This window comes from Rhipicephalus sanguineus, chromosome 1 (genome assembly GCF_013339695.2).
Source record: "Rhipicephalus sanguineus isolate Rsan-2018 chromosome 1, BIME_Rsan_1.4, whole genome shotgun sequence".
Taxonomy (NCBI): Eukaryota; Metazoa; Arthropoda; class Arachnida; order Ixodida; family Ixodidae; genus Rhipicephalus; species Rhipicephalus sanguineus.
Genome location: NC_051176.1, coordinates 304,093,085 through 304,165,173, shown reverse-complemented (window position 1 = coordinate 304,165,173; position 72,089 = coordinate 304,093,085). Strand labels below are relative to the sequence as shown.

General features: G+C 48.0%; 2 protein-coding genes across 2 annotated transcripts; both read right to left on the bottom strand.

The window, feature by feature from the left end:
- Window positions 1-36,004: 36,004 nt before the first annotated feature.
- LOC119383364 (uncharacterized protein K02A2.6-like) lies at window positions 36,005-38,218 on the bottom strand. Its single transcript, XM_037651460.1, has one exon. The coding sequence runs from the start codon at window positions 38,216-38,218 to the stop codon at window positions 36,005-36,007; it is 2,214 nt and encodes a 737-aa protein (XP_037507388.1).
- Window positions 38,219-38,324: 106 nt separating this feature from the next.
- LOC119383358 (uncharacterized) lies at window positions 38,325-40,379 on the bottom strand. Its single transcript, XM_037651448.1, has 4 exons — window positions 40,294-40,379; window positions 39,225-39,807; window positions 38,771-39,054; window positions 38,325-38,595 (listed from the first exon to the last, which is right to left on the bottom strand). The coding sequence occupies exons 1-4, from the start codon at window positions 40,377-40,379 to the stop codon at window positions 38,325-38,327; spliced, it is 1,224 nt and encodes a 407-aa protein (XP_037507376.1).
- Window positions 40,380-72,089: the final 31,710 nt, after the last annotated feature.

Genomic DNA, 72,089 nt, shown 5'->3' with positions numbered 1-72,089 from the left:
TGATTGGACGTTTGCTAGTTATGCAGCTTCAAAGGCATGCACGTTTGTGATTGGACATTTGCCGATTAAGGAGTTTCCCTATCTTGGGAATGAAACGTATTTAAGGAGCAGCAGAGCGTCTGCTCGGGACGGATCGATCGGACTAGATGTCGCTCTGACGATCCTGTCCTCTGTGATGTTGTAAATAAACGTCTGTTAAGTTTGCTCAACGCCGGTCTCTCTGCCTCGGCTTCCTGCTGTTCTGGACATCCCTGGGCCTGCGGTACGACTCCTGCCACTCAGCTCCACGCTACCCCCTGAGTCCGCGTCGGCCAACGACGCCGCTCGTAATTATAAAAGTTAAGTAGACTGCAAGTGCCCTGTGTGGAAACGCGGCGTAAAAAACTACAGCGTGTAGCAGACGCCCCTCGCTTTCCGCGCGCTTCCCGAGCGCCGAAAGCCCACAGGTCCGGCGCGGCGCGGGAGTTCACGGCAAAAAGGCCCACGCGGGAGCCGGCGCTTTGGACACTCCCCCTATTCTAGGTCACTCTACTCGTGCCCATTGTATCCCCATATAGCTCTGTGCTTCATAATTGCAGCATTTCTTGCAGCATTCACTTTTTATGTAGGTGCGCCCTCATCGGGGCCAAACTTCAAATCAAAATATTCCTGAAATAAGGAAGTTTAGTTGTTTGCTTACTGTTACACGTCAATAAAACAAATTGTTGTTTATACGAAGTGGCCTTGCCTTGCCAGGTACCGCGTCATGAATCTTTTGTAATAGCTTTTGCTCCAACAGACTTGTAGTTGTCAGCAGCCTATCGGCATCATTATCTTCATTTCAAAATATACGGCGGCGCAACGACAGGTAACGGTTCGCGGTGCATTGGGATGGGTCTCGCCCTGTTTCGTTTCGCTGTAAATGTTTCGAGCCACTGCCGGCAGACACACTCGCTTTTGTTCTGTTCGTTTTGACTCGTTAAAATGCTTTCGCGAAGTGCATTCAGCTGACTTCAGGGGAACGAAGAGACCGTTGAAGCTTTCACCGGATGACACTCGTTTCAAGCCCGAGAATATACGGACCGGTGAGTAAAAACCCGTTGCTTCAGTTTTTTTTTTACCGATGGCTTTGTGTGGGTGTCACACGGAGGCGACGCACTGCAATATTCAATTTTTCAACGTCATACGCTGTCGATGAGAAAGCGTGCGTTCCTTGCGGCGTGGCTTCACGTGGGAGCGAGTTGCTGAGTTTATTATTATTTTATTTATTACAATACTGCCGGTCTGATCTTCAGACCTTAGGCAGGAGTGGGTACAAGTAAATAAAAAGAAGTAATTACAATAAAGACATATGAGGCATTGCGGTAATAATAATAAAACCTCTGTTAGCGAATACATGTAGAGAAATGTTTATCGTTCGGTTAGCATTAACTAGGCCGCTGCAATAAAGAAAGGCAACTGCATCACCAACGTCTCGCATGTATCTTCGTAACTAGCCCGTATATCAGTGCAAAAAAACATGAGTCATAGTTTGCCGGAGTCGCATTTGAGAAGCCAGGTTTAGAGGTCTCATTTCTCCTGTTGTCAGTTTAGGTTATTTTTACTACACATTTAGTGTAACAAAAGCTTCACATAATTATGAGTGTACTTTCACTTTAGTGTGATAAAACGTCACTATAATCAGAAATATTTTTTTTTTTTTTGCTGTAGCCTCCTAGCCTGACAAGGAAACAGCTGTGTGCAATGAGCAAGGCACCTGTTACATGACACGCCTTGTAAAGAAGCTAGCCCGAGTGATACAACATGCATTATAAGGTACGTTTACATATATGTATAACAAACTGCTGTTTTTGTTCACTATGTTTATATGTTTACTTTTGCAAAATTTAACATTCATTGATTATGCTTATCAATATCTGGTGATGTCATTACTTGTTTTTCCAGGATTGCCAGGCAACGACAGGCATTAGAGCACTCAGGATTTCTCTCAGGGGGGGGGTTGAACTTCTGACATGATTACAGGAGTGCGGGGGGGGGGGGCAAGCACATTGCATAATATGACATTTCCTTGCTTCAGCTGGAGTAATGCGACAACAAATAAAATACCAAATAATAATAATAATAATAATAATAATAATAATAATAATAATAATAATAATAATGATAATAATAATAATAATAATAATAATAATAATAATAATAATAATAACATGAATTATGATTATGATTATTCAGCGTTTTACAGAAAGGTCTTGAAATAACTTGACAAGGCCAAAAAACCGTTCAGTGGAGCAGTGCACGTAGAAAATAAACTACAAATTGAACCGACATGTCGGCTGGCTGGCGGTCGCGCAATGATGTTAAAAACTTTATTACTATGGTAGGTAGCGCATACAAACAGGACGCAAGAAAGGCACATGAAGACACCCAGCGCCGTGTGTGTGTGTTTTCGTGCGCATTTCTTGTGTCCCGTGTATTTGCACTACCAGTGTAATAAGAAAATGCCATACGAACAAGCCCGCATGCATGGCAACTTTAACTCTTAAAAAACGCTGCAGCTGATAATTTCCTACGCTTCCTTGGAGTCTCACCAAACAATAAATTTCAAAGCGCACCATAAATATTACTTATAAACTACATAGTATTGATTATAAATAGCATGTACAGTTCAATGAAGCACACGTACAGTACAATTCTCAGCTCACGGATAAACTGCATTAGAGCCGCACTTACTGACTTTCCAGCGTAGATTCCCAGGTCACTCCGGCGCATATAGGTTCGGCGGCTGAACCATCCTTAGTAAAAATTGACTGGTTAATGGACGCTCGAGACGACGATATCTGCTGAGTTACCGGTTCCTCTGTGGACGTAATCGGGCATTCCGGTGTTGTTGCTGCGTCGCTTGAATATGAACACGAAATCCTTTTTGGGTAGTAGGTGAGGATGTGTTCGACCATAGCCTCGTTCGACTGGCGTTTCGAGAGAGGGCTTCAGATTCACGCAGCAAACACAGCAACAAGTTCTAGCAAGCAAACTGAACGTGCACGCATGTGTGCACATCAAACTTTGTAGTTTCCGTCCGATGTACATGCAAAAAAAGAAGTGGTAAAAAGAGAGGGCGAGAGACGTTTACTGAGAAAAAGAAAAGGTGCCGCCCCAACAGACCTTCCGCACTTTCCCAAGGTTCATTTTTTCTTAGCAGACGTCGTTAAAAACATTTACTTCTTCTGCCACGGCTTCTTGCTCCTCCCATCTTTGTGACGGCCAGACTCCGCATGGCATGCCACGGCCGGCGCGCGCCTCCAGACCGGCCGTGGGCATGCTTAGAGTCACTGCGTGCGTGCGATGCTGCGACAATGGCTGGTGACGCACGCACTAGTTGCTCCAAGGCTTGCTCAGAAACAGCCTCCGTGGGTTCGCGGTCGCTTTGATGAACGAGCCGCTTGCGAGGTGCCCTTTCTTCTCGCCGCACTAACACGTCTCGTTCGTCCGCTGTCAACGAGGTTCAGAAAAAAAAAATGCGCGACAACTCCGTTGCAGCCATTAAGCGACAGACGGTACCATTCACCAGCAGCCCCGAAGAAAATAGAAAACACGTGCGTCGAAGCTTGGCGGATGGATTAGATGCCGCCGACGCCTTCTTATCTTTAAAATTTGAGTGAGCATTGTACCGAAACCATACGGTTCCCTCTTCGGAGTTTGAGGAAGGGAAACACATGAATAGGGCTTCTTTTCTTGTTCGGCGGGTATGGAAGGGTGCTTCAGGCGGCGGCGGTGCTTGTCGGCAAAAGAACAGAGCAGTGCAAGGGCTTGACCGGAAGGCATGAGTTGAACAGTGAAGGGGGTGGGGAGCTTTTTAGACGGACGCGTCGAAGTGGGTACGCAGATGCCTCTCTCTCTCTCTCTCTCTCTCTCTCTCTCTCTCTTTCTTTCCTTTTTTTGTGTGCTGTACACAAGGGGTAGGTTGCATTGACCGCGGTTCACGTTGTTTGGGTCGTTAACATATGTCAGGATTCATTTCCGGTACTTGGTTTCAACTGCGAAAACTGTTGTTTCAGGAAAATTGATTCGGCGGTCCGCGTCCTCGGAATCTTCGGCTATGAGTTGCGATCTCTTGCAAAATTGGTTCCCGCCTTTCTTTCAAGGAGTCCTGACACAAAAATTTTCGCCCCGCGTTTTTTTGCTGCAGTGTGTTGCTGGGGGCCTGTTAATCATAACACGGCACATCGTTCGCTGCAGCGCGCGACAGATAATTAATTACAAGCTCCTCATTACCGACACAGACTTAGTTTCGGTTTGACAGAGCTCCAAAAACGGCAAGCCGCCGGGTGCAACTATCACCACCTAGCGAGTGAAACGCTCGGTCACGTGAGCACACAGAACGGTGGCGCATTTCCGCGCGGTCTGTTGTCGTCGGGCTCATCGTCGTCTGATGGCGACGATTTTCTTGCGGCGGGGATCCAAGGAATTTTCGACGTGGCGAATCACTTCAGGTTTGACCCGCTGGCGAGGAGCGATTCGTCGGGAAGCCCGTCAAAACAGAAATGGCGGCTACGACGTCATCGTAACTTGTACCGGCTGCAACGCTTACGTAGGGGAAGTAGGGGGGTCACCTCGGGTCACCTCCGAGGGTGTCAATGCACTAGGTGCGGCCTATAATGCTGGATCGCGCTCGCGAATTTCAAAATTCATATAAAATACCTTCCAAGCTTTATTCGCTGTCGATATTTTGCAGATGGTACACGCACGTACACGGGAATCGATCCAGCAGGCTATCTCGGCCGCGAAATTTTGTGTCAGTACCCCTTTCAGGTTCTCGGTTCAGCTGGTGTCTTGAATTTTCTCTTTCGGCGGCCGGTCATTGGGAGCGATGGTTTCGATCACTACTCGGATAATAGAGACTGATGCATTTCTGTGGTGGTGTCGATTGAAAAAAAAGGGGGGGGGGGTGTTGCTGGATTTATCAGCTTGCGTCGTGTTTTTGGAAGTGAACTGCTTTCTGAATAAATGACTTTCCGTAGCTGTTCTTGGTGAGTTTCTTGAATATATCATCTGTTTTTCTTTTGTTTTTTCACGTTGTGCGCTGCAGTATGTTCCGGCTCTTCGTATTAATGTCTAAGACTAATATATTCCGCTTTTTAGGGGGGCCTGAAGAAAACCGAAGATATCGACTTGTGTAGGTGTTTTTGCAGTTTTATTTTCAGGCTACGGGAACATCCAAACACGGCCGAGAGTCTTATGTTTTAAGGGCGAATTGAATTCTCGTTCAATGAAATTTATATGAGAGAGAAAAATTATGACGTAGGATCTCTTGACGATCGAAAAACAGTCGTTTAGACGTATCTGAGAAATATTTTTGGTTGCGGCTGGAGTGAAATGAGAGCTCGTCCCTCGATGTGTTCCATTCTTATATTTGCCGTGGCATATGCTCTATTGTAGTAATCAAAGGGGCAAGAAAATAAAAAAAGGGGCCAGACTGACAACCCGTGAAAGCATATTTTTTCTTGGAAAGCTGCGCCCCGCTACGGTGGTCTAGTGATAAGTTATGGCGCTCGACTGCTGACCCGAAGGTCGCGGGATCGAATCCCGGCCGCGGCAGCTGCATTTTCGATGGAGGCGAAAATATGATTGAGGCCCGTGTATTTAGATTTAGGTGCACGTTAAAGAACCCCAGGGGTTCAAAATTTCATGAGCCCTTCACTACGGCGTCTCTCATAATCATATCGTGGTTTTGGGACGCTAAACCCCAGATATTATTATTGGAAAGCTGCTTCCCTGGAAATTTAGGAACGCAGAGCCATAGAGCGCGCCATAGAGCACTCCTCAATTTAGGAGTAGATGAGTGAATACAACACATTTCTAGAGCCAGTCAGGAAAAGTCGACCTCAGGACACCTCTGGATATGAACCTTGGACTACCGGTGAGAAGGACAGCGGGGCAGTTACGGGGGGGGGGGGGGGTTGGTCGGCCTCAGGGGGGGGTTGCAACCCCCGAAACCTCCCCCCCCCCCCCCCCCCCGTTGGTGCGCCACTGACGACAGGGTGTCTACCCCCGAATGTCCACTCTGCAAGTGCGGTGAAACTTGTGAATGTCTGCTACAACAGGTCATCTTGAACCTCACGCTTGCAATGCTGTATTTGTGAATGGTTTACCAGGCATCTCATGGAGGGGTGCCTACAATCGTCAGCAAGTATTAGCTGTATACTGTGTCATGCAATCTACACCGCAATAGCGTTGAAACTGAACACTAGCTCCGTGCATTAGTTACGTTACGTGGCACTGCTGAGCTCAACGACGCAGGTTTTATACCCAGCCACGGTGGTCATATTTCATTGGGGGCGAAATGCAAATACACTCGTGTGCTTAGATATGCGACTGAAGTTCAGGGAAAGACGGAGGCTTGAAGAGACGAAAAATTTCTCAACAAGAGGTGTCGCTGGAGCAAATGTTTCGACAAGCAGTCTTGTCTTCTTCAAGGCTACAACTGCGTTTGTTTAACTCCAGGCAGTTAGAATCAATCTAGAGTTGCCCACTACTGCATGACTCATAATCATATCATGGTTTTCATCAGAAATTATAAATTTAAAGGTAAATATATAGAAGTCTGTCTGGCTGGGCAAGATTATAATAATAAAAAGACTCTCCAGCCACATTTAATCATTAGTCTTCTTAATTAAAAAAAAAACTGAGACCGAACGGGTCTCGAAACGTAGGGTCAGTTTTGTTTTAATTATAAATCACATTACAAAACGAACATCACGGCAGTGAGGGGAATTAAGTTTTTCCAACATCTAATAATATCTGGGGTTTAACGTCCCAAAACCACGATATGATTATGAGGGACGCTTTAGTGGAGGGCTCCGGAGATTTCGACCACCTGGGGTTCTTTAACGTGCACCTAAATCTAAGGTACATGGGCCTCAAACATTTTCGCCTCCATCTAAAATACAGCCGCCGCTCAACATAAATGCAAAGTTGTGCCTTATGAGACAGTTTACAAACTACGCTCAAAACTATTTTGCCTTAATTAACTGTGTTCAGATCATAGAAGTTTACAAAAAGATACGACAAAGCTTTACAAGGCTGTGCTCAATTACATTAGCATTTGCACACATGTTCAATGGGCTCCTTCAATTTATTTACAGCTAATAAACAAATTATAAGTGTGACGAGCACTTCTTCCAGCACAGCTTCACCAAGCACGTTTACGTTGTCGTGATGAGTGAGATTGTGTTCAGTGAATATGGTAGTGTTTTTTTTTTTATATATATAGCAGAGAAACGTCCCAAACTTGTTTGAGCACACCTACTTCTGCTGTTTGATTAAATTAACATGTCACAGTTGTAGCACCTACCACTATGAAGTGAATGTTTGTGAACTATTGTCACGAAAAAAACCTAGGAAACCGAAGAGGTAATTTAAAACATACATGAACTTGGACTTATCCACAGCCACACTACAAGATTTTACGCATTGTTCCGGTGTCGTGACGTCGACGAAAGCAGCAGTCGGTGTGTCCAAGATGAAACTTTTTATTTGGCCGAACTTGTGGCCGGGAAACGAAAAGTCAAACTACAGCAATACACACTGCACACTGATAGCGGCGAACAGAGCGTCGGCCGTCGATAAACTGATCTGTGGCAAGGCGCGTCGGCATTTATACCTGCGGCATCGAACATTATCACTGGTGGCGGCGTTAGTTGGAGAATACACTCAGCTGTTCGCGATTGCGCGCTCCAGCCTAACAGAAGATCCTAAAATAATCTGGAATGTTCCCACACATTATGGCACAGTTTGCGCAACGCAGTAACTACACGTGCAATTGGCCAATAACATAAAACATAGAAAGAAAGGAGCGCATGTGGCAGTATTTCAAGCCGGAGCTTCTAAAAGTAGCCGGGAAAATACATACCTGAGCTTCCAAGCCCAAATATATTGAAAAAGTAAATAACACAATAACAAGTATGCAATACATATATTACCTTTATTTGTCCAGCATTGGCACAGGTTCACATCATGACCTACCAGTTGATTTCATGAGTGTTTGCTTGCAATATAGTGCTCAAGTTCTATCGACATGTCTATGTGATGCAGAGATTGTGTTCGTGGCTGAGCAGTTGTTTAGTGTTCTGTGCGAACACCAACAAAGATGTACACTGCATGCCTAAAGCTTATTTTCCTAGAATTGTGCTTCTGGAATCTGTAAGCACTCGCCTTATGTCTCTGTTTCTTTAGCATTCATCTACGCTGCATACTCAGCAGTTCGATTACTACTAGCGCCAACAAATTCTAGCTGTAGAAACTGTGTAACTGAGCTATAACGAGGAACAAAACGAGCCTGAAATATTTTCTTCCACCTATTACCTGAATACGTAATACCTATGGTATGGCATCACGGCCGAGAATTTCGCCGAGAAATTCGTGCATACCCTGTAGACACAACGCGATATTCCTTATTGGTAACGCATTCAAGGTGACATCGCAGAGCGAGAAAGATGCATAACTGTACGCCTCCGCCAGTGTTTACGTAACAAATTTATCAAAACTACATAGCTCTCACTGCGATAGCTATCCCTCGGCGTAGCGCATGTTTCGTTTCAGACTCCACCACCATGCACTCACTTAAAGATCAACACAACTTGGCAAGCGCCGCATAACTAACGGCAGGATAAGACCCTTGTCCTAAAGCTATGCTGTTAAACTCCGACGCCGCAACACAATGTGAGCAACGTTTTTTCAGCGTCAGCTTTCAGACTCATTACACACGCACGGATTGAAAGCTTTCGACGTGTATGAGTGACTTGTTTTGCTTCGACCTTTGGGGACTCACAATAAACGATGCAAACCTTACTTGATTGACGCTGTTTTTGACAGTCGAGGCCAGTTTGGTCACCTGGCGATAACTATTACACACGCGGGCCGCGATTTAGCAACGACAAGGAACAAAATGGGACTAGAGGGAGAGTATTTCCGCAGCGCGTTAAAAAAGTGCGGCCGGTGCGGCCCTCTGGCGGGGGTCTGGCCCAGTGGCGCACCGACGGGGGGGGGGGGGGGGGGGGGTTGGGGGTTGTAACCCCCCCCTGAGGCCGACCTGACCCCCCCCCCCCGTAACTGCTTCACGGTCATTGTCGCCGAGAATCCAGCGTACACGTTCACGGGCCTTTCAGACGTTGTTATTTCAATTCATGAGGTGGTCTGAGGTCGATTTTCTCTCATTTACTCCAGAAATACGTGGTATTCACCCATCTACTCCTAAACTGAAAGAGCGCAAACCGCGTGCTCTGTGGCTCTGCGTTCACTTCCAGTGAAGCGGCTTTGGACGAAAGAAAAGATGCTTTCACGGGTCGTCAGTTTGACCCCTCTTCTTTTCTTGCCCCCTCTGATTATTGCAATAGAGCAAGGAGATATTTCGGAATCTTCAAAACAAGCTATTGTTTTTTTTTTATTTGTTTGATTCTCGGGGGAAGTCTAAAAGGGGCTGTGTACAATGACAATGCGCCGCGTGACTTGACCACAGACGTCGGTGCACAGTGCATGTGACATGAAAAATATTACGTATAGCAGCTCATCCAGCTGTGTACGCAGTGCTACATACATGTTTGTCCAGAACAAGAGTTCCCAGTGTTGTTTACCGTTTGTAAAGTTATTATCCGGTTCACACGGGCAAATCTAATGCACTTACCTGCGCACATGCAAATTATACCTGGTTCACTGGGACGCTTCTAATGTAATTAGAGATTAAGATATCAAGTGCCTAAATACCATTAAATTGTCGGTGTCACATGGCTTGATTTATTGGCACTAATGGCGCGACGACGAAATTGCGCAATGAATATATGCTGGTTTTGTCTTGAATGTGCAACTTCTTTCAAATTCTACGTCATAAAACTCATTTTATAGAAATAACAAGCGCTTTCATGTACATTCAATGCCTTACTCGCCATGGAAACGAAACTCGCTTAAGCGTGATGAACATTTCCTGTTGCGATGCCGGTGGCATTCTCGTTACTTTTTCTTAAATCCTTGATATTATAGTGAACACGAATTGTGTCCGTCACGGAGCACCTTTGTTTTCCTTTAAATAGTCAATAATGTACGCTCTCCTTCCCGACAAACATTCTTTTTTCATCATATAGATGGGCTCTACGAAACCACGCCCTCTGGATGAAGCTTTTTCATCTAGCGGCCGTGACAAAACACAAAATGAAAATGAAGGCACTCATTCAACGGCAAGCTCTAAAGTATATAGCCACGTGTCACCGCTAAAATGCCCTTTATATTCACGGTGTTACCAATTAGCGCCACTTTTTACGTGCAGACGAGCTCTAACGTAATTCTAATTGGCAGGACCGAACCAAGGTAACTGTCGATCCTCCAAAACGAAAAAAAAAGGAGAAAAGCATTTGAAGCACTTGGGCCCTTCCAGAGACATATGGTGCGAATCTTCTTTTTCTGCCTTATCACAATGCATTAATTTTGCTAAATATGCAAACTTTCTCATAAACGTTTCACTATTTGGAACCCTGTGCCCATGTCTGTCGCCATAGCAAATATAACAATGAAACACATCGAGGAACAAGCTCTTAATTCATTGCAGCCGCAGTCAAAAATCTTTCACAGATACGTCTCAACGACTGTCATTCGAGCGTCAAGAGGTCATAAGTCACAATTATTCTCTCATCTAAATTTATCCAACGAGTATTCAGTTCACCCTTGAAACAGAAGACTCCCTGTCGTTTTTAGATGCCCTTGTAACTTGCAAATGAAACTGTGCAAACACACCTACACAAGTCGATATTTTCAGTTCACTTTAGAACCCCACAAAAATCCGCAATACATCAGTAGTAAAGAAGAGCCGGAACGCACTGCAGCACACAACTTTAGAAAGAAAAACAAGAAAAACGCGATATATTCAGGAAACGCGCCAGGAACGGCTACCCAAAATCTTTTATTCAGGAAGCATTTCGCTTCCAAAAACACAACGACGCAAGCTGAGAAATCCAGTAACAGGTGTCTCCCAATCAACATCACGACAGAAATACATATCTCCGCTATCCGTGGCGCCAGCAAAACCATCGCCCGTTTCCGCGGCCGGCTGAGTAACGTGACAGTAAGAACGCGAATGGCCCGTCGGCTCTTGCGCTTTGCCGCCTTTGTGCCATACACACGTGCAGTCCGAAACGGGAGGGATAAAGACCTGACCGAAGCCAGTTCGAAACCGCTGACGGTGGCGCGCGCGACTTCAAAGCGAAACCACATGTTCGAAAAGCCGCCGGCGTACTAGGCTGCCGAAAAAAGAAGAAAAAAAAACGGTCTTGTTGACACCCCACTCCTCCGAGCGCGTGGACCATAGCCGACGATGGGGACCGGCGGTTCGTGAAAATGTTTGCAGCATTACGAACACAATAGCGCGTTCTATGCCTTCTCCCAAAAACCGGCCACCGGAAGAGCGTACCCAAGCCATCTTCAACAAAACTATTGTACTGGCTGCGACGCGAGCTGCATCAGCGGAACTGAGAGAGACGGAAAAGACGTCCCCAATCCATCGCAGCTGAAGCCAATTACCGGAAATGAATGCTGGCAGGACTTCGCTTTTCCCCGAGCAAAGCGCAAGAAAAAGAAAAGGAAAAAAAGATGTACGCGTACAGCCTCACAGTCCGGCACTCCAAGTATCCCCCTTTCCCTGTCTCTCATCTAACAGTGCACCTCGACACATCCACACGGCAAAGGTGCTCCCCACCACTTTTTACTCTTCAACTCATTCCCACCGGTCAATCCCTGGCACTCCTCTGTTCTTTAAACGAAGAGCACTGCCGCCGCCTACCTCACCCTTTCATACCCACCAAACAAGAAAAGAAGCCCTGTTCATCCCTCCCTCGACCGCTCAAGAAGGAACCGTATGTATTCCGAAAAGTAGGGAAAAATGTTCACTCAAAGTTCCAAAGATAAGAGGGCGTCGGCGGCGCTTCGAAAAGAGTGTTTTTTGTTTTTTTCGGGGCTTGCGTTTTCTACAGGCAAATGGTGTCGCCAGCGGGGTGGCCGCGCACTTTTTTTTTTGAACTTTGTTGACAGAGGACGGACGAGCTGTATTGGAGCGGCGAGAAGAAAGGCGACCTCGTACGCGGCTCGTTCGTCAAAGCGACAGCAAACCCGGGAGGCCGTACAGCTCGAGCACATGGCGATATTCGTTTAAGCACATACACTGTGGTTCCTGCATTTATGAGCAAGCCTTGGCGCAACTAGTGTGTGCGTCGACAGCCATGCCGCAGTACCGCCCCGCGCGCACGCAGGGACACCAAGCAAGCACGAATGCTATGCGAAAATCCATACGTTGCGAAGAAGGGAGGAGTAAGACGACGGGGCAGAATGAGTAATTGTTTTCAAGGACGCGTGACAAGAAAAAAGGGCTTTGGAAAGTGCGAGAGTTATATTGGGGTGCCACGTTTTCTTTCTCTTTTTTTCAGACAACTCTCGCTCTCTCTCTTTTCACCACTTCTTTTTTGTATGTTCTACATCGGACGGAAGCTACGAAGTTTGATGTGCCCCCATGCACGCGTTCAGTTCGCTCGCTAGTACTTGCTTCTGTGTCTGCTGCGCGAATCTGCGTCGAATGAGCTACCACATCACAGGGATTTCGCTGAAGCGCCAGTCGAACACGATCCTCAACTACTTCCCGAAAAAGATTCCGTGTTCAGATTCAAGAGATGCAGCGACAGCACCGGAATGCCCGATTGCGGCCAAAAAGGAAGCGATGACTCAGCACTTATCGCCTTCAGATGCGTCAATCGATCAGTCACTTATCACTGAGGATACTTCAGTCGCCGAACCTGTGCACCCGAATGACATGGCAAATCGGTAAGCGTGGCTACAGTGCAGTTTATCCGTGAGCTAAGAATTGTACTGTACGTGTGCTGCATTGAGCTGTACGTATATAATGTTTATAATCAATGTCACAAAGCTTATAGTAAATATTTACGATGTACTTCCAGATTTGTAGTTTGGCGAGGCCTGAAGGAAGTATAATATAGGATGTTCTGCTCACATTGTGCACAAAATTCTCAGTTGCAGAGTTCTTTAACTGCTAAAGTTGCCAATGGGGCTTGTTTTTATGACATTTCCTGATTACTGTGGTAATCAGGCACAAGACACAATAAATGGGACACAAGAAAGGCACACGGCGCTGGGTGTCCTCGTGTGCCTTTCTTGCGTCCCATTTGTTTGCGCTAACATAGTAATAATTTTTTTAACAGCAATGCGCGACCGCCAGCAGGCCGGCACGTCAGCACCCTTATCACTACCTGGAGCTGAAGAACTAGCAAAAATAAGTATTTGCCAGGCATCTTTGTTGGAACTATATTACGCGTTGGTTTATTCAATTTGCCATTCATTTTCTCCGTGCGCTGCTTCACTGAACAGTTTCTTGGCCCTCTCAAGTTTTTCAAGATCTTGCTGTAAAATGCTGAAAGATCATCATCATCATCACATTTGATATTATTATTATTATTATTATTATTATTATTATTATATTATTATTATTATTATTATTATTATTATTATTATTATTATTATTAGCAGTAGTAGTAGTATTGTTATTACTATTTGGTATCTCATATTTTCTTTGTCGTTGCAATCCTCCAGCCTAAGCAACGAAATGGCGTATTATGCAATGTGCCCGCACCCCCCCCCCCCATCCCACACTCCTGTAGGCTTCTCAGAATTTCAACCCCCCCCCCCTGAGAGAATTCCTGGGTGCGCTACTGGTCTGGCCGTTGCCAGGCGAGCGAGACCGGCGCGAACACTCTAGGCGAGACGGAAACGCGTAGACGAGGTGGCTCCGGCCATCGTATCGATAGTATGCGCTCCCCTTCTGCGGTAGTGTTATGTTATTTCGGCAGAGTAAAAAGCTGGGCTTGGTGTTCCCTGACTACTGTGCGATGGAGTTAGGAGAGGCTAGGATAGACGCACATCTTCATTATCTTTGTTTATTGCTAGCGTGCATGCTTGTTGTTGACATCCGACCGTCAATTCGTACGTGTTGCATATCGTGCTTTAATTGTGGTGTTAATTCTAATGCGGCCGGACTGCTCGCACTGAGCTTACAAGAGTGCCCCTATATACCTCTAGGCCGCACACCTTGATTTAACAGCACTAACATTGTTTCATTTCGTTGTTGCTGCAAGTATAAATTCTGAGTGAACAAAGCAGTACAAAAGCGTGCACTCTCGGCGCAGAGCATTACGACGTTCGGCGACGAGTATGGCGAGTACGAACAAGGTTCTGTCTTCGGGAGAAGAAGCGGCGCGGCGGGAAATATGATGGGAATTCGCTAGAGCGTATGGGCCCAACGATGACGGGCCGACCCCGAGTTTCGAGTGAGAGAGGCGTGTCGCCGCAACTGCACGACAAAACTCGTCGGGAAGAGAGACGTCGGCCGCCCAGCAACGAAGGGAATCCGATCCTGGCTTGCGAGTGGCCAAAGCAGGAGCTCACGGACCGTTTAGCGGCGTCATATTATCATCGCTGTATCGACAGCTAAAATAGTACTTAGTAAAAAACGCACCCCAAAGCCAAGGAAAAGGCACCATCCGCAGTTTCATCAGTCTTCGCGACGCAAAGTCAGTGAAGCTGTGCTAAATTTTACCCTTGAATGTTGCATTTGTGCGCTGTGACGTGCAGCTCATGCAGTTACTGCTTCATCGCAATGCCCACTGAATGCGTTGTAATACCAAAGGAAACATGGCACTGCCGCAGAACCCAATGACGGTCGGAGTGCCGCCGCGGCCGCGTCTTCGTCGCCTAGGCAACTGCGACCGCCGCAGCTCTGTGTACCACGTGACTTTTTTAACACGCGGCCGAAATACTCTCCCGAACAAAATACCACAGGGAGCAAAAAGCGCAGTAGGGCGACCAGGGCGAACCAGCCGCAAAAATGCGTTTGTCTAATGATGATGATAGTACTTGCAGCGCCATCTCGCCTCGCTCTATTACAGTTCAGTACGCCGCCGCTACCCAACACCCGCAGCTGTTGCTATGGGAGAGGGCGCCGCGGACAACGCCGGACGCCTGACATAGCCCGACTAAGAAATGCATTCGCATTTAATAAAAAAGAAGGAAAAACGGCATGGCGCTGCGTGCGGCCGTGGTGGTTTCTGTTTTGCTCCGCGCACATCGTGCATAAAGTCACTGGAACGGGAAAAGTACCGCGACCGTCGTGCGCGCCGCCATATTTGGTCCAGCGCCGCCGAAGCTGCGGCGGTGCGGTGTTGATTTCACGTGGAGTAACGCATGTTTTACGCATTGCGTGCGCTTTTGCAGCCCCGAATGAAGCATACCGTTGTTCTCTGACTGATTAGGAAGGAAAAAGCGGCAATTTTCACTTGCCTACATGCGCACGCACGCGTACTAACGCGATAAAGAAATGCGAACTGCGCGGCATTTACGCGCTCGGCTGTCTGCATTTATTAAATGCGAAGCATTTCTTAGCGAATTTCTGTGACTATCTATCTATCTATCTATCTATCTATCTATCTATCTATCTATCTATCTATCTATCTATCTATCTATCTATCTATCTATCTATCTATCTATCTATCTATCTATCTATCCGCCCCCGACTTTGTGCTGTCCTGGCCGCTTCGTTAATGGGAAGTACATCAAATTTGGTATGACATAGCATGACTGTATGACAAATTTAAGTTAAGGTGATAACATGAAAATAATGACATGTATGCCATGTACGGCATGATTTACATGCCACGCTCCTGGTGCGCTCGCGACCGCTTCGATAGCTTGACACACAACAAAATTAGTATGGCGTGACAAAAGTGTATGACGAACATAAGTGACTGGTTATAACGTGCAAATCATGACAGACATGCCATGTAAAACATGATTTACATGACATGGTTTCGGGGCGCTCGCGGTCGTTTAATGAAATGCATATATACCAAAATTTTTATGACAAGCTATTTCTGTATGACTAACGTTAGTGATAGGTGGTAACATGAAAATCATGACTTCCATGTCATGTACGGCATGACTTACTTGCCACGCTCATACTGCGATGGCGGGTGGTTCGCTAGCTTGAAACGCACCCAAATTGGTATTGCGTGAGGTGACCGTATGACGAACACGAATGACAAGTGCTAACGTGAATATCATGACGTATTTATGTTGGCCATACAGTCGCGTCACGCAATAGCGATTTTGGTGCATATCAAACAAGCGAACCGGCCGCGAGAGCATCATGGGCATAGCATGTAAATCATGCCATACATGACATGCGTGCCATTATTTTCATGTTACCACCTGTTATTAACGTTCGCATTACAATCACGTCATGCAATACCGATTTTGGTGCATATCAAACAAGCGAACCGACCGCGAGTGCATCATGAGCGTGGCATGTAAATCATGCCTTACATGACATGCGTACCAATATTTTCATGTTACCGCGCGGTATTTATGTTCGTCATACAGTCACGTCACACAATACCGACTTCGGGGCATATCAAGCAAGCGAACCGGCCACAACAGCATCAGCCATTATTTTCATGCTACCATCTGTTATTTGTGTTCGTCATACAGTCACGTCAGGCAGTACTAATCTGTAGCAGTCAGTTTTCATGGCGCGCTGATCATTATATGTGAGCCCAAATGCGTCAATTTTACGCCGAACATAATAAAATGTTATTGTGCATGAACCTCCTGCGACAACCACGTGAAACAAGCTGCACTAGTGCAGGGTAGGCGCCATAATTCCCCGAAACATTCGCGAATTCTCAATGAAGCGCTTACCTCACAATGCGGGTATCAGTCGTGGTAACAAATATTTCCCGCCTAATTCTGTGCAGCCACACAGCCCGTCGTTTGGCATCCTTTTTCCCGCTGGGAATGGCAAAGAGGGCCTTACCTGGGCATTCTTCGATGCCTCGATAGGCTTTCGATGAAGTCTCAAAATGATACGGGATGTCATAATGTTCCTGTACGCTTTCCTGAGCCTATAAAAACAATCGCCCTCCAAAGCGCCGTGTGTCTGCGGCCGGGAGACACTAGCGAGGCGAGCGAGCTGGACATTTGTGTGGCGAAGCCGCCGAAAGGGCGCGGCGGCGAAGAGAAAAGGAACGCGGCACTTTTCCCGTTACAGTGACTTTAAAGGCCCGAACACACGTACGCGTTGCAGCGCGTCAACGCGTGACTGTTTGACGCGGCGCCGCGCCCTCTCCCTATGGAGACGGAGGGCGCGCAGCTTCGCGTAGCCGCGCGCCCTCTCTCCCCGCAGGGAGAGGGCGCGGCGCCGCGTCAGAAAGTCACGCGTTGACGCGCTGCGACGCGTACGTGTGTTCGGGCCTTAAGCGTGCATGCTTCGCCCACTTCGCCAGCGTCGCGCTCCAGCGTTGCAGTTTCGTTGGTTTCGTTGCCTGGCTTGTTAAGTTTAGATTCAAAAATACCAAAATGACAGACGCCAGTGTGCGTTGAGGTTGACCTGTCGGCCGGAGACCTTTCCCACTGGTATTAGCACTGCACGGAAGCATCGAGCCCGGCCGACCTGGAAGGTGCTTGGTAAACCTGGTCGAGTGAGCGAGGCGGCCTGTCGTCGTGGGGTTACGCGGAAGCCCGACGGGGCAGTCGCGAACACCTCTTTCTGCGCGGCGTTGTGAACGTGAGGCGGAGCCGCTGAAAAGGTTCTCATCGCGCCAGGGCCTGTCTTCACATGAACGCAAGCACAAGCGTTTCCAGGTGCTCGAGACAGTGGCCGTCATGTAAGATCTTCGGAGTCAACGACCCTCCGGACCACTGTCCGGACTCAACGCGTACCTCGTCGCCGGGGGTTCTCGGAACCAAGTCGCCAAAGCGTGGGACTTGTACATCGTCATTGCGTGGTGCATTGTAGACCCCATTGGGCACCTAGTCCATGCTCACCATCGGATGATACGCTAACGCGTTCTCCTCACTGGAAATATCGGCTTGAAGGCAAGCGATGTGGACGACGGCGTGAGCCGGCTGTACAAACGGCCCAAGGCGTCTGCTCAAGGGCAGCGGCAGTGTCAATCCAACTGTATCGTTTCATGTGGTGCCGCGCCATGAGCCTCGTCGTTCGCAATGGCTCAACGCTGTGGCAGAAGAAGGAGCCAAAGAAACCGATGCTATGTTTTGTGCACTTCTCGCCATCGGATCATGTGCACAATCCTGCGTTCTGGGGCTCCCGGCGTGCCCAAAAGTGGAGTCCTCTCCCGATCAGCTGTGCCGTCCAGTCATTCCCGCCACAGGTGTCCTTGCAGGAGCAAACCAGCGTCTTGGTGAGTGTCGAATCCCCCTTATGATCGCCACCGTAAACGTATACAGAGTAGGCGCGCCACTTTTTCCTCTTGCTTGGTTTTTTAGGTTGCTATTGCCGATCTGCGATCGAGAGCGACGCGGCTGTTGTAACTCTGGAAATCCAAACTGGGCTAAGTCGAGGCATCCTCATGAGCTGCAGTATATATAGTCTATTGCAGGGATTAAGTGCGTTAAGAGATTGTGTGCATTACAAAACTGTACGAAGGTCCGTTTGACGTCCAACAGTGTGAAACAATTCAAACTTTTCGTGTGTGCGACAGAGAATTGGTTCTACTTTCCAGGACAACTGCGTTGCAGAGACCGAGATGTCACAGGATGACGTAACCAGTGTGCCCTTTGGAAGCCACAGAGAGGTACCAGCAATGTTTACGGTATGAGATCGTTATACTCCATGGTACAAAGCAATCCGAACTAAGCTTGACTGCTTTGCGCATATAGAAATGTGGCAGTTCACTCGAAACTGGCTCAATTTCTATCATGGCAGCAAAGATTATTTGCTTTTCAGGTCGACGATTCCTACAAGGACACTGCTGAGGATGATGAGTCTGCTGCCCCATGGAAATACACTCAGAGGTAAGTAAAGTCACGAGCGCACCATGAGCGTGGCATGTAAATCATGCCCTACTTGACGTGCATGTCACGATAGTCGTGTTAAACCTGTCGTTTATGTGCGTCGTATAGTCACTTCACGCAATACCAATTTTGGTGTATCTGAGGCTAACAAACCGGCTGTCAGAGTACGATGAGCGCGGCATGTAAATCATGCCCCACAGGACAGGCATGCCATGATTGTCGTGTTGCCACCTGTCATTTACGTTCGTCGCACAGTCACGTCACGCAATACTAATTTTGGTGTATATCAAGCTAACGAACCGGTTGCTAGCGCACCATTTGCGTGGCATGTAAATTATGCCCTACTTGACATGCATGTCGCGATAGTCGTGTTAAATCTGTCATTTACGTCCGTCGTACAGTCACTTCAAGCAATACCAATTTTGGTGTACCTGAGACTAACGAACCGGTCGTGAGAGTACGATGACCGTGGCATGTAAATCATGCCCTACTTGACATGCATGTCACAATTCTCATGTTAGCACCTGTCATTTATGCTCGTCGTACAGTCTCTTCACGCAATGCCAATTTTTGTGTATATCAAGCTAGCGAACCCGCCCCAAGTGCACCATGAGCATGGCATGTAAGCCATTCCCTACCTGACATGCTTGTTACAATTCTCATGTTAACACCTGTCATTTATTTTCGTCGTACAGTCGCTTCACGCAATACCAATTTTTGTGTATATCAAGCTAGCGAACCAGCCGCAAGTGCATCATGGCATGGCGTGTAAGCCATTCCCTACATGACATATGATTTTCATGTTACCACCAGTCATTTGTGTTTGTTATACAGTCACGTCACGCAATACCAAATTTGGTACATGTCAAGCTAGCGAAACGGCTGCGAGCGCATCATGAGCATGGCAGGTATGTCATGCCGAACATGACGTGCGTGTCATGATTTTCATGTTACCTGTCCTGATTCATGTTACCTGTCCTGTTACCTGATTTTCATGTTACCTGTCCTTTATGTTCGTCATACTGAATTCTTTGGTGATACCAGTTTTGGTATATATTCATTTAATTAAACAGTCGCGAGCGCCCCGAGACCATGTCATGTAAACCATGCTGTACATGACATGCATGTCATGATTTGCACGTTAGGATCTGTCACTTACCTTCGTCATACACTCCTGTTACGCCCTACCAATTTTGGTATATGACATACATAACATAAAATCATGACATACATATCATGATTTTTATGTTATTACCTGTCATTTATGTTCGTAATACAGTCATGTTATGCCATAGCAATTTCGGTACACATTCCATTAACCAACGGCCAGGAGAGCACGAAATCGTAGGTGGCTAGATAGATAGATAGCTCAAAGTCGCAGAAGTTCGCTAAGAAATGCTTTGCATTTAATGATGTTCATTACAGAGGTTGCACTGAAAGGCTGTCTTTTGGCAGCTGTAAGTGCTACATAAGCTTTCCTACATGGTTTGGGCCTGTTATAGGTGCTGCCTGTCTGTCAGTACCAGTGGATTGCTGAAGCAAAAGGATTCTTCCCGGTGCCGTGCAAGTGGCACAACTGGCCGCAGCACTGGACATGATAAATGTGTGCAAGTTCATGTGCGAGGCATAAGTGTTGGCGAGTATAGGGCATTGGTCACAACTAGATGTTTAAACTCTATGATCTGAAAAAAATGCGTCTCCCAATACTTTCGTTCGCAAAACTTGAAACGTTCATTCTCTTTCAGCTAGAGCACTGCACGGGCCGCAATTCTCGGCCCGGGCCCGGGACTCGTTCATATTTACCCGCCTGAACCCGGCCCGGTGACTCAAAACGAGACCCGGGCCCGGCCCGAACCCGACAAAACATTTCGCCTACCCGGCCCGGCCCGGCCCGACCACAGATCAGGCCCGACTGAGGCCCGACCCAGTAATCTAGGTGGTGTTGCCCGAACATGGAATCGACAGCAAGGTGTTTTTAAGTAGCACATATCTACGCTTTGTTGGCGCATGTTTCGCTAACTGTTATACTTTAACATGGTTACGGTAATTTCTTGTAAAAAGGGACTCTCGGTGCAAACAGTTGAGCGGACATACTGGATACAATGAATGTTTGTTCGGCAGTGGTATACCGTACCCATTTTTTCTGCAAATGCACAGCGGATCATGAAGGGCCTTTTGTAGCAGACATTGTAGCAAGAAAAGTGATTTGCAGCACAAGTTCAGTTTCGATAGGGAGCGCAATAACAACAAAAGATGGATTTATGAATGGATAAACTTTATTATGGTCCATTGGAACGCGCTCTAGCACGTTGCGGGCCGCTCCGACATCGGAACAGAAAGACCAAGTCTCTTCTGCGTCGCGGGCCCGTTGGACTGCCCATATAGCTGTTCTTATAGCGCGAAGCTGGTAATAGCAGCCTCCCATTTGGACAGCGCGATGACTTCGCCGCCGCGAAACACGGAGCACTGCCAGAGCATGTGTTCTAGATTGGCTTGGCAGAGAACAAAACGCTCACTTCACTTTGTTTTTTATTGCACTCTATAGCCTATTGAAATTGATAACATGCTCTAACCACAAAGCCAACCGTGCACCCTTCTCGATATGTAGCACCTGTCTTCACCATTGTATAGTACCTTACCACAGCAAGAGAAACAGAGGGAAAAAAAACAACAAATTTGTGGCCTTTGTTGTAAATACACTAATCTAGGTAAAGGTATGGAACCGCGTGCACCCCGTGTATGCGTATAATCAGCCGAAAGGAAGAAAAAAACTATTTGTCATAGCATTATTTTCATATACCACACCACTGCTAGTATATACAGTCTATAAGTTTCTTGTGGCATAGTTTATAGTTTACTTCTTCACATGTTATTGTGCGAAAAATCAAAGTATCAAGAGGTTCCTGCTTTACGCACGCCATGCGCTGTTGCATCACATATCCTGCCGCGCTAAAGCTTCTTGCACTGCTCGCGCTGGCCGCACGGGCGCACACATCTGCCTTGCCTTGCGAAGGCGTCGGCAGTCGTTGTTCTTAACTTCCACCACTGAAGCAAATCTAGGATGTCTTTGTGGACCTCTGCAGAATGACCATATCTGTACAGCTCATCCATTCACTCCTCTCGTTCCCGAACGTAGTGCCACTCTTCAATGTGATCTATAAAACTCCACTTTGAGGGCTTCTCCTTGCAGTTTTCAGCAGTGTATGTTATGCACGGTTTGCACCGTGCTCGTTTTTTCCATATTATAATGGTTTATGCCTTCCCAGCGATGTTGTACCGGTAGAAGGTGGTCATTGGACAACGCTGTTAGGACTGGCAGGAGGTGGACGACGCGATTTCGATATATTTTCGGGGTTCGTTCGAGTTTCAAATTGGTAATCAAGGCGCGACTAAGCTTCTCGAAGCTTACTCATTGGATGCACATGGTTCGAGGTAAGGGGACATCACCCGGCACGGAATCTGTCATTGCCATTTTTGAAGCCAGATATTTCGTCAAGCGAATATACTTCACCCCACGCCTTGTTTAATGGACCTATTCTATTCCTGCACATTCCAACGCTGTTGCGGCAGTATCATGTAGCTCTCGCACTATATAGTGTACTATATAGGGCCTCAAACACACGGCTCGCGGACCTCTCGCTAGCGGCCCTCCGCCCGCACATGTCTGTCTTCATCCCATTTTTTTTCTGTATAAGTATGTTCTTGAGATACACAGGCATGACAGATCGAAAGCATATTTTTCGTGAGGCACCCCCTACGGTCACCGTGTGTTGATACATAACCGTGAAACAGAAGCTATATTTCAGAATCGGCGTCCAGATTTTAGTCATTATGGCTGATACGAAATGACTGGTTCCCCAGACGTGAAAGAGAGACGTCCGTTTAATGGCAATACTAAAGGCGAACTGCTGCTCCGGCCACGTGCACGTGCCCTCGATGTCCCTCGGTTTCCTCTTCTTCGACAGAGTCTGGCACGCTCCAAGTTGCTCCGTTCCGCACTATATTGCAACAATGGGTATCGATATGTTGTGGGAATCCTGCCGCCAAATCTCCTTCAGAAGTGATCCCGTATATGACATATGGGAAAGGTCTGATTTTTCTCGACACAGTTTTTTACGGCGCGACAGGAAGCTCACCCTTCGTAGCGTTTGTAGCTGCAATGGTTTATCCGAAAAGCACGTAGTTATTTTATAAGCAGTATTTTTAGATCTGAAAGGCTCCAAACACGCATGGAGGCTTGCTCCAGCAACGCTGAGAATTGATAGCGATGCCGCTAGCCCTTGTGAAAGCTGTCGTTGTTCTGCTTTCGCAGGAGTTACTGTACCTATCCTTAACCACCTTTATTTTGAGCTTTCCAACCATTTTTGAAAGTAGCAAGCTGTTACAATGAGATATGTGTGGCTTTATACACCTTCCCGGTATTTGTACAGCGTTTTGTGCGCCTGCACCCAAGGTTGCCTGCGCCTGTGTCATGGATGGCTTGTCCCGGCCTCGTTACTCTCTCGATACACGAGCCAAGCCAAGTAATCGAAAACGTAACTGTGCATATGCACAGCCGCACCGAGTAGAAGCACGCGTCATTTCTGAGACGAAGTGTAGGTAGCAAAACTATGTCGCTCCAAAATCTTAGCGACCTGGAAACTGCGTGCACGGTTGCATGAGCACGCTGAAAAGTTGCTCAAGACGCGCTGACGAGCATGGGATCATTACGTCACGCGAAGGCAGCGCCACTTTAATGCATACTACTAACGCAGGCCTATATGTTCGTTATTATGGAGTAATACCTTTTAATATAAAGAAACGAACAATATTTCAATACTAACAAAAATATCGTCAACCGCGTACAGCAATCAACGGTCACGTGGCCGTCTTCATCGGATCGTTCATGTTTTTGCCGCCAGAGGCGCCACAGGTCATTTTTTGCGACTTTCAATTAAGAAATAAAAATATAAATCCATCTCTCACGAAAAAAAAAACAGGGTTGGTTTGAGTTTGTGCGACGGACAATCTTTACATCAGTGGAGTCAACTCATTTCATATTCTGGGCAGTTGTCGGTCCCTTTAAATGATGGTAGTTTTAAAACCTGTTCCCCCTTCCCACGCTCCTACCTTCGCCATTGCCCTAGCCTTTGCGGGAGTAAATTTTCGTGAATGGGGCCCGTTAGCTGAGGTGAGTTTTAGACCCCTGATATGGTGGAACAAGACGAAAGCTCAGACATTAACAATGTAGGTACACAAAGCAGGCAGTGCATGTCCATCTCGCGCCACATAACCACTGGGAGCCGTCACAGAGTCACAGAAAAAGAATGTGCCTTTATAGGGACTCTACGCGTATGTATCAAGTCTCCGTGCAGTCCTTTCGTTTTAGAGGGGGGCTCTAACTTTCAAGAACGTTTCCCCGCTTTGGAGCTCTGTGATCGCTATTGCGATGACATCTCATAGGTATAATTTTATTATATTACATTTATTACTGCGATTACAGAGTAGCATTTGGGATATAAAATAATAACGAAAGAAAATAAAGCACGGAATAGCGAGATGTTACATATAAGCGCCTGGTCTATTTACTTTTAGCTCGCCCGTTTCAGATAAATCAAGTAGCTCATATGCAAGAAGCAAAAGAAGTTCAGTACTTATCCCTCATAAAACTTCTCCAAATAGCTTACCCCACATAAAAAAAAAGCGTTTTTCAAGATAAAATGTAGGACATATATGTATGCACAGCGTACGCGGAACAAGGCACATTAAAAAGAAAAACGATTTTTCTATTATCAGTAAATTACTCTTTTACCATTCCAAAAGCACCACGCTCGCCGCGACAAGACTCTTGGTAAGAGAGAAAACCCGCAGGAAAATGCAGGTAACGACGCCAACTTGAAATTCACGCAGCAAACGCCGTTACGTCATAGATTCTGACGGCATCTGCTGGGCGCAACGTAGTTTATAGTGGGTAAAGATGAAGTACATTGACCTCTGAGGGGGTCATAGACTTAACATACCAAGTTTCTGGAAATTTCGTCAAGCCAATGTCCCCAAAATACGACGAATATAGTTTGAAATCCGTGACGTCACGTGCGGAGATTTCAGCGCGAAATTTCAAAATGGAACTTTGACCTTGATTTTCTCCATTATTAATAAACTCATTCATGGTGAAATTAATGACGTTCGGGTTCTCAGAGTACACTTTATAAGTCTAAACCGATTCAGTGTTTCACTTTAGTGACCCCTTAAAGGGACCGACAACCGAATTTTGCGGTACCCGTTTTCTCGAGTGCAATGGGAAGCTTACCGGTCAGAGCTTTTAATCACGGAGTGGTAACGCGGAGAACGCCGTAAAACATTTGTAATCAGAGTTTTTCGATCTGCAGCGATTATGCAGTCTTAATATCACATGCTGCAAACAGTGAGAGGTGAGCGCGATAGCGATTATACGCCAGCAGTGGTGACAAGTTATGCACTAAGTATAAAAAGGCAATGTTGCGTTTGCAAAGCCTGCGGCGCCGCGACTACTGCTTTCTAGCCTATTAAATTATTTTACAATAGTTATAGCGTTTTTCTGGGGCTTCTTGTAGAAGTACTTTGGCCGTACACAGGTCGCTTTATCACATTTTAGTCAAGCCAAGCCAAGCTAAGCCTTCGAAAACGAAACAAGTGGTAGGATACACCAGCAGTGTTGTTCATGAAGTGGTAGCAATCCTCCACAGGACAGTAAGTCGATGACATTTTGCGAGCAGCAGCGCAAACTCGCGTGCTACTCTTCAAAAGTCCGATACAACGAGAGCAGATGAGAGTCGAGCTACGCGGGAAACGCCGCCGGACGCCTCGCGCATGCGCCGCAGCCTCCGTTTCACTGGAAGCCACGAAAGCAGCGCCGCATCTCATGTTTTACTTCTTTTACCTTAGAAACAAACGGGATTTGACAATAACATACATATTCAATATTTCAGCCCTCGTTCTGGTGCGTGTAAAAGCATTGGACTACGTACAACAAAGTGCTTAAGACTGCATACGTCTAGTTCATGGCGCTCGCGCTAGGCTGTGCGACATGCCGGTTTTTGTTACTTTTAAACGCGATTTAAAAATATAAACCCTACTCAGACCGCGAAAAGTATTCTGGAATCTGTCACTATAATTCACGGCCTTTTCATTTCCACCAGGATCTAATCACCCGTTCTGGCCAGTTGTCGGTCCCTTTAAGAACGGAGCAAAGTCAAAGCCCGGCACCACCCGAGCCCGCCACCTCAAACCCGGGCCCGGCCCTAAGTCCGGAGTTTCAGGTCCGAGCCTGGCCCGGGCCCGCCGTGAAAACTACTTTGCCCGGCCCGGCCCGGGTTTTCGGGTCGGCCCGAGACCGTGCAGGGCTCTACTTTCAGCATGACCAAATGGAAGCATTGTGTTTTCAAATCCAGGTTCAGGTTATAGTACATTGTCAAGTACTCAGTGGCTTATTTTAGCAACATGAAGGCGCATAAACAGGCTCCTGTCTAACTTCATTTCAAGTCACTTCAATAAACCTCTGTCCATCAATCAGGTTAATGTTGCATCCACTAGGCCCAGTTTCTGCCACTGTTTCCTCGTGGCTGGCAGCACTTTGAGGCAGTGTGTTCGCCTGCACTGGCTGCTCTGTCAGCCCAGTTCAGGTGACCATGCTTCCTCATTAGTGTGCGAGAAAAAAAAATGGATGTTATATTAATAACATCGCCATAATCTCAGAACTGTTGTGTTGTGCATGGAAAAGTAGATAATAGTTGCAAAGTGGGCAAGGTATTGGTTCATTTTGAAAAAAGCAGTTAGACGAGGGGGGCAACATAAACAAAACAGTGTGTCTTGTGCCCACTTATTTCTCTTCTTCCTAGCTCTAAACATTGTTCCAACGATTACACGTGCTGTAACACTTTGAGCAACCCCGCAGCACCCAATAATTAACTGCCTGATAACTTCTTTTGCATAGTGATTGTCACAGCACACATGTGTGCATTAGTTCTGCCAACATGAAGTTCAAAGCATTCGTACAATGAAAAATGTTGAGCTCATCAGTTTTTCCATTCACGTTTCATACTGTTATGATTGATGTTTCATTTATGTCAACCTTCTTGCTATACGTAGGAGTTCAAGTGAACCACATTATAAAGGGAAAAAAAATGAGGGCCTGCAGATTAATATTGACGATGTGCCACTGACATCCACACCAGCGGAGCGACAACAGCAAGTCCCTCCTGAGACCAGCTATGTCGCCTCACCTAATTTGTCACCTGTCCGGACCAATATGGACACCACTGGCTCCAAATACCAACCATACGAGTCAGCTCGTACCCTGGACTGGAGGAGGATGAGGACTAAGCGGGCTTTGATTAATTTACGTTAGCCCTGTTGCATAGACAGAATGGATGAAATAGAATTTCTAGGGGTGTGCGTATAGTGAAATTTCATCTCGAATCGAACAGTGCCGAATAGTGGCCAGAAATATCGAATATCGAGTACACAAGATTTATTGAAAATTGAAACAAAGAACAAAGAAATGAAATCTGCTTATGTCCTCGAACATATAACGCGATGAGTGACTGCTACCGAAAGCATAACCTGTTCAGCATAAACAGCATAAACACAACCTGTTCCACATGACCTGGCTTCAGATTCTCTCGCCGTGACGTTACAGTGTTTCCTGCAGTTGAAAACATGCGCTCACTGAGCTGCCCTTATTTATATATCTTACTTACACAAAACGTGTACCGCAAGTTACGGCAAGAAAAAAAAAAATTAGGGACTCTATGGTGCGGTGACAGCTTTATTACGCGCTTGTTTGGGCGGTTTTATTTTTTTTAAGCTTTTATGGGCGCGCAGGCATGGTGATAGAAGAGCCGCCATTCCAGTCAGCAGCGGCACTCCTAACCTCTCTACGGCTAATAGAGGGGGTGCAGTAGCTAGTCTTTTTTTTTTCCTATGTCGCGTAACATGGCCCATCTGACAACGGTAATGCTGTGCTTCATCATCATGAGTGCTCCAGGCCCAAAAATCTTCAGACTCCCGTTCACAGCAACGTTTTAACTGCGTGACGGAACGATGGGAGTTTCTGAACGAGTGGTGTGCTGCGGCAGTAACGACTGCACAGCGTGAACAAATTTTCACATGTGAAGCCAATCGCTGAGGGTTTCACGGGCCAAAGTCGGGATGTTTTACGGCGCTTGAGGCATGCGCAATCAAACTACGCAAGAAGTCCGTGCCATCGTTTCGGTAGCGAAGTTGTGAAGAGCTTTACAGTGTGGAAATGACACAATCTCCTTTATAAATAAACATGCACTCGCTTTTGAACCATGATATGGGTGAAAGTATTAACAAAAGGCCTGCTGTAACGACGTTAGTGTTAGTTTTAGCCACCCCGCCCTAACCATGTGGCACCATAGGCCTTTGTCGTGTTTTAGATATTCGTCTTATCTAATTATTCGAAACTTCGAATACTAGCTATTCGATAGTCGAATCAAATTATTCGATTCGAATTCGAAACTCGAATATTTGCACGCCCTTAAGAATTTCCCAACATAAGTTTGCTTACAGTCTATTGACATCATACATAGATAAGTTTGAACATAGCCCTTGCACTCATATTTATTTATTTATTTATTTATTTATTTATTTATTTATTTAAATACTCTCAATGCCATCGCGGCGTTACAGAGAGGAGTGGTTACAGGTTAGAGATGGCAGTCTTGAATGATGCATGATCAGGGTTGCTGGCGATGCAGGCAGGAAGGTGGTTCCATTCGGATGAAGTCTTCGGCACGAAGGAGTGGAAGTATATGTTGGTATGGCAGAATGGCACATGGACTTTGAAGTTATGGTCGATGCGAGATGAAACGTAAGAAGGTGGCGAGAACAATGTGCGTTTTATTTCAGGATTCATGAAAAAAATTTTGTGGAAGAGACATAGGCGGGCCTGCTTCCTCCTGTTAGAAAGGGTAGGAAGGTCTAGAGAAGTTTTAATTGATGAGATGCTAGCAGTACGGGAGTAATTAGCGACAATGAAGCGAGCTGAGCGATTTTGGATGGCTTCCAGTGCATTAATAAGTAAACAAGAATGAGGATCCCAGATTGATGAGGCGTACTCGAGTTTAGATCTGACTAGTGTTTTGTAAAGAAGAAGTTTTAATGAAACAGGTGCTAATGAAAAGTTACGGCGCAAGAAGCCGAGAGTGCGGTTAGCATTGTTAATCACATAACTGATATGATTATTCCATGTTAAATTGTTATCTATGTGAACACCTAGATATTTGTAAGTTTTGCAGACGACAACTGAAAATTAGAAATTGAATAAACAGGGCTAGTGCAGTCAGTACTTCCTCGAGAGATCCTCATTATTTTACATTTGTTAATATTGAGTTTCATTGACCAGAGTGAGCACCAAGATGTAATGTTGTCATGATCAGATTGAAGTAGTGATGAATCATGAGAGTTAGATATTATGCGGTAGATGACACAATCGTCGGCAAATAGCCTGATTGTTGATGTAATGCTGGATGGAAGGTCATTAATATAAATTAGAAAGAGTAAGGGTCCAAGGACAGAACCTTGCGGCACACCAGATGTTACTGAACAATTGCGTGAGTCATGATCGTTAGCTGTTACATGTTGGGTTCTGTTAGATAAGAAGCATTCAATCCATCGTAATATGTTTGAGTCAATATTTAGCATGCTTAGTTTTAGTAGGAGTAAACGGTGAGAAACGGTGTCAAAAGCTTTTTGAAAATCAAGGAAAATGCAATCGATAATTGAGCCAGTGTCAGATGCTGAAAATAAGTCGTTGGTGAAGAGAAGTAGTTGGGTTTCACATGAGTAGTGTTTCCTAAAACCATGCTGACTGTTATGAAAGAAGTTATTTTCTTCGAGAAATATAATTAGGTTAGAATAGATTATGTGTTCGAGAAGCTTACATGGAATACTAGTCAAAGTGATGGGCCTGTAATTAGAAGGATTAGATGAGTCACCTGGTTTAGGCACAGGAACCACCTTCCCCGCCTTCCAGTCACTGGGCAATGAGGCATTTTGCAATGACTGTGAAAAGAGCTGTGAAAAAATGACTGAACAATAAATGGCAGTTTGTTTCAGAAATTGGGGAGCGATTCCATCTATGCCAGGTGCTGAGGCTTTCATTTTTAGTATGAGGTGAAAAAGCCCCAATTGATCAATGATGATTGGTTCCATTCGGGGATATCCAGGATCGGCTTGAATTGGTAAATGATTGGAGATGTCAACAGAAAATGAGTTTTTAAATACGTCTTGCAAAGCTTCGCAGCACCTGTCATTTGCAATCGCCAAACCAAGTTCGTCACAAAGATCAATGTTCTTATTTTTCGGACCATTTACAATACACCAAAACTTACGAGGGTTAGACTGTAAAAGAGAAGGAAGGGTATCGCTAAAGAAACTATGTTTAGCAACTGCATAAGCTTTTTGTACTCTAATGTTGCGCTGTGATAAGCCGCCCATCTCTCCGTGGTATCAGATGATGAAGCGCTGCGGTAAAGTCGCTTTTTTCTATTACGTAAGCGAAGAAGTGCTGATGTGAACCACGGAGAGCGAAACGCCGTTCGAACAGTTCGCAAAGGAACATAACGATCTATAAGTGAATTAAACTTATTTTTGAACGATACCCTCTTATTTTTGACCGATTGCAAGACTCAGATGGCACTAAAAAAAGTAAACAGAAGCCGCTGGTTGTATGGCATTAGTGCATGTTTGGGTGGTAAGCAATATTGTCTACAGGAGCATGGCACTCACACTAAGAGAAATAAATGACTGCATAGACTTATTAGGTAATTTTATGCATTAGTGAGAATTCACATCTTGCACGTTCTTTTTCAGACGGTGTGAATACGGTAGACGAACGGCCTTCGAGTTATTACATCGTCTTTCATACATGTCTGATGGTGCTCTTGAACCTCTGCCACACACTGCCTGCACTGTGAAGCTTCGGCACTCTGAGACTCGCATCACAGCAAGAGTCGAGTGCCCTAGCACACACACACGTACACATGGTGTGATGTCAACCCCTCAATGCCGACGAGCCAAAGGGGAACATTGACTTGGTCACAGCATTGCTGTTTTCTCTATTGAGTGTTGCCTCCAGCCTACGAATGATGCGTTTCATGGGTCTCCAAGCAGTCATTGATTAGTAAGGGATAGTTGGTTCATAAATTTAGAAGAACGTTTAAACTGTACGAAGAAGATGACACGTTAGAAACATATAACATGCACACACATGAAGTGCAGGCTTTCAATTGTGTTTATTTCTTGAAGGTAGAACATTTGTAAAAGTTGACAGAGAGCAATTGCACTGATAATCTAACAGGCTGCGAAAATCTGGCAAGACCACGGGCGTGTTACAATTCCAGAAGGGTCCATCTTAGATGTGACCATCTAAGAAATTTATTTCCTTTTTGTCTTTTTTTTTCGATGAAGAAAGCCTTGATGACATCTTTTTGGTCTCGTTTTTGCCTTAGGAGGGAATTTAGTTTTTACCAGCTGAGGAAAAGAGCTCATGCTGTTGCAGTTCTTGCATTGTAAGGCAAGATTACTGCCCGAGCTAGTGCACATGGATTGCTTGTGTTTCTGCGCGCATTCATTGAAGCAGCGGCCGGTTTGATCAATATACGACCGACCACAGGACAAAGGAATTTAATAAATAATATTTGACATGCATTTTGTGTACTCATTCTCGTGGTCCTTTGTGCACGAGCCTTGCTCGTTTTTTCCTTTAGTCAGCAGAGGGCACACTTTTTTAAGTTTGCATAACACTAAAAACACGACGCAAATCCCGTACCTTTCTGCTACCTTTTTGATGTTGCGTGATAGGCAATGCAAATATGTCATAATTTAAGGTGGTTGTTGAATCAAGGGTTGCCGTTTCCTTTCTGTAGATTTCATTTTCTGAAGCAGGCTTTCAGAAGTGCTGCGAATTAAATGATCTTGGTAATCGGTGGACAGCAGGCACTCAACCTGACTGTTGAAACTGGCTACAGCTGTGTGTGTGTGTGTGTGTGTGTGCACAGGATTTATGTAGGGCTGAGAGGAAGCTACACATGATGATGCTTCGTTTCATGAGTTTGGAGTGCGCGCTCTTGTAAGACAACAGACTTTTGTTAGACCTTGGGTTGTACGACCAGCAAAAGAGGGTGTTGGTGAAATGCAGTTTAAAATCTAGAAACTGGGTGCAGTTGATCTTCGTCAACAAACTGTTCGAAGTACGGAGCACAGCGATGTTTAGACACGAGGTGGAACTCCGGGTGCTCTGTGATGCATCCTTGAGGCTGCGCAGCAGTGACAGGGTCTCCCATCTCTCGACAGCAGAGGCACTCCTCCTCGCTGAAGTTGTCGAATACCACGCAATGTTCGCAGTCGCACCTGAAACAGCACCAAACAAGCGCTCAAAGATTTCACGTTGGGCTGCGTTCATGAGATAGTGCACGCAATACATAGCTGCCGGAGGCGCCTTTTTGCGTATCGTATCGTTGGTCGGGAGCTGCGCATGACAAGGTAACAGGGATCATTCGGTCGAGGTGGAGTCCGATTAAGATCTAATTCCTTGATCAAAATTTAAATAGCTTCCTTGCGGTGTCAATCGCAATAAATAAGTTCTATCCGGTCCGGGTGAGTTGGTGTCGTTTGACGTGCAATACAGGTGTCGCAAGGCGCGCTTCTGACAGTTATCGAGTCCAATCGGAATCGATTTTTTTAATCGCGACCAGCTCCCGGTTGCGGTCCCTCTCGCGGCTCGAATGCGATCGAAAGTGCACCGTGTGACGAAACATTCAGCGCGAATGGAGCATTCATAGACACGACGGCGTAGACACCGCTGCGGACTGGGCTCAATGACATCGCCCTGATACTGCATAAATAAGAAGCCGCAGGAGAGATTGCACAACGCACGCGGACGGAATTCGGGTCCTAGAAGTAAACCCTCGCTTCGTCGTGTTGACGCATCATGCTACTTCCGAGGCACCTAGCAGAAGCACCATTTCTTTTTCCTGAACGGAAGAAATACGTGGGCAGTTAAACACTTTAGCACTTACCAGTCAGTACGGGTGAGTCGCGAATGAAGCTCCTCACCTACGACGTCGCTTGGTTGACTGGCCGCCTCGCCATCCGTCGACGAAAACGAGGCTTCGCTCTCCGAAGGCGTGCGCTGAAACACTAGCCGCGCGAGCTCGAAGAAGCATATCGCGCTCTACTTGGCTGAAGTCGCTGAAATGTAAACCCGTTTCCCTTGCGAGGTCTTCGTTGCAAGGTTCAGCGGGCTCAATCTGCACCGCTATCCATCGCAGCCATGATCACAGAAAACACGGAAGCAGCCATGAACCAGCGGCAGCGGCCGCTTACGCATGCGGTGACGTATCAAGGCGTCCTCTGATTCGCTGAGAGCAATGAAATCAGTGACCACACAGCTCCAGCGCCAGATTTGAGGCGAGAGAAATTGAGGAAGAGATATTTGGTCTTTGATTACGAATTTCTCCACTAATAAGTCACCTTTTTGCACCGAACAAAAACCCGCACGCATTCTCGAATGCCCATCTTTCGTCCCGTATCAACTCCGTGTTGCCCTTTAGTGTCCCTTTGAAGCGCCCGCCGGGGGCGCAGGGAAGCACGCGATACCTAGACCGACTACGTACGGGAGCTCATTTTTTAGATGCGAAGCAGCTTATTATTTTCTTTTTCGTTTTGCCTGATCCAGTCTGACAGCAGTCACGGGCCGTTCTGGAGTGTAGACACACTTTGGAAAACTTTTACTTGACATTCGAGAATGTGTGAATGCTAAAATGACGACATAGCGTATTTTTGTGCAGACAAAAGTAGTGTTCAAGAAGACTAAGCAGTTTTGTCATGTGTCTGGAGCGCCTAGACAGGCGCACAGTATTGCAAAAGGGTGGGGGGGGGGGGGGGGGGAGGGTGAGGTGAGACGGTGGGCGAGCTGGTATACGAAAGCTTGCAGTGAACACAAGCATTGCGCCAGCGTCAATACGCATCACAACTTAGATAAGCGCTTTTTCGAATATGCGTCCGAGTCGCCAACGGCGACAGAAGCAAAAACAATGAAGTGAAGGGTGGGGAGTCAGCAGGCACTTGAGGCGCCGCTGAGTGAGTGATTGAAACAACTTTATTGGGTCCGCAAGAGAAAAAAAATCACAAGGCGTACGGTGGGAGGGGGGGGGGGTTATACCGCCGCCGTAGGTCCGCACGGCGGATACCAACGGCACAGAACCGCGGTTACGTGAAGAATAGAGACAAACTTCGGAGCAACGCAGTCTATATAAGGACAGAATTGTGGTAGGCGCGTTGCTTATAAATCTACGGTGCTTGTAATGATCCAAGTCATTTTGAAAATACTGCTTTATTGTTAAATTCGAGGCTCTGACTTACTAATGTTTGAAGTTTGAAAAACAGCGCATAGACGAAAACGTGCTCTATTTTGGGAAGAAGGCCTAATTCCATTCCCATTCCATTCCTCCAAGCATTGTCCCCATTCCATTCCGGGGTCGCGAAAATATGGAATGATTCCGGAGTCATTCCGATTCCGGAGTGGCAACTCCGCAACACTGGTGTGTGTGTGTGTGTGTGTGTGTGTGTGTGTGTGTGTGTGTGTGTGTGTGGCTGCGCATTCGGGCGGTTCTGCTGCGCATCCCCGTGGCCTTGTCGGCACTTCCAGCGCTTGCCCCCGCAGCGCTTCCCCCCGCCCAATTATTTAAATGTATGGCGCTGACATTGCGCCCCTCCCCCTCGAGTCACAGCGCCCCCCTCTCCCTATTATGCCAATGTGTGAGGCTGACCTTGCGCCGCCCTGCCCCCCCCCCCCCCCCCCGTGTGCGCGCCTATGCCTTCGATGGTTGCATTTGGGCAGGTATCCCTTCAACAACATGCGAGTTATCTCCGCGCCTATCGGTCTGTAACCTTTATTATAGTTCAGTTCGACAGCCGCAGCACCGATAACGTCTGTCGTGCAATAAATGATAGCGTATGTACTACATCCAGCGCTACATCCTTGTTGCGCCCCCTGAGCCTGCCCTAGCCCGTACGACCACTGTTGATTTTGTTCCTATTTGGGCGGCACTTACTCCGTCGGTCACATATGCCTGGCCACAACATCTGCATGGACCATTTGGGGATACTTGCCCATTCTGTACCACCGAAGCGTCCGCGGTTACAATCAAGCACCTGTTGTGGACACCTGAGAACAGTGGGCCTTCATCCGACAAGACCACCAGATTATGATTTGTGGCTCTATGGGCCCCACCACAGAGCATTGTTGATGTATATAGCGGAAGCCGGCCTCTACCTGTATATTTAACTATGTATGCCGTTGGGCAAACTCTCGAAATTAAAAAAAAAATTGTGTACAACACGGCAGCACCCTCAAGCACTTGATGGATCGGCTCTTCAACATTAGAGAGTTTTGGCAAGTTAAGGAAATACGGTACGCAAATACGGTAAGGCAGTACTATAGCGTTACTCCTGTCCCGCTGGTTCTGCTTTTGCCGCTCTCAGTTCAGCTAAAAGTCTCTATTGCCTACGAAGGGCTGACGAGAAAACAGGTTCCTCTGTCGGATACCAACATCGAGATGCGACTCTCGCTGAGTGCGAACAAGTACGAAGTTGCGAATATGTATCCTGTACATTATTTTCTACTCCCAGTGCAATATTATATCAGCAGTCATTAAACGCCTATGTATTGTTCTTTTCGATGTTGTTTCCTGTGCGAGAAACTTATTTATATTGGTGCATGTGTGGAAGCTTCTATCTGAACATCTGAAGCGCAATATTCTGACGGCGCATTTCAAGACTGACGTGGAAAGTGCCCCATGTGTTGCACAATAGACGAGCACGGAAGTTGCAGTTACACATGTCTGTAGTGCTGAGTACTGCTCGCACCGGAGGTTAGATGAAACACGAGGCGATGAACTCGGAGAGCTGGAAGGTTCTTTCAACTGGTTTATTATGACAGCCGCGCAAAAGGCGGCAGCCAGCACTGCCTGCTGCATTCAACATGGCTGCTCCGCTCCCGGCAGGTGGTCGCTACAGCGACACCACCTGGCGGTACACAGCAGTTCCTTCCCCCCAACTTTGTACTTCAGAGGAAGTCATCTAAGTAAACTGGTCGCCTGACATGGCGAAAAGATCTCCGAGAGCCCGTTTGATCTGTGTAAATGCGAGAGTCTTTCGGCCTGGCGGAGTTGCTGGCCTGTGGCTGCTCAGCAAGCTCGGAGTCCGCATGGCGTCGCCGCATCTGGTTCACACGTCGCCGCAGTTCCCGGCCGTCAGGTGTGTGAACCTGGTATGACAATGGCCCCACCACCTCAGCAACACTTGCAGGAACCCAGCGTGGTCTAGGAGCGTAGTTTCGCACATACACTGCGTCCCCAGGCGCAAAACTGCGCGCTGGTAGACGTGTGTAGACGGTCTGGCCCTGGTCGTCTCTCATCCTGTCGGGGTGCAGTCTGTCTAGAAGTGTCTTGGGACGGCGATTGAAAAGTAGCTCTGCAGGACTCCTTCCTGTACTAGTGCATGGAGTGACATGCTGCTGGAGCAGGAAACTCGTGAGACGTCGGTCCCAGTCGCCTTGGATGATCCGTTGCAAAGAGTCCTTAGTTGTTCTGACCATGCGCTCTGCCTGCCCATTGGTTGCTGGATGAAAAGGGACAGATGTCACGGGGTGAATCAGGCCGCCCGCTAAGAACTGTCGAAACTCGTCAGGCACGAACTGTGCTGTATTGTCCGATACAATAATGTCAGGTAGTCCGTGAGTCGCAAAGAGGCGGCGCAGACACCTTATGACAGTGAAACTGGTCATGGATGACAGTGGAACCACCTCCAGCCAATTGGAGAAAGAGTCCACAACAATAAAGAAAACTTGCCCTTGAAATGGCCCAGCGAAATCTACGTGGAGGCGTGACCACGGTGTCCTTGTTCTCTCCCAGTGGTGCACAGGGGCCTCAGGGGGATCTGGTCTTGATGCCTGGCATGTGCCGCACACGTTCACCTTGTGCTCAACGTCGGCGTCCATTTTCGGCCGCCACACATAACTGCGACCGAGGGCCTTCATACGGACAATCCCTGGATGCGCACTATGCAATGCCTCCAGGACCTGAGCTCGAGCACCTGTAGGGATCACAACTCTGTTTTCCCATAGGACGCACCCCTTGTACACTGAGGTCTCGTGCTGTCTCTGCTCATAGGCCTGAAACTCGCCACCCAGACGCTCTGAAGGCCAACCGCTAAGAGCCCAGCTGAGAACACGAGACAGCACAGGGTCCCGCCGCGTCAAAACAGCAATGTCTGTGGCCTGCAGAAGATGCTTCGTGGTCAACTCCAGCATGAAGACTTCGAGTAATGGTGGCGGTGCGCATACAGTCGCAGGCGAAGGCAGTTTGCTTAGCGCATCAGCGTTGGCAACCTCCTTCCCCGGACGATGGACCAGTGTGTAGCTGTACGCATTCAAAAGTACGGACCACCGGAGCGTTTGAGGTGACAGGATGGGCGGGGTTACCTTGTCCGATGCGAAAATTCCCAGGAGGGGCTTGTGGTCTGTTACAATCACGAACTCGCGCCCATAGAGATAGTCGTGAAATTTCTTCACGCTTGAAACTACGGCCAGTAATTCAAGATCAATCTGCGCATAGTTGCGCTCTGGCTCTGATAATGTGCGCGAGTAAAATGCAATGGGCACCTCCCTGGAGTCTTCTAGTCTGTGGCTAAGCACTGCCCCAATGCCCGCAGGGCTTGCGTCGCATGTTAAAACCACAGGTTTAGTTGGGTCGTAGTGTGTCAGGATTCTGTCTGAGGAGAGGAGGCTCTTCAGTGCGTCAAATGCCTTTTGCTGCCTCGTTCCCCAGGCCCACACTGCCTTTGCGTCCAGAAGACGGTGAAGGGGCTCGGCAACTGTGGCCTTACCCTTCAAAAAGCTGTGATAGAAATTGAGCAGGCCAAGAAACGCTTGTACCTCTTGCTTATTCTTGGGAGGTGGTGCCTCGTGGATAGCAGAGACTTTCCTACCCGTGGGAAGAATACCGGCAGCACTTACACGAAAGCCCAGAAATTCGACTTCCGGCACATTAATAACGCATTTTTGTTTCTTGACCCGCAGGCCGGCGTCCTTGAATCGCTGAAGCACCTCGCGAAGACGCGATGCAAGTTCCTTTTGAGTCGCAGCAGCGGTAAGTATGTCGTCGAAGTATGGAACTACTCCAGGAATGTTCTTGAGGAGCCCATCCATTAGCACTTGGAAGATTCCGGGAGCACTGCTCATCAGCGGATGCTGAAGCATCAGCATCCGCTGATGCTTCATCTAGGAACAGCTGTTGATACGCTTATGCAAGGTCTAATTTCGCGAACCACTTCCCTCCGGATAAAGGTGACAGCAACTGACTCAAAACGGGAATCGGATACGGGTGCTACTTCAGAGCCTTGTTAATTGTGGATTTGTAGTTCCCGCATATTCTAACGTCACCGTTGCCCTTGAGTACGGTCATTATGGGCGTCACCCACGTTGGCTGTGTCACAGGCTCCAGTACTCTCTGCTGTACGAGGCGGTCCAGCTCCTCCTCCACTTTCGGTTGAATTGCAAGTCTTCGTGCTTTGAGGCGCACTGGCTGAATGTTGGGGTCAAGGTGCAGAGAGACTGGTGGACCCACGTAGTTCCCCAGGCCCTCTTCAAGTACCTCACTGAACTCAGAGCACAGAGTCGACCGTCAATTTTTTGAGCTGGGAGACACCTGTAATGATAATGCCCAGTGGTCGAAACCAGTCAACTCCCAGCAGGTTGGTGCGGGTGCCCCTTGCTACCAGTACCGTAAGCAGGTCCGCAAACTCCTATTATTCCACATGCACGTTGCAGGACCCCATAACATCCACTGGACTCGGCTGATAATCGACCACTGGCGAAGAGAAGTCAGTCAGTGTCAGCTCTCCATTGCACTGCTGGAGGCGGTGGAATGTCTCTTCGGTGAGGATCGAGAAATCCGATCCAGAGTCCACCTTCATTTCGCAAGTCTGGCCCTCAATAGCAACCTTTGCTCGAAGCTTGCGAGACACCTGTGAGCCTTCTGCGCCGACATGATTGTTGTAGTAGCACTCATCATGAGGCAACGCGGTTACGTTGTACGCCGCTTTGGAATTCCGTGGCTGTCGAGGCGGCAGGTAAAGCGCGAGACAGACGGTACGATTTTCCATGCGATGCGACGCCCGACACGGCGGTGGGGGAGAGGGAATGGTGGCTGTCCGATGCTATGAAAGGTCACCATTCCGGTTTTCCCACCGCCGTGTCGGACGTCGCATAGCATGGAAAATCGTACCGTCTGTCTCGCCCTTAACGCTGCCGGCCACTCGAGCCGCCGCTGCGGCAGACTCTTTCGATGTGGCCGGTTTTCTTGCATGCTCTGCACTGCGCGTTCTTGAAGCGGCAGCCGGCGCGGAGGTGCACCCCACCACAACCCTAGCAGGTGCCTTGGTTTGTCGCGGCAACGGTCGTGGCAGTCATTTTCTTCAGACTGCCGGACAACTCTCGTGCTTTTCGCGGCCGCTTCTGCCGCCAGAGCCTCCTCCTGGGCCACGGCAAAGGTCAGCTGCTTCTTTGCGAACAATCGGTTCTGCAGGTGCTCGTCTCGGAGGCCGCACACGAGACGATCCCAGAGCATTTCTTCGAGGTTGGGAAAATTGCAGTGCTGGGCCAGGCTCCGAAGCTCGGCGATGTAAAACGATACTGTCTCCTCTGGTGCTTGGTTCCGCTTGTAAAATGTATTTCTGCAGACTATTTCCGATGGCTGCGGTGAAAAATGAGCCTTGAGCACCTCGAACACCTCGTCAAGTGTTTTGGATTCCGGCGTTTCCGGGGCCACGAGTGATTCCAGCAATTCTAACGTGTCCGCGCCGCACACGCTGAAGAACACAGCCAAACGACGCTTCTCTCACGCCACTGCGTTTGCATCAAGGAAGAACTTGAACCTTGCTACGTACGAATCCCACTTGGCCGGCGTGGACGTATCAAAAGGCTCGATCAGACCTAGCGTGGAAGTCGTTGTCACGATGAATTTGCGCGATGTTTCAACGTACGCACTTGACGATACAGTCCTGTATTCGTACTGCTGTACTGCTCGCACCAGAGGCTAGATGGAACGCGAGGCGATGAACTCGGAGAGCTGGAAGGTTCTTTCATCTGGTTTATTATGACAGCCACGCAAAAGGCGGCAGACAGCACTGCCTGCTGCATTCAACATGGCTGCTCCGCTCCCGACAGGTGGCCGCTACAGCGACACCACCTGGCGGTACACAACATGTAGTATGGCCGGTGGTCTCTCAAAAATGAGTCTAGGAGCATTTCTTTAGATTAATTTGATTCTACTTACAACCTTCCGTAACACCAACATGGCCAACGAGACCCCTTCCCATGCTGGACCTTCGGCCGTCCACGTCACCGGCGGCGCCGTGTATCCCCAGTGAGATCCACCCATCTTCTCCGGCTCAGGTGAATCGGACGTGGAAGAGTCGGCGCCAGTAACAAATGGGACGACCAAATGAAGCTTGGCTACGTCACTTTTTATCTCACGGACATCGCGCAGCTGTGGTATCACAACCACGAGGCTGAAATTCCAACGTGGGCAGCTTTCAAGACTTCTGTTACAGACGTCTTTGGGCGGCCTACGGTTCGCAAGCTTTACGCCGAGCAGCGCTTGCGTCAACGTGCGCAGCAACCGGGCGAGAACTACACGGGCTACATCGAGGATGTCCTGAATCTGTGTAACCGCGTCAACTCCCCCATGACTGAGGAGGAGAAAATCAGGCACATCTTGAAGGGCATCGAGGACGGCGCCTTTCAGATGCTGCTCGCGAGAAATCCTACCACGATCGCGGCACTCGTCTCACTCTGTCAGTGCGCGATCGCCCATGAAGCCCTCACGACGCCCGACGCGCTCTCAAGCTTGCAGCAGCCGCTTCTGTCCACGATCAAGGACTTCATCCGCGAGGAGGTATAATATCTGGGGTTTAACGCCCCAAAACCACGATATGATTATGAGAGACGCTGTAGTGGAGGGCTCCGGAAATTTTGACCACCTGGGGTTCTTTAACGTGCACCTAAATCTAAGTACACGGGCCTCAAACATTTTCGCCTCCATCGAAAATGCAGCCGCCGCGGCCGGGATTCGATCCCGCGACCTTCGGGTCAGCAGCCGAGCGCCATAACCACTAGACCACCGTGTCGGGGCATCCGCGAGGAGGTAGCGCACCAGCTATCATTACTGCCGCTCACGCACGAGCCTGCGCAAGCTTTGGGTCCGGACCTTCAACATGCCATTCGAACCCAAGTTGTTGAGGCCCTCCCACCGATTCTCCAACAAGCACCTGTCACTGCGCCGCTTACCTACGCCGCCGTCGCTGCTCGCCCGCAGCAGCCTATGCCATATCCTCGACCTGTGATGCCTCTTCATCCCTTCCCTACGACCGTGAACGCTGCGTCGCATACTTTCGCGAGACCTTCGGCTCCATTTTACCGCCGCCCAGACGCGTGGAGAACGCCGGACAATAGGCCCATCTGCTTCGCCTGTGGTATCGCTGGACATGTCGCCCGCTACTGTCGCCAATGTCCATCTCCATTTGACGTCGTGGGCAGGCCTGTTGCGTCGTCGTCAAGGACGCCACCAAGGTACACCCTTGACGATCAACGACCCTACGCCAACCACCGATCACCATCCCCTCGACGACGCTCCCTGTCACCCATGCGTCGCCGACCTACTACGGAAGAGGGAAACTGATCGCTGCAGTTCCGGAGGCAAGAGCTGCATGCCGCACATGCGCTTATTGACAGAGAGGCCGCCGTTTCCGTAATCTGCGAGAACCTATGCCGCAGGTTAAAAAAGGTGACCACGTCACTCTCGGGACTAATGCTCCGCACGGCCAGCTCACAGTGCATAGCACCTTCTGCTGTGTGCATCGCGCGTGTCATTATTCAAGGTGAACTCTACGTCATCGAGTTTTTCATGCTAGCGTCCTGCTCCCACGACGTTATCCTCGGCTGGGACTTCCTTTCGCGTCATCGTGCCCTCATACAGGGGCGTAGCCACGTTAGGGCACACCCGGGCCCGTGCCCCCCCCCCCCCCGAAATTTTTTTTTGCCATAACATACAGAGCAGAAAATGACACTCGACCACATCTGCCTGCTCGTCCCCACTACAGATCAAGGAGGTGCCCCCCCCCCTAAAAAATTTCTGCCTACGCCCCTGCCCTCATAGACTGCTCCCGCGCAGAAGTCGCCCTTACGCCGCTGCAAATTGCTCTTTCGGTGGATCCCCTTTCCGACGCTTACAAGCTTGTCGTTGCTGCGGACACAGATATAGCCCTGAAAACATCCACCCTGGTAACCCTGACCTGTAAGGCCGCTCCAGACGGAACTGTTCTGTTCGTCCCATCCGAGGTATTTCTCCGCCGCCGCGGCTTACGACTGCCGTTTGCGGTACTCGCCGTTGAATCGGGTAGTATACGATTATGCTGGTTGCCAATTCATTGACATCCTCAGTTACATTACTTCGCAGGGAATGTTTGGGCAACATACAAGACGTTGACCTACTGCGCTCTTTGGAGTTTGCTGAAAACCAACCCGACCTCCAGCTGAATGCCATGACACCACCTGTTGCCACTCCTTCCGATTCAGACTTTTTCCACCCTTCTGTTGCCGCTGATATATCGCCGACACATCGACGCGAACTCTTAGCCCTTCTTCGAGAGTTCCGCTCTTCCTTTGATTGCGCTCAACCATCTTTGGGTCGTACAACGAGCATCACGCACCACATTGGCACCGCTTGTAATGCTCCCTTACGCCAACGACCATATCGAGTTTCAGCGGAACAGGGGCGTATTATCAACGAACAAGTCGACGATATGCTCAAGCGCGGTGTCATCCGGCCATCCCAGAGCCCCTGGTCGTCCCCTGTTGTGCTTGTGCGCAAAAAGGATGGATCAATCAGATTCTGTGTCGACTACCGCCGCTTGAATAAAATACCTCGGAAGGATGTATACCCGTTGCCACGCATCGACGATGCTCTCGATTGCTTGCAAGGAGCAGAATATTTCTCGTCTTTGGATTTACGCTCGGGTTATTGGCAAGTTCTAATGGCCGACCCTGACCGATCGAAGACTGTATTCGTCACTCCTGACGGACTGTATGAGTTTAACGTCATGCCGTTCGGACTCTGCAACGCCCCAGCTACCTTCGAACGGATGATGGACAACATCCTTCGCGGCTACAAGTGGAATACCTGCCTCTGCTACCTTGACGACATCGTCGTTTTTTCTCGCGATTTTCCGACCCACCTTACTCGCCTTCGTGCAATTCTCACGTGGCTCACCTCTGCTGGCCTTCAGCTTAACATCAAGAAGTGCCATTTTGCTGCGCGCCAGCTCACTATACTAGGCCACGTCGTCTGCAAGGAAGGCGTTCTTCCGGACCCCGCGAAACTCCGCGCCGTGGCCGATCCGAAACCCAATTCCATGAAGACGCTTCGAAGGTTTATTGGGCTGTGCTCGTATTTTTGTCGATTTGTGCGCGACTTCGCTTCTATCATCGCGCCTCTTACCAATCTACTGACAGTCTCCAACGGCCTGTCTGCTTGGTCACAGGAGTGTGACGAGTCTTTTATGACGCTATGGCGCTTATTAACGTCGCCTCCGATACTTCGTCACTTTCACCCTAATGCGCCTACGGAGATCCATACCGACGCCAGCGGGGTTGGTCTTGGTGCAGTACTGGCTCAACGAAAACAAGGATATGAAGAATACGTCGTTGCTTACGCGAGTCGAACCCTCAAGAAAGCCGAGTGTAATTATTCCGTCACAGAGAGAGAGTGCCTCGCCATTATCTGGGCTTTGGCCAAGTTCCGCCAGTACCTTTATGGCCGCCCTTTCGAAGTAGTGACGGACCACTATGGTCTATGTTGGCTGTCATCGCTGAAAGATCCGTCGGGACGCCTCGGTCGTTGGGCGCTTCGCCTACAGGAGTACGACATTCGTGTTGTGTACTGATCCGGCCGCAAGCACTCGGACGCTGATGCGCTATCCCGCTCGCCGCTGATGATGATGATGATGATGATGCTCCTGGGATGATGGCACCTACCCACTCAGGGGGATCGCCGCTACCGGCTCACACAGCTTCGTCGTCAGCTTCTTCAGCTGTCTTGACGCCAACTGACTTCGCAGACATGCCATCGGAGCAACGCAAGGATGCGTGGATTTCCCATCTCCTCGACTTTCTAACTGACACATTATATAGCTCATCCAGCTTCAAGAACTATCCGCCGTCAAGCCACGCATTTCACTATTCGAGACGACCTCCTCTATCGGCGGAATTACGCGTCTGACGGTCGGAGGTGGCTGCTAGTGATACCACGCCACATGCGCGCGGAAATCTCTACTGCTTTCCACAACGACCCGCAAAGTGCTCACGCCGGCGCTCTCAAGACCTACAACCGCCTCCGTCAGCGATACTACTGGCGCGGCATGTATACATTTGTGTGCAAGTACGTACGTGCTTGTACTGCTTGTCAGCGCCGTAAAGCTCCACCTGAATGCCCAGCCGGTAGACTTCAGCCTCTGCCTTGTCCGGCGCGTCCATTTTATTGTGTCGGTATCGACTTATACGGACCGCTTCCCTCGACGACTTCTGGAAATAGGTGGATAATTGTCTGCGTAGACCACCTCACACGTTACGCGGAAACTGCAGCCCTGCCTACAGCAACCGTAAGAGAAGTTGCGTTTTTCATCTTACGCAACTTTGTCCTTCGCCATGGTGCTCCCCGTGAACTTTTGAGCGACAGAGGGCGTGTTTTTCTGTCTGACGCTATTCAAGCCTTGCTCGCTCAGTGCAACATCGTTCATCGCATGACGACCGCATATCACCCGCAAACGAATGGCCTCACTGAACGCGCACTCTCGGCGATATGCTGACAATGTACACCTCATCAGACCAGACCAATTGGGACACCGTCCTTCCGTTTGTCACGTACGCGTACAACACCGCTACGCATGCTACCACAGGTTTTTCGCCTTTCTTTCTCTTGTACGGACGCGATCCATCATGCACGCTTGACACTATGCTTCCCTACACGCCTGACTCATCCGAATACACTGCATTTTCTGATGTTGCCAGGTACGCCGAAGATTGCCGACAATTGGCCCTTTCGCTGAAAACCGAGGACCAATGCCGTCAGAAGCTAAATCACGACACCGACTGACCTCGCCCTACTTTTACGACAGGTGCCCTGGTTTGGCTTTGGATCCGACCGAACACTCCTGGACTTTCGTCGAAATTACTGGCCCGATATCGCGGGCCCTACCGCATTCTCACTCGTACGTCCCCAGTGAATTATGAGGTTCAGCCTTTGACACCGTCCCAAGACTTACGTGGTCGTGGTAGGGAAATCGTCCACGTGAGTCGCCTCAAGCCCTATTATGACCCCGCCATTCGGACACCTTAGGTCGCCAGGATGGCTACGCTATTCACCGGGGGCAAGTGTAGTGAACAATACAGACGACGACGAAGCAGCCAAGAAAGCAAGCCACAGCGTTAGTGGTAGCCACGCGACCCGAGCTTGCGCTTGCTTGGATTTTGGCCCCTCGACGTTCCTCGTCGTTCTTTCACGTTTGTACGTGAATAAACCACGCGACAGGGCCATGAACGACCCCTTGCGCCTGGCGTGAAAAACACCTTGGAATGAGTCGGACGCCTCCTAGGAATATACAGCCGAAAGAATTTTTCGAAAAGCTAAAGTAGGACCAGAGACACAGCGATCGCTAGTTTTGCCTGACGCATTCCCTCTCAACTCGCTTCATTCCGAAGGAGAGGGCAGCGCCGTTCGAGGTAAAGCCCCTGAAACTTCGTAAAGTAGCGACACTCTCCTCCTCTGCTCGCGTTCCTCCTCGGTCTCCTCTTCTTCGCACTCTCTTTTCGAACGTGGCGCCACCTACCTTTCTCATGCGTAGCAGACGCCCTTTCGCGGAGATGGCACTTGCTTGCCTGGCAGCGCGCTGTAAGCTTTCGCACCAGCCGTCTAGCTCTTAATATATTTTATTTGTTTTGTTTTAATTTATTTTTTGTAACGGAGATGTTAGCGGTTTTTTATAGCACCGGCTACTCCTTTTCGCAAATAGAATTGGGGAAAATCAAAGCAATAAAAAATTGCATAAAAGAGCACCAAGGGAAAGCTCGTGTATTTTCTTCCAGAGCACAGAATTTCTCTCCGGTGGCGTACGCACATTTATTAACTGCCCCTTTTGCGCTTTGATAACTTATTCTAAAGTTATCTGAACTAGCGTAACGCTGGCCAATGACAGATCTGTGTAGTGCCGCACAGGGTATACAGTATGCGCAGAGAGCATGTGGTTACCTTTCGTTGGTAAATTTAGTAGTTTTTCAATAGTAAGGTAATTTTTTTCATTGGTAAATTTCAACTCATGAGGCGCACTGCAGTCCCCGCAGTCACCGCGCGCGCATGATCAACTAGTCCTGGACATCAGGCGCTTAGGCAAAACTCACAGGGTCCCTATGCATTCGCCTAAGACGAATCGAAGGCAAAAGCCATCTTGTTCTTCTTCAGTTGCCGTATTGATCCTACCCCGCACCCCTCCGAAAGATTTCTACACCTCACTTGGTTTTGCATTGCCTCCGTGATCGGCCGAACGATCACGGAGGCAATGCAAAGTGACAATATCATCTGATGTCATCGTGTGACGTCACGTTATGTGACGCCATGATGACGTCATAGTGACGTTGCCATGGCGTCACCAGTTTTGGCAATCTGTGTCATCGCGGGATGACATTTTGGATCACTCTTGTTGACGTCGCCGACGCGAGACGCTGACGGTCAGTTTTAGCGTCTGACGAGGCATCTAAAGCTTTCGCATTAATAATGCGCCAGAAGGCGTACATCAATTATAAATGATATATTTGGACGCCGTTGGTTGTTGAAGCGATTAAACGCACCAACCGTATTGCGCAAGCGCGCCTTGTAGATGTATATGACACACGAACTATATCGCTGAATGAACGAGAAATCAAATGTAAAAAACTATCGTGTCAGCGTAAACGTTTCATTCGCGAGACCTCCACTCGCGCATATAAACCTTCACACGAAATAGCACGTAAACCTGCGCGCGAAATGGCACGTATACGTGAGGTTCCTGATGAACGCACCCTGAGACTCGGTTGGGCACGCACGCTTTGCATAGCCACCTTCGCATCGGAAGTCCACCGGCTGATCGGTCAACGTAAAAGAGCCTGAGAAAGGTATTTCCTCTTAATTAAACGAACACGGAACGAAAACAAACGGAGAGCGTAAATCCTAATGCGAGTTTCTTTAAAAGAGCTGCGCCGAATCATACCCAGGAATTCGGGTCATCGCTTTTCACCTTTTTTCACACCACGTGGCGTACGGACCTTCAACGTTCAAAATTCGCGCGATGACGCTTGCCGTATTCGCGCGAATCGAGAAAACCACAATACATAAAAAAAAGCACGACGACGATATCCGCTACAAGCAGCGAGCGCCAACCTAAATCGACGACTGATAACCGCAGCGCATGCAACGAGCGGCCGGTTGGGCTGCTCGACCATGAATCAGCAGTTCTGTTGCAATGAAAGGAGGCTTACATGTCGCTTGGCTGCGCTTGATAACGACGAGCTCTCGAAAGAGCGTGCTGCCCTTCTTCGCATCCCCTGCCTCTTCAATATATTTCGTCCGATTATATTGTTGTTGGCTGCCACGGGTTTCTTAAAAGTTCTAAAGCAAGAACGTCCTTTAGCACTGCTGTTTTTGTAGTGTGAAAAAACCTAACTTCCAGAAAATAATACAAGCTTGTGAGGCGGTGATGACGATCGCGGGTTTCAAAATGTGTAGACAGACGCTTGCCGTCCCTAATTTCAGTTGGTCTCAATTTATGAATTCAATATTTTGCGCTTTTACAAGACGTCTTGCCGTGTTATATTCGCTGCCCACAGACATTTTTCTTTAAAGCTCAATTACCAGCAGAGGTAAAGCAACAATACCTTTGCAAGCACAATATTGTTCAATGATCTTCTCAAAAAGAATCATTTTAATAAAGTCACCTTAGTTTCAACAGCGCCCCTAACAAGCTCTCGCGGCTATGCGCCCGTGTGTCTGAGAAAAACAATAAGGCCGCCTGTGACATACAGCATGTAAAACCGTATTGCCCATGCGTAGTTCGGGTGGTTTACGAAATACCCCTCAGCTGTGGTAGTTCATACATCGGCCACACTAGTCGATGTTTAAATATCCGATTAATGGAACATGAAGCCTCCCTTAACAATGTATCTGGTTTACACTTGCCTTCGCACTGCAAGTCCTGCGCATGCGCGCCCCGGTTTTCGGAAACCAGGGTGCTTGGGAAAATTCGAAACGAAGTGGCCAGAGGCTTTTTGCATAAATAAGAAGGGTGCCCAATGTGTTAGTATATAAAGTATCGTGGAACTCGCCTTCTTGTTTGACTGCCTATGCTGATCTGCAGGCTTTTTGCATAAATAAGAAGGGTGCCCAATGTGTTAGTGTGCCTTCCTTGAATTTATATCGCAACGAATTGCACTTTTTAGACAAGTCTTGACAACTCAATGTAGGTTGTCATTCTGTTACGTGATTGTCAATGTGACTCGCCCATGCGCGTGAAGCTACCTGGAATGCAATGTTCTTTCCAATAAAACAGTTTTTAGTTTGGCACCAGTCCTGTCATTTCTTGTCCTCGTTCCTTTGTGCCTCCAAATTTTTGTCAGACTATGCACCAACTAGCCCAAGAACGCGTTTTAGTCGATAGCTAAAGACGCCGGAAATCACCGACTTCATTATGCTCATGACATGCTACCCAGGCCGCGTTTTCCTCTCCGCTAAGTGTTGGTGAAAGAGGGATGAAACAGATTAGACTGATATAAAGTATCGTGGAACTCGCCTTCTTGTTTGACTGCCTATGCTGATCTGCAGCCCTTCGGGTGGCCTAGTGAATAAGGTGCTCGACTGCTGACCCGCAGGTCGCGGGATCGAATACCGGCCGCGGCGGCCATATTTTCGATGGAGACGAAAACGCTAGAGGCCCGTGTACTTAGATTTAGGTGTATGTTAAAGAACCCCAGTTGGTCGAAATTTCCGGAGCCCTCCACTACGGCGTCTCTCATAATCATATCGGGGTTTTGTGACGCTAAACCCCAACAATTATTATTATTATATTATGCTGGTCTGTAGAATTGCAGGAGGTCGCGGCTTGAAACCCGGTTCTTGCGGCCAGTTTTATTCTGGACAAAATAGCTTGTTTCTATTTTTACATGGTAAAGTTCGTTAAAAAGTCTCTCGTCAGGACCCATTTAATATTTTCATTACGAGTTGAAATCTTTTGCTTATGTTCGCAAGTGACGTGGAAGGTTCTCGAAAAGCCGTTTTATGTTTATTCTCTGTGTCGTGACTTTGTTTACCGATAGACAACGTAGCACTTCATGAGGCGATGTTTCTCAAGTAGTGGATTACACTGAAAGTTGTTAAAGGCAAGCTGAGCAACCTTCCACGAATATCTTCCTTTTTTTTGGTCAATTAGTTCACTGTTGAGCGTGAAAAAGCGCGCCGAGAGGGGACAGAAAACGAAAAGAAGCACACATACACATCGCTAGTGTGTGTGCAACTCACAATAGCGGGGTGTACCCACTATTATAACAGTTGCAAGGCATTGAACTGCCCTGTTACCGTGCTGCCAGAAGGTAAACATTGCTGTCAACACAGGCCTTGTCCGCCTCGGTGGAGCAGTAAATATGGTGCTCGGCTGCTAACCGGAAGGCCCCGAGTTCGATCCTGGCCGCGGCGGTCTCATTTCGATGAATGCGAAATGCTAGGGGCCCGTGTATTGTGCGATGTTAGTGCACGTTAAAGAACACCGGATGGTCAAGTATTCCGGAGCACTCCACTACGGCGTCTCTCATAATCATATCGTGGTTTTGGGACGTTAAATCCCGGATATTATTAACGCAGGCCTTACCTATACCACGGCGATGGTCTGCAAGTCTGCAAGCGGAGTTCTTTCCCTGCATTTCGTTACGTACCGTAGGCAATGTACATACTCTGTTTTTCTTACGTGATGAGCCCCACTTTTTTTCTGTGTTGGTTCGTGGCGCTTCTAGAGTGGCCGCATTGAGCTTCTCGCAATGGGAGCTTAACTGAAGCCACGTGCTGCAGTCAATGACGCTGAAAGCAGTGTGTTGCAGTGCGCGACTCACATCTCGCAGAAAGTGTGACCCCCCCTCTTAAAGGTATGGCCTACTTTTTCATTATTTTCATACTTAGTAGACACGATATTTGCCTGCTAAGTGACGGACCGAATTTGTCAGAAATCTTATATGATCAAATTCTTCGGTTTCCTCGCATCACTCATTGCCATCGTCTCAATCGTACAGTAATGCCAATAAACACTAGAGGGTGCTAAGTAATATCATTAATTAAGAGGGCAGTGTTGTATGGCTTGTGATTTTCAAAGCTCCTAGTGACCCGGTGAGCTTGGAAGCGTGGGCTCGTGCCATGCCAAGGAAAGATCGAAAGCGCACGCCTCGTGACTACGTTTGCGAGAAGAACTTCTCGTAGACAAGGCCTATCATTCGTATAAAAAGAAACGCACTGGGCTCCTTATGCATTAGACTAAGACGACTCGAAGGTGAAAGTTTTCTTGTCGTCATTCGATGTGTCTGTTCTGCCCCACCCTCGTGCAAAAGCTTTCTGCACCTAACGTAGTTTTGCACTGCCTCTGTGATTGGCCAACCGATCACAGAGGCAGTGCAATGCGACAATGTCATGTGATGAAGTCACGTTATGTGACGTCATCATGCCGTCATAATTACGTGATCTTGGGAATGTGTGACGCCATAATAACGTCCCATCGTGATGTCATCACGTGATGATTTTTTGTTGACGCCGCCAACGCCGTGGGAGCAATTGGCTGATAAAGTGTGGCGCTGCTGAGTAGCGAGGTCTAGAGTCACTGTATATGCTACCTTTAGGTAGCAGAGTAGCGCATAGGTCCGGCTAGCAACCACAGCTATGCGGTGAAGTCGCACTCCATTTTTGCAGGCGACATGCCTACCGCGTCGCCGATAAACATGTCTGGCGTGTCGAAGGCCGGCGATAAACATTGGCTGTCGATGACTAGAGTTAATTGAGTGAGCTGCAGCGGCGGCGTCGAGAAATACAAAAATTGGCCCGAGCGTCAGCTTCTCCGCAATGCATGGTTGCTAGCGGCGTTGGAAAACAGATGCGCAACTCTGCTACCTAAAGGTAGCATATACAGTAACTCTAGCGAGGTCGCGTATTCTATTCCCTGCCACGGCGGTCGTATTCCGGCGGGGACGAAATGCAAGAACACATGCTTACTTAGGTCTGTTAGATGCACGTTCTAGACCCCCGGGTGTTTAAACCTATCACAGAATCTCCCACTGCGGCTTGGCGATAATGACAATGGGGTTATGGCACGTAAAGACCCTTAAAGTATTATTGCTTACGTAGGCCGCTTGGGGGCAACAAAAATAATGCATGAAAAACAACCTCGTACACACGCGTCATCATTAATGCAGGAGTGTCACGCACAGAGTTCTGCCTAAATTAATATTCTGCATGTTCCATCACAAGCATCTGCTTATCAATAATTCGGAAGTATCCATGTGAATGCGCACATGGATACTTCGGAATTACGCATGCTCTTGCCGCAGGATAAAAAAAATCGAGATATAAAGGGAGAAGGCTACGATATTCCTCTATTGAAAGGGTTTGCAGCGCAAGCACGGTAGTGCTGAAGGAAAGGTATAAAAGCGAGGAACGGAAAGCAAAGAAGGACGACACGAGCGCTGTGTCGTCCTTCTTTGCTTTCCGTTCCTCGCTTTTATACCTTTCCTTCAGCACTACCGTGCTTGCGCTGCAAACCCTTTCAATATGCATATTAACCAACTAGCCCAAATAGCCGTTCTTCTTCAAGATATTCCTCTAGTCTTGCTTGCTTTATTCGCTAGGCCATCTTCTGGGGCTGCTGTCGCATCCGAAAAGCTACAGCGCAGTGTGTGTATTTTGGCGGTGTACAAGTAAAGAAATGGCTCCTCCTGGTCTCTGTATATATATATTTTTTGCAGTGAGATTGCAAGTTGTGATATCCACAACCCGACTAGACGAATTAATACGAGTGCGGTTTAAACCGATGCACCGTGGAGAAAACAATAAAACAGTTTGAATATAAATGCTTCAAGCTTTCATTTGTGGTAATGCAATTTACATAAACCAACACTCTACCAGTTTCACGCCTTAGTAATACTACTACTACTACTACTACTACTACTACTACTATTACTACTACTACTACTACTACTACTACTACTACTACTACTACTACTACTACTACTACTACTACTGCTACTACTACTACTACTACTACCACTACTACTACTACTACTACTACTACTACTAATTATTATTAATATTATTATAGCAATATTATTAATAATAATAAAAATTGTTATTATTGTTATTAGTAGTAGTAGTACTAGTGGCGTTTAATGTCTCAAAACCACGATATGATTATGTGGGACGCCGTATTGGAGTGCTGCAGAATTATTGACCACTTAGGGTTCTTTAACGTGCACCTAAATCTAAGATTTCTTCCAGTATTTTTATATACGGTTCGTCGACGCCCTGATTCCGTTGTGCCTGAATGACTGCTGCCATCTCGACCAAATCAAATACCTTCTCGTAATCTCTGGCGGCTATATGTAGGGGTTGGTTATATTCCGCGCATTTCTCTATCACTTGATTGATCGTGTGAATCTGTTTATTGTCGAGTAGCCAGTACGGAATCTTGCTATATTTTTAAATCGCTTGTAGACAACAGACAGTAAGCAGATCGGTATGTAATATTTCAAGCCCTTGACGTCGTCTTTGTTATGAATTAAGGTGATTTTAAAATTATTCCAAGATTCTCGTACATTCATCGTCAAGAGACACTTTCTATACATGGTGGCCAGTTTTTCTAAAACAATCTGTCCACCGTCTTTCAACAGATCTGATGTTACCTGATCCTAACCGGAGGCAATTGCCTCTTTGCGTTCCCTCTAAGGATTTCTTTATTTCCCATGTCATTACTGGTGGGTTGTCCAATTCCTCTTGCCTACTTCTTACGTTATCGTCCTCGTTGTCCTGGCTACTGTACAGATATTTGTAAAGCTCCTCAGCTATTTTAACTTTCCTATCCATATTGACAGTGACTTTGCCTTCCTCATCTCTTAGTGCATACGTCCGGTTTTTGCCTGTGCGCAGTTTCCTCTTGACCCCTTTGAGGCTTCGTCCGTTCTAGAGATGACCGATAAAAGGATGGGACGAAGTCAGTCACGTGCGAGTCACGTTTGAGACCCCAGCCCTGCAGCAAAAATTAAATAAAACGATACCACGTGGCTTTCTAGATGAAGTCCAGGAGCGGTCTATACAATTCGCGCATCCACTTGGAATCAACGCCCATCGGCACTGTCGACGAGCGCAAGGTGAGGTTGTGATATTTACAGAGTACTCGAGAGACTGATTAGACTGCGTGCGCGTCGCTCGCACCGCATATACATGTATATAAAAAATGATAAGATTCTAGCGCCCTTCGTTGATACTAACTGCAGTTGTTGCATTTTAGAAACGCTGGTTGTACTTTCACGTGTTTGCTCGCAGGTGAATGATGCCGTAGATATGTGTAGTCGTGCGCAAGGTGAGTCTCTAACACTGAAATTATCTTTGAAATACGCCATAACGGCTAAACGCAGTGAGCAAGCGCAAAAGTGTTCATGACACCAAATGCTGAGGCGGAAAATTCTATGGCATTTCAATACGGCACATTCGCATTTGTACCTTCCAAGTATTCATACACTAAACATGAATTCGGTGTTCCGCTCACATTATTGACAAACGAACGTCGTGACGGCATCGGCACGCGATAACGCACATATCGATTAACTGCTACGTCCGATATACATACGCTCGGCAATACCTACACTGACTGTGTTATTCCTTTCACATTTCATGCGTAGATATACAGGCAGATGCGTTTGGATAAGTGTAGTCTTTTACGATGTAAGAATATTCAATAAGCCGCGACGTGTACGTTCCTTTCGTTTCGTGTTCCCACGGCACCAACGAGCCGCGGGCGACCGAACGGCCGGCTCGCTCGATGTACAAACTTTTCCCATAGTTCGCCACGCTCCCGCGGGGCTTTCTGGGATTGCTTGAAAAGGTTCATTAGCAAGAGAATCTCGCAATGCATTCACCCTCTCTCTTTAGACTATCATCTGATGCTTTGCAGTCATATGCCTCAATTTATTTTTATCATATATCTGCACTTAATTATTAATTTCCTAAAACTATCAGTAGATCTAATTACTCCTTTAAATTGCAGAAGGGTGTCTTGAAGGGTCAGTTGGTACATGTTACTGCGTTTCAAACAGCGCAAAAACGGGGCGAAGGCTTAGGAACGAACAACAGAAGCGCTGTTCCTTTGTTCGTTAGCCTTCCTGCCGTTTCGCGCGGTTTTGAGTGCAGTAACATGTAGCAACTGCCCTTGAAGACACCCTTCTGGATATTGTTTCTCTTACATCAGGCTCTTTTGCACCCAGTGTTTTGCATAACTCATCAATGTGCGAGCGCTTGTGTTGTTGTTTTTTCCTTGTAGCCTTCGTCCAATTTTCGCGCCGTTGTCAACGCAGTACTCCTTTAAATCGTCATCTCTCGTAAACATTTCTCTTGACACTTGTCGGTGATAGATGGTATCTATATTAAACGAATAATTATAATTGATTACGAATTAATGATATTTATGGCTGCTAATAATGAATGATATTCTACTACTTCCCACCACTGTACTGTAACTGCATACATTGAGATCTATAGCTGCATAGCTTAGATACTATCTATCTATTTTACTGATGTCCTACACTGACAGCTTTCACCCCTAAATTGAACATATGTTGAATTCATTGTCACCATTCATTAGTAATGCACTGTGTACCAAGGTGCGAATGTAGATCAACATTAGTAACATACTCTTACCGTGAATTCTGCTTAGCTGATCTAATTTTCAAAAATTTGCGCAGCTTGCACTGAGTCGCGCGCCCCGCCACGGTGGTCTAGTGGTTATGGCACTCGACTGCTGACCCGAAGGTCGCGGGATCGAATCCCGGCCGCGGCGGCTGCATCTTCGATGGAGGCGAAAATGTTTGAGGTCCGTGTACTCAGATTTAGGTGCACGTTAAAGAACCCCAGGTGGTCGAAATTTCCGGAGCCCTCCACTACGGCGTCTCTCATAATCATATCGTGGTTTTGGGACGTTAAACCCCAGGTATTATTATTGCACTGAGTCGCGCAAACCTTGGCTAGAGCAGAGCTGGTCGTTACTTGGCTGGTCTTGGCTTGACTAGACACACGTGCATTCACACGACGATGCACGAAGTCTTCACGGGGTCACATTGGTAATCACGAGTATAGACTAGGCGTTGATCGGGTTTGATTGGGTATCGCTCGGCAGTCACAACACCGAATAGGTCAATTAGCTTAATCAGATTAATTGGAATAATTAGCGCAATAGGTTTAATTTGCACATTTGGAACTTGGTCTAGCTTAACTCGCATCCCTAGTCAAGCTAGCATTAATTATATTTTAATTAGATTAATCATGCTAATGAGCTTAATTAGTATAATCTACATACTCGAGGCTTCATCTCGACGAGCTTTCACCACAAGTCAATCTAGACGTAATGAGTTAATTAACGTAAATAATGCTAATTAGACTCAATCATAATTAATATATCGGTATCGCTCAGCATGACTACGCAGACTAGAATCTCAACTCGGCTTAATTAGGGCTAATTAGCCTTCTGGCTGTATTATGCTTGGCTAATTAGTTTTCATCGTGCTCAACTAAACTTAATTACAATTGGCTATGATTAACATGGCTTGACTAGGCACAGCTATGCTGAGTGCGCCGGCATAATGATGATTGTGTTTTGTCTACATCGCGAGTACTACAAAGTGTGGGCATAACTCTGCTGTAAAAAATATTAATATTATTTACGCTGCAGAGCCCCTAAATGCCAATTAGCACACATTCCAAATGTATTCAGCCTCTTCCTATATGCTTTCATTTGATACATTACTATGTTGTCGACCTATTAATTTATTGGCTATATACCCGCACTTGGCAACTGCCTACAACGATCACTAATAAGCTATAATCGTCATCTTTAATTGCTAGGTCCCATAGATTTTCCCCAAATTATCCCTGATTACTAATTATCGATAACTATCACTAAAGATATTTGCATGCTACTATCTATCTCGGATGTTAATTTCATACATTGAATACCCTATATATATCATGTACATATCCTTCTATACTGAAAGATTTTTATTATAACCTTAAAATTGGTGAATTCATTACAAGTGATTACCTATATAGTCAGGGTGCAAATGTGCATAATGTTGCTGAGTAAATCTCACTCAGTGTGAATTCTTGGGGGTCATTGTCAACTCTGTTAATCTTTCATAGTAATTAAGCTAAAAGACCCCTAATCACTAATTAGCAACCTAAGATTCTTATATATTTGATCCTCTTCGTCTCCACTTCCATGTGATACATTACAACGCGATCATCGGATTAGTTGATTCTTATTGACCCCTTTTCTATTTACTTCAAGGCGTAAGTATTAATAATGACAGAGTACAATTACCATATCTCTTATACCTTTGATTACTAATTAGCTATAACAGTATCTACTGCTAGTTACTTGCATGCGAGAGCCATCTAATATTAATGGCGTGCATTGCAATACTATATCTAAATATATATATAATATACATGTCCTTCTATACTAACCGCTTTCACCAATAAGTTTTAAGTAAATTGTTAAATTCATTAGTACCCTTGATTACTTACACGCAGTGGAGCAAAATTCGTATCCGTATCAATATATCTTGTCAATTCTTACTTTGAATTACGAGGAGCTATTCTCATTTTTTACCATCTGCTCTAATTAACCTAAGACTTCTCATTGCTAATTAACAACTTAAGACCTCCACAGTATTCATACCCTCCATATCTTTAGCAGCTTCAAGAAAAACAAGATTATATAAAAACACGACATTTTCACCTGTTTTAGGGCAACCGTAAACACTATGAAGCGTATGCACCCCTATAAGGCGGTTTCGCTGCAATGCACCTTAGACAAAAGTTCCCGTCGAACCTCAGAAACTCGCCGACATCCGCCAAACTTCACAGGTACGAATATTGAATCATCGAGATTGGGTCCCTTCAGTGATTTAAGCAGGTGAGGGCGCATTGTTTTTATATAAATTTTTAAATTATCTCCTATGGAGTTTCACATAGCACATAAAAGTGGCTCTCGAACCCAGGAAGTTAATGGGAATAAAGCAAAACTTCTCGCACTGTGGCATAATGACTCCCATATTATATTGCCACGCCCACTTCTTGTCTTGTTTTGATGTATTCGGGTTTGACCGGCAGGGACGGTTATCAACGCTCGACGCTGTCCGCGAAGTAGTGTTCTAGAAGCGTCGCGATTGTAGTAGATCGGTTTGTTAAGATTGCGCCCCGCCCGCTCTGCTACCACTGCGGGGAGGCCGGCCACACGTACCGCCGCTGCCAGTACCGTCAGATGGGGCTACGCGGATTCGCCGTCAACGCGCCGCGCCCGTAGCCAGGCGAACGGCCTCGCGACATCGACGACTACCTCACCGGAACACAATGGCAAGAACGACGACCTTCCCGCTCGCCGTCGCCCGGCCGTTACATGTCACCGCACCGCCGGCAGTACAGTGGCCCAAACCGGGGCCGGTCGCCTAGCCCGTATCCGGAAAACTAAGGGCAGCAACCGATGGAGGTGCGGTTGCTGAACGACGAAATGCTGAAGATCCTCCGCCGTCGACGACGACGCCGCGACGAAGTTCCCAGCCCCCGCCGCACGCCGAACGACGTCCTGAAGACGAAACTTTGCGACCGGAAGCAGACCTGACGACGCAACGCGGAATCAGCGGTGCAAACCGACGTAGCCGTGACCCGACGCCGCGACGTAACCGCAACGCAAGACGGCGGACTAGCGACCTCGACGTTCTGATCGACGGCCACAACGTCACCGCTCTCGTCGATACTGGAGCCGACTATTCCGTCATCAGTGGGCCGTTCGCAGCAAAGTTGAAGAAAGTTAGGACTGCTTGGGAAGGCCCCGAGATCCGTACCGCTGGAGGCCATCTAATAACGCCGATTGGTGTCTGCACGGCGAGAGTCACTATCAACAACCGGACTTATCCTGTGAGCTTTGTAATCCTACAAAACTGCTCGAGGGATGTGATACTTGGAATGGACTTCCTAAGTGACCACGGTGCCGTCATCGACTTAAGAACCAAGTCGATAACCCTATCGTCGGAGAAAGCGATACCACCGGATACGAACCCATGTCAACATGCCCTGAACGTGCTCGAGGATCAAGTCACCATTCCTCCTAGATCCAGCATCATAATTCCCGTCGGCACCGAAACGGCCGAATGCATCGAAGGTGTCATCGAGAGCGATCAGGGTTTGCTGCTAGACCGAGACATTTGCGTCGCAAGAGGCATTGCTCGGCTGTATGAAGGGAAAGGAAGCGTGATGCTAACGAATTTCAGCCAGGAATACAGACACCTGAGCAAGGGCACGACGATTGCATACATCGAAGAAATCTTGGCCGTCAGCGATGCGTTTGCCTTTTCAGATTCTGACGAAGCTACGACGACGATCCCTGAGCCACCCTTCGACGTAAACCCAAGTCTTCCCGCTCGCCAACAGCAACAGCTTCGACGCCTTCTGCAGGAATACAGGGACTGTTTCTCGTCGTCGTCGCGGGTCCGACAAACGCCCCTTGCTAAGCACCGCATCATAACAGAAGAAAATGCTAGACCACTCCGTCAGAGCCCCTACCGGGTTTCGACGCGGGAACGGGAGGCCGTTAAGAAACAGGTCGATGAAATGCTAAGCGACGACACCATCCAGCCGTCCAACAGCCCGTGGGCGTCTCCCGTGGTGTTAGTGAAGAAGAAGGATGGGACCCTACGTTTCTGTGTCGATTATCGTCGCCTGAACAAAATCACAAAGAAGGACGTATACCCTCTCCCACGGATAGACGACACCCTGGATCGACTCCACAACGCGAATTACTTTTCGTCGATGGACCTCAAGACCGGCTACTGGCAAATTGAAGTCGATGAGAGAGACCGAGAAAAGACCGCCTTTATAACGCCGGACGGCCTGTTCGAGTTCAAGGTCATGCCCTTCGGTCTTTGCTCGGCACCTGCGACTTTCCAACGAGTCATGGATACTGTATTAGCTGGCTTGAAGTGGCAGACTTGCCTTGTTTACTTGGACGACGTCGTTGTGTATTCCTCGAACTTCGACGAACACCTCCAGCGACTTCAATCCGTACTTCAAGCAATCAAGAACTCCGGGCTCACCCTGAAGCCAGAAAAGTGCCGCTTCGCGTACGAGGAGCTCTTGTTTCTGGGTCACGTGATCAGCAAGACTGGAGTGCTCCCAGACCCGCAGAAAACAGCTGCCATCGCCGCTTTCCCGCCACCCACCGACAAGAAGGCCGTGCGCCGATTTCTCGGCTTGTGCGCCTATTACAGACGCTTTGTCAAAGACTTTTCACGGATCGCCGAGCCACTAACGCAGCTCGCGAAGACCGACGTCGAATTCAGGTGGCAAACAGCGCAAGTCGAAGCATTTCATGAACTGAAACGACGCCTGCAGACACCTCCGATACTTGCGCATTTCGACGAATACGCCGATACGGAGATTCACACCGATGCAAGCAGCATAGGACTCGGCGCCGTCCTTGTGCAGCGGGCGGGCGGACTGGAAAGGGTTATCAGTTATGCTAGCCGGTCGCTGTCTAAAGCAGAGGTCAACTATTCCACAATAGAAAAGGAGTGCCTCGCCATCATCTGGGCTACGTCAAAGTTTCGCCCCTATCTCTACGGCAGGCCCTTCAAAGTTGTGAGCGACCATCACGCCTTGTGTTGGCTAGCTAACTCGAAGGACCCTTCAGGTCACCTCGCACGGTGGAGCCTGAGACTTCAAGAATTTGACATTACTGTCGTGTACAAGTCCGGAAGGAAACACTCCGACGCCGACTGCTTGTCTCGTGCCCCCGTCGACCCACCAACGCCCGACGACCAGGGTGATGACAGCTTCTTGGCAGCCATAAGTACCGAAGACTTCGCCGAACGACAGCGAGCCGACCCTGAACTGAAGGGTCTAGTGGAATACCTGGAGGGCAGGACCATCGTTGTCCCAAAAGTATTCAGGCGAGGATTGGCATCGTTTTCTTTGAAAAACAACGTCCTCGTAAAGAACTTCTCTCCGGCCCGAGCCAGCTACCTTATCGTTGTACCTTCGGGACTGCGACCAGAAATTTTGCATGCCCTGCACGACGACCCGACGGCTGGACACCTCGGACTTTCCCGAACGCTCGCACGAGTACACGAAAAGTACTACTGGCCGCGCCTTGCCGCCGACGTGACTCGCTACGTAAGGACGTGCCGAGACTGTCAGCGACGGAAGACACCGCCCACAAGACCAGCAGGCTTCCTTCAGCCGATCGAGCCTCCTCGGCGACCATTCCAGCAGATCGGGATGGACCTCCTGGGGCCGTTCCCAACGTCGACTTGCGGAAATAAATGGATCGTCGTGGCTACCGACTACCTCACCCGCTACGCCGAAACAAAAGCCCTGCCCAAAGGCAGTGCCGCTGAGGTAGCCAAGTTCTTCGTTGAGAGCATCGTCCTTCGACACGGCGCCCCAGAGGTTCTCATCACCGACAGAGGTACGGCATTCACGGCTGACCTAACTCAGGCATCTTGGAATACAGCCACACAAGCCATCGCCGCACCACCGCGTACCACCCACAGACCAACGGCCTCACCGAGCGTCTAAATAAGACCATCGCCGACATGCTGGCCATGTACGTCGACGTCGAACACAAGACCTGGGACGCCATCCTTCCGTACGTGACCTTCGCGTACAACACGGCCGTACAGGAAACGACGCAGATGACGCCATACAAGTTGGTCTACGGACGGAGCCCGGCAACGACGCTCGACGCCATGCTACCAAACGTGACCGACGAGGAAAACATCGACGTGACCACCTACCTACAGCGCGCCGAAGAAGCACGACAGCTCGCCCGCCTACGGATAAAGAACCAGCAGACGACTGACAGCCGCCGCTACAACCTTCGACGACGCCACATGGAATACCAACCCGGTGACCGTGTATGGGTATGGACGCCAATACGCCGACGAGGACTTAGTGAGAAGCTTCTTCGACGATACTTCGGACCGTACAGGGTACTTCGACGCCTCGGCGCACTCGACTATGAGGTTGCCCCTGACGGCATTACGAACTCTCAGCGGCGCCGTGCGCGACCTGAAGTCGTCCATGTCGTGCGCCTTAAGCCGTTTTTTGCGCGTTAGCGAGCCTGGGGACTCTATTTTTTCCTTCGTTATTGTAATTTATTTGTGTATGCACTTGTTTTGTTTTTTTTTCTCTCTTCTACGTTCTTTCATAAGCATCGGGACGATGCTTTTTCAGAGGGGGGCAATGCCACGCCCACTTCTTGTCTTGTTTTGATGTATTCGGGTTTGACCGGCAGGGACGGTTATCAACGCTCGACGCTGTCCGCGAAGTAGTGTTCTAGAAGCGTCGCGATTGTAGTAGATCGGTTTGTTAAGATTGCGCCCCGCACGCGAATGTTCCAGTTTTGTCTAGAGATAACGCCGCCACCAGCGATATTGCTGGAAAGTTCGATAGCGCCTGTATAAAAGCCGACGCGCTTGATCGCTTGTCAGTTGATCGACGGACGACGCCCTGTTCGCCGCTATCATTGTACAGCGTGTGTTGCTGTAGTTCTAGTCAGAGTGTCGGAACGGAACGAAAACGAAAAACGAAAAAAACGATATTTTTGACCGGAACGAAAACGTAACCGAAACGTTATTTATTATTTCGTTCCGGAGTGAAACCGAAATTTTTTCAATCGTTTTTCGGTTCACGAGAAAATTTCGCAATCCGGAACGACTGAGCTCATGCAATGTGAGCATATCTCAGGGTATAGTAATAGCGCGTACCTCAGACAGGAAATCCAAAGCAAAGATATGTTGAAATTGTGCGAAAAACGAGAACAGTGGCAACCAGAGATGTTTATATTAACGCAAGTGGACTTTTGCGCGCCTGTCAAGCAGGCCAATGTGAAGAGGGCATTGTCGGCGCTGAAGTTTGTTACAGCGAAAGCTGTTATGAGATCACAAGAGCCGATTTTGGCTCCATAGTTGCCCGCAGCCGCCGGTGTACGTGACCGCTATCGCGTTGTATAAGGAAAAATTAAATGAGAAACAAATTTCTAGGATCCGTGCCCTCTGCGTGGCAGTCGGGTCTTCCACCACAGTGTCACGCTGGTGCTTATAACTCCATCGCAAAAATACTCTACACAGGCGTCATGTCTGGCAAGGAATCGCGCTAACATATGTAATATAGCGTGGCAGAAGAGTAAAATAACAACCAGTCATCACACAATGCTAATAGCGCAAAGACTGTGTGGTTTAACGCTTCCCACCAGTGTTGCGGAGTTACCACTCCGGAATTGGAATGACTCCGGAATCTTCAACATTTTCGCGACCCCGCAATGGAATGGGGACAACGCTCGGAAGAATGGAATGGGAATGGAATTACGTCTTTTTCCGAAAATAGAGGACGTTTTCGTCTACGTGCTGTTTTTCAAGCTTCAAACGTTAGTAAGTCAGAGCCTCGCAAGTTAACACTAAAGCAGTATTTTTAAAATGGCTTAGCTGATTACAAGCACGGTACATTTATAAGCAACGCGCCTACTACAAACGGAGGCATTAGTTAGTATAGAAACAAATGTATTATCCCAGCAGATACCGAAGGGAGAAACAAACTACCCCTGCGCGTTGGTTCCCATTGATACCCCCACCCGAAAGTGGCGAATACTCTATGCACAGCCTGATCTTTATCTCACGAGCAGTTTAGTACCTGACACGCGTAAATAACCTTTGCGACAAGGAAGACATTGCATACCTGCGCACAGGCGAACACAGAAAGTTCTCCTCACCCCATCCATGCTTGCGAGGCGCGCTTGACAAGCGTGAGTGCTGACGGGCAGTGCGGTCCAGTGTTCCGCATTCGATGCAAAGGCGCTTTTGTCAGCATAAAAATACCCTATGTCGTCATTTTAGCATTAACATATTTAAGCTTAAACAATATTGAAACGCCACCATTCGTTCAAACATGTTGACCACGCAAATACTATCGGTAGCGGGAGAACTGCTCCTATGGGAATTAGTAGGGTGGTTGTACTGCACGAGATATGTCACCAAGCTACTATTCCTCGACCTTGGCAACGTGTTTTGCGTACTTTTGCAGTTGTTAATGCATTCGATGACATCAGCTTTATGGGGCGTTCATTTCAACTCGATAAAACTATCAAAATGCCTTTCCTACGTTGAGGAATTACAGGAATGGAATCGGACTGCCAGGCCATTCCCTTAGTGCTAATGGGCTAAGTTTTTTTCATTCCGAGGAATTGAAAGGAATGGAATTGCGGCAAGTTCTAATTCCCCGGAATGGAATTGGAATCGAATGGAGGCGCCCATTCCGCAACACTCTTTCCCAACCACTGCAAAGTGCTCAGCCATAATTCTTCATTATCAGCCACAGCACAAAGTTCAGATAATGCCTTACAGATGTGTAGCGGGTACCGCGATTCTCCGAAGAATGAAGAAAAATGGCATAGTGGGAACTTCGCTACTTCAGAAAACTTGCGACGATTTATAACGTAGTGGGTACGTGCATGTTTACTTGTATTAGTTGCCCCAAGAGATAACAACGGGCTCTACAAAGTCCGCTCTTCTAGCTTTTGCTGTGACTTAATTGCTGCGTGTTTCACGCAGGCCTGGCGATCTTTGTTATCAGAACAGCGGTCTCGCACATCAGAGAGTACACTCAATGACGTGCTACTTCTGCGATCGTGCTCATTCCCTTGACACAAAGAATTAGGCCAACTAAAAAAATTCGTATTTGTCTTATGAGAAAATAAATACTATGACTCTGAAATGAATACTGGTTTATGCTAGTTGGTAGGAATACGTGGTACAGTTACTTCCGCTCCTCTGAAGAACGTGTTTTACCCTTGTCCCACTTTCTTAAGTGGAGGGCAAGTAACTACATCACAAATCCAATGTTTCTTTTTTTTTTTAATGATTGCTTTACCTTTTTCATACTTTCTTTTTTATACAAAGAAAAAAAAACCGTTATAAACCGTTACGGAACGTTTTTTTTTTTTTTCGTTCCGGAACAGAAACGAAACGGAACTTTTTGCGGTGAAACGAAACTAAAACCGAAACGAAAAACATTTCGTTCCGACACCCTGGTTCTAGTTCTCATTCTCCGGCCACAAGTTCGGCCAAATAAACAGTTTCACCCTGCAAAGGCCGACTGCTGTCTTCGTCGACGTCACGACCACGTGACAATATGGACGAAGTGATTTAAGCGTACATTGAAGCGTTACACTACAATAAATGTTCAAAGGTTGTTTCCCATTGAGTGACAGTGCCACTTAGCAGCCAACACAACAGATGGCGCTAGTTGTTGATGTCCCGAATTCCTGGACATGTTCCGAAGTTTCGCAATCACATTGTTGATTGTCAGTCCGCGTGCATGATGCTAGCTGCGCACAAACCAATACCGCGAACTCGAACCAGTCGGCGCATCACGTCAAGCAGAAAACGTAACATATATTGTTGACAAAGAAACAAAAACAGAGCAAAGACCCCGCAGAAGCAGTAATAAAACATGCGTGAGAGATGGCGACGTACTGCAGTGCGATCCCCGCTCTACTACAGAGTTAGAGCGGGCATCGAACTTCGCGAACCTCAGAGCATACTTACAGTATGAGAGACTCGCAGCTTACCTCGCATAGTAATGTCGAAAATGTCGGCCTGAACCTCTCCCTTCCAATTATGTACAACCAAGTCTTTCGTCGCAACTCGTTGTGCTTACCGAACGGTATCATGAGGAGCTTTTTGCCTTAGCTAGACTTGTTGTGGCATCAGAAGGCGCAGCAGCCGCCCATGGCAGCCAGCAGCGACGTCGGCCTTGTGTGAAGAGTATTTCACAGCACAATGCGAACGGAATGACTAGTGCGTATCCATAAAACACATGCGCTGTGCACCATCTAGTCCACGCTTCACGAGCAAACGTGGCAGTCGAGAGCAGCTGTAAACAAACCAACGCTGCGCGCGGTCCCACGTGGCGGCAGTTGGCCAATACCGACGCGGCGTCAGCCTCGGAGAGGGCGAAGGAGAAAAGAAAGGCGCGCTTTTAACCACGTATGCCGCTACTTCACGAAGTTTCAGGGGGCTTTAGTTCGAGGTGCCCCGCCCAGTGCATTACGTCACACCGCTTCAATGTTGTATGGTTTCCTTTCCGCGTAACTTGGCGGTGCTGACGGCTGCTGCTGGCAACTCATAGTTCCGGTCGGCTCAGTATTGAGCAGGACAGGCTATGGCAAATCTTGCAGGTGCTTGATATGCCAGAGGAGTGGCGCAACCTACTGCAGCGCCTTTATGCAGACGCCTAGGCAGTGGTTCAGTGGGGCAACTTGAACACCCCCGGATTCAGGTGTCTAGGGGACTCAGGCAGGGCTGTCCGATGTCACCACTGCTCTTTATGCTGTACGTAGCCGGAATGGAGAGGAAGCTTTCAGAGTCTGGACTGGGGTTCAATTTTGAACTACCTAGAGGAGGGTTTTTCAGAGGGTACGAAGGCTGCCTGCCCTCTTCTACGCAGATGACATAGTCCTGCTGGCGGACAATGCTGCCGAGATGCAGGCTCTGCTTGACATCTATGCGGGGGAGGGTACGGATCTAGGGCTGATCTTCAGTGCAAGGAAGTCTGCGGCCATGCGGTTCACACCACGGGAGGCAGTGCGGGACCCGCCCCTCCTGTTGCAGGGCAAGGAAATTGAGTGGGTGGACAGCTACAAGTACCTCGGGGTAACGGTGACGGCAACGACGAACTATATATGCGGGTACGAGAAGGAGTTGCGTGCCAAGGCTTTGAAGCGCCGGGCCTTCCTGGGCTCACGAGCTCTGTGGGCTTTCAGCAGGTACGAGGTCACCAGGGAACTGTGGAAGGGTGTTGCGTTCCCTGCGCTGACTTTCGGTAACGCTGTGGTGTGCCTCTCGTCCGCGACTAGGTAGGCGCTCGAGGTTCGCCAAAGGGAAGCGGGTCGCACAGCCTTGGGGGTGCACGCCTTCACTCCTAATGAGGCAGTGCAGGGCGACCTTGGGTGGTCGTCTTTCGAGGCGAGAGAGGCAGTCGCCAAACTCTCTTACGAGAGGCGCCTCAGCGGCCTGCCAGATGGCCGTTGGGCCCCGGGAGGTGTACAAGTACGTACACCTCCTGTCGGTGCGGACGAAATGGGTCGCCCGAACCCGCTCGCTGTCGGAGCGATACAGGGTGGAGGCTATCCGGCTGACGGCCCCCCTCCAGCGCGACACAAGGAGAAAGGTGCGGGAATCGGTTAGCGCGGTGGAGACCGAGAGATGGAGGGAGTCGGGACGAGCGAAGAGGGCCCTGGCCTTGTATCGGGAGGAAAAGACGGATATTGCCAAGGAAGCTTTGTATGACAACTCCAGGGGCAGCGGGCTACTGTGCGAGGCGCGAAGTGGTGTAATTAGGACACGCTCGCTGCGCGCCAGATACACTGCCGAGCTTGACACGATGTGCCCCTTGTGCCAGGTCGCAGAAGAGACAATCCGGCACATTGTGCTAGAGTGTACTGGCCTGCGACCTGCGATACATCATGCTCAGGACTCTGGCACCTCGGGACAAAGCACGATGGGCGCGACAAACGACAACAGCGCTTTGGCAAGGGCTCTCGGTTTTCGCGGGTCCGGCGAGCTGCCAAGCTGGGAAGCGGTGGAGGCTACGAAGCGGCGGCTCGAATGCTGGTGGAGAAAACAGGTCCAGCAAAGGCAGTGTCTCCTTCCACCGGGTGGAAGGAGACGTTAGGTGGGCAAAACGTTCGGTTCACCCATATAGCCGCTTAAAACCGGCTTGACTTGGCTTGAAGTGTATAAGTAGGTGGCGGCAGAGTAGCGTTCAGTCCCGTTTGTGTGGCTTGCGTGGTGAGTGTTGGCAGAGGAGGCACACTACTGTACTGGTGTTGATATTGAGCGTGAACTGTGTGCATTAACGAGAACTGTGTGTGTTGTAGAAGTCGTAGCAAGTCGTTGCCGCTTTTGTTGCGATGTCTTCCGGTTCAATGGACGACTGCCAAATCTATAAGCAATGATAACGAGCTGTACGAGCATGAGATAAAGGCCATGTGTTACGTGATTTGTGATATGTGTCTGTTTGACGCACAGCTTGTACTGTGGCGTACGTGTATGTGTGGTAAGTGCGTGCTCTGCGTGGCCCGTTTGTTCGGCTTGCTTGGTGGGTGTGGCGCTGAGCCGTGCTCCCAATTAGGGTTGCAGAAGTTGCGCCTTTTCCTTTCCTAAACCTCTCCTCCTCCTCCTGGTGGGTGCTGGCAGGGGAGGCACGGCACTACGCACTACTGTAGTGGTGTTGATATTGAGCGTGAACTGTGCGCATTAACGAGAACCGCCTCTGACCGTAGGGACGTGATCGCGTTGTGTATGTTGTAGAAGTCGTAGCAAGTCGTTGCCGCTTTAGTTCCTGCGATGTCCCCCTGTTCAGTGGACCATTGCCAAATCTATATGATATGATAACGAGCTGTACGAGCATGAGATAAAGGCCATGTGTTACGTGATTTGTGATGTGTCTGTTTGACGCACAGCTTGTACTGTGGCGTACGTGTATGTGTGGTAAGTGCGTGCTCTGCGTGGCCCGTTTGTGTGGCTTGCTTGGTGGGTGCTGGCAGGGGAGGCACGGCACTACGCACTACTGTAGTGGTGTTGATATTGAGCGTGAACTGTGCGCATTAACGAGAACCGCCTCTGACCGTAGGGACGTGATCGCGTTGTGTATGTTGTAGAAGTCGTAGCAAGTCGTTGCCGCTTTAGTTCCTGCGATGTCCCCCTGTTCAGTGGACCATTGCCAAATCTATATGACAGGCACGTAGCCAGGATTTTTTTTCGGGGGGGGGGCCCAAGGCCTAATTGTTCGAAAGAAAGTCTTTCCATGGCAAAAATAAAACAAACGTTGCCCGGGAATATAGAAGGCCGGACGAATTTCGGGGGGGGCCCGGGCCCCCCGGGCCCCCCCCCTTGCCTACGTGCCTGCTATATGATATGATAACGAGCTGTACGAGCATGAGATAAAGGCCATGAATTACGTGATTTGTGAATGTCTGTCTGACGCACAGCTTGTACTGTGGCGGACGTGTATGTGTGGTAAGTGCGTGCTTTGCGTGGATCGATCGCTTACAGTTGGAAAGTCATTTGGGCGAAGTGTACTTGAACCATCACTTTTATTTAACGGTGCGGCTAGGGTTACGTCCAGACGTAACTGTAGCCGTCGCTATCGTTACGCCCAGACCTAACTATAGCCACCGCTAGCGTTACGTCCATGGGCCCGGGTCCACGGTGCAATTCTTCCTCCGTGGTTACGCGTCCTATGCGCAGACTAAAACAACTCCTTGCTGTTTGCAATCTACTGTCCCTGAGAATATTTGACGTAAGTTAGGGGTGGTCACCTTGTGGTCGGTGTGAAAGGTTAGACGTCTGTAACGTTCAGCACGGCCGCTCGCTGAATTAAGCGGCCGTACATTCGGTATCACTGTCGTATCACCGATTTACCAGCATGACTTGTGTATTGAGACGTCCGTGGTTTGTTTGCCGGACTGTTTCGCGTATCAGCAGCTCTGTTGTCGAGACAGACCAGGAAGACGTTAATTTCGGCCTTCGCCGGAGCCACGCTGCCTTCAGCCATCGTCTCGGGTGCTGCCTCTTCCTTAGCTTCGTTGAGGCGGTCAACCTCAGTTTGGGGCAATCACGGTTAGTGAAATAACTGCAGGTCTCCATCGAACTTGATGTAAGTACGGTTTGCGTGCCCGTGTTGATGTATCACACGTCCACTAGGGTTACGTCCATCAATCGGTACAGCTGCCCCGCGTGTGTACACATAAATGTCGTCTTTAGAAAGCCTCCTTCCGTCCAGTTATGTTGGTGCAGCCTACTTGGCCTACTCGCAACACATTGTTGCGAGATTGGGCTCACCGTCGCGGCGTTAGCAGTGTAGTATGGATGGGCGGTCGGCGGCACATATCCAATTAAGTGTTGCACATATCCAAGAAAGCGCGTTGACTACAGCCCAATGGTAGTATATACGCCCTCCATTGCCACATTAATGCACGAAGCCGTCCTAACGTTCCTATTACGTGTGTGAGAAGTGCAATCCGCCAATCAATGGAGTACTGGCCTTCGGCGACAGTCGTGTTTTCCACTGTGCTCGATGTTTTTTTTTTCTTGCTTTATTTGTACGTGCTTATGTTGTGTTCTGCCCATACTACAATATAAATGGTGTTCTGCGACTGAACCAATATACTTCTTGCTGTAGCGGCTACAAAAAAAAAAGCCTGCATTTCTGTGTAATTATAGTTGAAGTGGAACTCTGTGCACTCTGCTTTTCTGTTTGCAAGAATCCGTGCACCTCTCTAGAAGTGCGTGACTTGAGGTCTTTTTTACTGCTAACCGGCTTTTGCAGACTATAGTTCATGTTTGGTATCACAAGGATTTCTAAACCGCCAACAGTTCACGAGATTGCGAACAGTCATTTACGAAAAGTCCTTAAAACACAGTTCTCTCCCGACCGATTGGAAAATGGCATCGGTTGCCCCTATACATAAATCTGGCCCGCGCAACGTTATCAATAACTACCGCCCCATTTCACTCACTTCTGTGTGCTGCAAAATTCTTGAACACGTTTTATATACCGCCATTGTTAAGCATATAGATAGTAATTCTTTATTGAACTCAAACCAGCACGGATTTAGACATGAACTATCGTGCGTCACACAACTGGTAGAGTTCACACATGTTTTAGCAGCAGCACTGGACGATAACTCTTCGGCTGATTGTATTTTCCTCGACTTTCAGAAAGCGTTCGACACCGTTTCGCACTACTTATTACTGCAAAAACTGTCCAGCTTTGACATTAATCCCCAAGTTATTGCATGGGTTGCTGAATATTTACGTGAGAGGCGACAATGCGTAGTTGTAAACGGCGAACAGTCTGCAATAACTGATGTTACGTCAGGGGTGCCTCAGTGATCAGTTCTGGGACCCCTTCTTTTCTTACTTTATATCAATGAGATTAACTAAAACATACAATATCATATTAGGCTATTTGCAGACGACTGCATATTATACCGCAAAATTACCTCTGAAACTGACTGATCTGTGATCCAAAACGACTTATGTGCGATACACGCATGGTGTGAGCGATGGGAAATGAAACTGGAGCTTAAGAAAACGGTGTGCATGAGGTTCACCAGAAAAAAAAAGCGGTGAATTCGAATACACAATAAACTGCTCACCGGTAAAAATGGTGTGCGAATACAAATACCTAGGCGTTTACTTTTGCCCCTCTTTATCATGGAGTCGGCATGTGGATTATACCGTAGGTAAAGCTTGTCGGAGTTTGGGATTTTTGCGACGAAATACACGTGCATTTCCACAGCAAACCCGGTTTTATTATATAAAACATACGTAAGATCAGTGCTGGAATACGCGTGCTGCGTGTGGGACCCTCCAACAGCATCAAACAAAGAAAGATTAGAAAAAGTTCAGTCCATGGCGGCAAGACATGTGATTAATATATCCATGTATGACAGACAGTCTAGTGCAACGGAATCTAAGGCGATATTAAAATGGAAGTCTCTGCAGCATGCGAAGAGCGTCATTTCGACTGAAGCTATTACACAGCATATATTATTTTCATACTCGAATTCCCCGCGACGTGTATACATTAACCGGCCTCACTACACATCAGCACGCAAAGATCGCGAACACAAGAGAATATAAATGGAATACATCGTCCTTCAGCAACTCGTTTTTTCCGAGAACTATCAGTCAGTGGAATCGACTTCATTCCACAATTGTAGGAATTTCGTCTAATGACGCATTCTTTTGTGCAATAAAAGTGATTGAATCTTTTGACCACTGAGCCTTAAAAGAAATCATGCGTATGCCTGCTAATCACCATGGTCTATACTGTATCCCATTTGTAAACTGTGTTGTTTTCTTTTAGCGCTCCCTTTGCATCTTGTGCTGTACTATATATTTACCACTGCCGCGCTTTGTTGTAATTACTGTTCGCATTGCCATTAACTATTATCACTGTGTTTTCTGTTTATTTTAGATTGTTTTCCCAATGTATACGACATTTTTGATGTAGCTGTGTTCGACGCAGCTGTGTACGTTTGTGTCGGCGTAGAATAATCTACATTTTCATTTGCACCTGCATGCAACTTCCATGTTTGTTCTTCTGTACCCCCCCCCCCCCCACTGTAATGCCTGTATGGGCGCTATGGGTACTAAATAAATAAAATAAAATAATAATTGTGTCTCAAAAATTCTGCATTCACACCTCCATACCGACACATGCATGCACTCACTTATTAAAAATATAAAACAGCGCTTTTTTAAACACAAGACGAAGGAAAGAAGAGACGTATGTGTCCCTCCATTCCTTCGTCTTGTATTTAAAAAAGCGCTGCCTTATATTTTTACCATGGAACCTCACCAACTCGCCCAATTTGCGTGTCTTCCTCACTTATTAATCTGCATACAAGCCTTGGAAATTGAAATGCTTGTTTATATCGTGCAGACATACGTACAAGCATTTGAGGACGCGCGCAGGACGTTCGCACACTAGCGAACACGGTGTGGCTTGCAGACGACGCAGGGAGCCATAATCAGCTGCTAAAGTTACGTCCACCGTGTGATTCACAATGCGCACTTAAGTTTAATAATTATCTTGCCAGTCTCAGTGGTTGGCTCGTGTCACTGGGACGCTGTCGCTTCGCGGTGCGCC

Excerpts from the sequence above, each read along its gene's own strand:
- LOC119383364 (XM_037651460.1), bottom strand. The coding sequence starts at position 38,218 with ATGAAGCATCAGCGGATGCTGATGCTTCAGCATCCGCTGATGAGCAGT.
- LOC119383358 (XM_037651448.1), bottom strand. The coding sequence starts at position 40,379 with ATGGGTGGATCTCACTGGGGATACACGGCGCCGCCGGTGACGTGGACG. Across the intron at positions 39,055-39,224 it reads CGTTAAGGGCGAGACAGACG|CCACGGAATTCCAAAGCGGC; the intron begins GTACGATTTTCC and ends CCGCCTCGACAG. Across the intron at positions 38,596-38,770 it reads AGTCCAGTGGATGTTATGGG|TGAGGTACTTGAAGAGGGCC; the intron begins GTCCTGCAACGT and ends CTCTGAGTTCAG.